We start from the raw sequence: 71,727 nt of genomic DNA, 5'->3' as shown, positions 1-71,727 counted from the left end.
TCCTACTGTTCCTTTCATATTTTATTCCCACTCTCAGCTTCACTTCTTTTTCCATGCTGCCTCTTATAGTTTGAATAACTTCCCATCTGCCACATGCCAAATCTCCTTTAGATCCTTCCTTAAAACCACTTCCTTCTCATAGCCTACTTACGCTGATATTTTCACCAAGACATCTCCATTCATTCCCCATCTGAACTATTGTCCCATAAATCATATTTGTCTTGCTTAGTTTGTCAGCACTAAACATAAAGCATGTCCCGGACATTCTAGCAGTCATTCCAAGTCTGCTGCCACATGAATGATAGCGGGGTCTTCTATCAATTTCTGTACATTTCCCAGCAGGACAGAGGAGAAAAAATAATTCAAAGAACTTCCCAACAGCCCTCAAGGCTTGTCTGTATTACACAGCTGGGAACAAACATTTCTTCCTCCTGTGAACTACAACTCACAGCATTATTAGTTAACCAAAGGTTAAATGTAAGTAACAAATGTTTGTTCCTATTACATCCGACAGTTCCTTACACATATACAAACATCTCAGCAGATACTTAAACATGTCTTTCTTCTTCTGGAAGCCAATGTTTCAAAGAATGGCAAATGAAACTGAAGAGAAACTTAATAGAAAAAAAAAAATATTTATTAGTCTTTAAAAGTCAATAACAAATAAGAAGCATTTAAAATTTGATGAGAATGATCTGTTAACGATTTTCAAAATTAATTTTGTCAGGTCATATTTAGTCAACCAGCTCTCTATTTCAATGGTGAAGATTAATGCTTTTTCCATGAAACTAATGCCAAAACTTTAACTCACTGGAAATAAAACATTAGTTTAAAGAGCTACTCATTATCATTTGTTTTACAGTAAAAAATAAATTTCTTGTATTAAGATATAAACCATTTTGTCACATAACAGTATGCTGGAGAAGACATGGAAGGTGACCTGTGTACAAATAGCTCATCCACTGGTGCCAAGTTCCCAACTACTGTAACACTTGCACAGTTCACATGGAAAGAGAAGTTTCATTTGCTCAGACTGTTAACTTAGGTTAACTTCCCTTCTGTATAAAACAGAAATTACAATGCATAGCTTACAGGAGTGTGGGAATGACTGACTGTAATTTTCCTTATCCACAGGATGAGGGATGCTCCCTTAATATCAGCAAATAAAATCCTGGCATAGGGCAAAGAGTTAGAACAGATTGTAACTACAAAGTAACGAGCACTTCTGGAAAATACCTTTACACCTTCAGTGTGTATTGCTGCAATGTGAAAGACCAGCAATAAATCCCAAAATCACCTTCAGGCCTGCAAAGACATTATCCCACAAGAAAGCAGCAAAACTTGGTGAATGGAAATGGATGGTGTCCAGCATCTTGCAGGATAAATTCACATTTGTTTTAAATCAAAATAAAAATCTTACTTGAGCACTGAAAAATCTGTAGTTAATATCTAAATAAAACAAGAAAAGGGAAATATAGCAATGATTATTTGCTTAATATATAATTATATTAACTGTCAGAGTTGGAGTATGGTAAAATCATACTAGGATTCCCTGCAAATTTTGCAAATACTTACCTCAAATTCTCCCATATTTCCCAGAGAGCACAGTGGACAGCAATTGTTACTCTGACATAAGTTTAAATGGATGTATTTAATTTTATACTGTATCCAAAGTTTTATTCTGTTGTTGTTGTTGTTATTGTTTAGTTGGTTGGTTTTTTTTTCTTTGGGGCACATATTTGTGTCATTTTTGCTTTCAAACCAAATTATTTTTTCAGCTGTTTATCCTCTCCAAAATATTTAGATTCATTCTTAACCTACTGAGAACTGAAACTAGTATTTTTTGCTTTAGGAATGCTCTAAAATTACAAAGTTGAGAAAGCACTGGCAGATAATGCCTTTGCAAGTGGGCACAGATGTATTGCAAAGGTTGAGAAGCTGAGGAATCTGCAGAATTCCTTAATCCAAATGGGTCTAATACTCCTTGCTTTCTCTAAAATATCAGTGCTTTGATGTGTGTCACATTTCTTGGAATTAGCATCACTGTGAACTTTGGGATTTTGCAGGCTGTTTAAGTTTTTGCTTCTGAATATGCATACTAAATACTTGGGAACACTGGATTATCTGAAGAAACTTCTGGTGAAACCATTGTTAAAGTGAAGGTAATTCAGAGCACATAAACAGTATGAAGTGTATTGATGTTGATGCTGCCAAAGTTCCTAATGCTGGTCATGATTTTGGTTCTACAACATGAAATGAGGGTTGGGATTTTTCAGAGATGGGATGAATAGTTTCAGATAACTTTCTTTTAGAAAACAATATATCTTCAATGTGTATCTTGGCTGCTTAAAAATGGCAGCATTTAAAGTTTCTAGCTACCACTGATAAGTTGTGCATGTCCAAAACCACTGTGGATTCTTATGCTAACTGCTTCTTATTCCACATCTAGAAGTGCTCAGCTTGGAAATAAGAACTTGATCTTTCTCTACTGACAGCTTCCCAAGGTCATTTGGATCTTCATGTTTGAAGAGACTTTTCACGCTTTTCACATCATTGCAGGCAGTAATTGTTCAGGTACATTTGTGAGAGCTCACCACTTTCATTTCAACCACTCTGCTTCCAATTCAGCAATGCACTTCAGCAAATCCATCATTCTAAACCGTGGGTAGACTACAGATTTATTCAGCAATTTTGTGAATGGGAATGTTTTCTTACAAACCATACAGCTGGAACCTACTAAATACTTACTGCCACACAGCAAAGTAAGAATTACATCCAGTCTTCCCCAGGGTTAGCTGTTCTAGGAGGAGCATACACACAAAAAACCAAAAAAAAAACCAAAACCCCAGAGGAAAGATATTGTTTAGAAGTAAAGTTGCTAGATACATCTGAAGGAACAGGTTCCTTGAACAAGAGATTTTACATTGCCATTTTGAAAGTCAGACAGGGCTTGAAAAGCTGAGTGAAAAACAGTAGTTACCTGAAAGCAGGCTTTATAAATCTGGGAGCTAATCTTAAAGAGACTGCTTCAAGGAGACAGAAAGATTCTGCTAAATTACTTTTGATGTTCTAATAGAATCACAGAATCACCAGGTTGGTGATTTCAAGATCATCGAGTCCAACCAATGCCCTAATACCTCAACTAAACCCTGGCACCAAGTGCCATATCCAGTCTTCTTTTAAACACATCCAGGAATGTGACTTCACCACCTCCCCAGGCAGACCATTCCAGTATTTTATCACTATTAACAGGCTGAGTAGCAACAGTGACACTGTTGTTAGGAAGCCAGTACTGCTGGACACAGGGCAGAGTTAAATCCCATTTCTGCTGTGTGTGAGGGAGAGATTTAGTGCCTGGCTCAGAGAGAGGATGGTTGCAATTGAGGTTGATATTTACATTTCAGAAGCCTGTATATTTATACAAAAATACCTACCATCACCATCATCTGATGCCAACTCTGTAGTACATGCAGTGATCCACCTCCTGATTGCAGCAAAGCTTTGGAGGATCCATGCTGCCATCCCCTCAAGGAGCACCACTAGTCAGAGTTCAGGAAAGCCTAAGAGGTGTGTGTCCATGGGATATTGTACTGAGCACATTGTTCATTTCTTGATTCAACCAGATCTCTTTGCTTCAGTTACTCAACATTGCCACAGGATTTCCAGTCTGCCAGTGAAGTTCAGAGCTGTAACCCCAGCAGTCTGTTCTGGCTTGCTACATGGTAGAAAATATTTCTTGTAACTGATTAGCAATAGATTGTTTTTATAACAGTGTGTTTCTGTACACATGCCCTCCTCCAATATCCCTTCCCTATTCCCAGGACAGAGATACCAACTCAGTAGTCACAGACTACTATATTACATCAGAGAGGCTCATTAAATCACTGCAGACACGATTATCTTTTGTATCCATCAAACCATGAAAGGTTACCTGAGTTACTAAAAAATTCCAGGCGTGTCTTCCTAATAAACAACAGTATAGTGATTAATTGCTGAAAGAATCTGGTGCTTTAAGAGTAGCTTTTATTTGGAAAGTTTAACATACTCATTCACCAGACAACTGAACTCTCCACTTCTCACTTTCTCAGGTCACCTGCAAGCACTAAAGATTTATGTGAGCAAGAAATATTGTTACTTTTTAACATGGCGATGTTTTTTTAAGCAACATATTTCAGATAGAGATTTAGCCCCATGATGCATACAAAGAAAGAGACTTTGCCTTGAGAGGATTTGGTATGAACTGGGTCACAAAGGCAATTAAAAGTCGTAAACCAGATGTATTATGTCTGTTCTATCCTTTTCCTCTGTGTCAACGGGTGAAATCGTAGCATGGTACGCCCTGGTTCATTTTGTCATGCTAAAGCTAGAAATGATGTAAATAAAAAAGCAGCTCTTTCTTTTTTTTTTTTTAGTATTGTGAAAGACAGTAATTTTATTCCACTTAATGATAAAGCTGAAAATGCACGTCTATTTTTAAAGATTCTGATTTCATAAAGTGCATTCCATAGCCTGCATTCACTTTGTGATTACTTTGTTTTCTTCTACATCCCATAGAATCTATGCATGGGGTGAAACATTTGTAAATAAACCACAGCATTGCCACTGTGTTTTCATTCACGTGTGGAATCCATAGGAATTTAAAGGACACACTTTAACTTTCACGAGACTGAGTTGCACTTCCAGCGTGATTTCTGCTTCCATGGAGGATCAGTTCAACACAGGGAAATAAGTAAATGATGTATGTTGTTGCTCAGCACAGAGTTACTCAACTTAATTACACTTCTGTTGGTTTTGGCTAAAAACTAATGCTACAATGTTTACTTTAATAATTTGAAGTAAGCGCTGAGCCTCTTTAAAATCACACTCTGTAGAGTGCAAAAACTGTAAACACTGCAGAACCAGGATTCCACTTAAAAACAGATTCATTACTTATTTGCCAAGCTTCCTGCAGCTGGGGGAGGACTGCTTTTCTCAGTCAGGTATCTTTATACGTCACTGCTGGGAAAACTGCTTCAAAAACTTGGTGGCACTGTGCAGCTGTGCTGTGGCACCATTCCTAAATAAATGCTATCCTTGAGAGCCCTTGGCCTCTTTGCTGCCTAACAGAGTGGAGATCAGTACCTAGTAAGTTCATAAATCTATTTTTTATGTCCCCTTCTCTGCTCTAGTCCCAAAGAGCTCCTGTTCCTGGCTGCCCAGGAGATCTCCAGAAGCTTCAGATGCTGTGGCACAGAGGTGTTACCTTCATTCCTCCAGTTTTCCTATATTTTCTGCGACATCATCCCCTGAGACAGGACTAATCAAAATGGGTAGAGATTTCCGTGGCTGCACCTCCAAAAGTTCACCTTCACGAGCCATCTGCTTCTTTCTTCAATTTGCTTTGCTTGGGTCATACTTGTGCTCTGATCTTCACCTGAGGGACTTCCAGACTCGAGCTTGAAGCTGTTATCTGCATTTGGTGGTGAATGGGGAGGAAATGCCATATGTTGTCCCTAAATAGCTGACTTTCCACAGCCAGACAGAAATGTGCCTGTAATTTGCTTTATACTGCCAATACTTTTTGTAAGAGGAAATTGTTGGGGCACTGGAAGTTATTTATTTTCCACTATATTTTATTAGGTTATTTCCTGTTTTTCTTCCTGTTCCTTTGCTCTGTCTAATTTGGCAGATTGATTTTCTTCTTGCACTTTCCTTCCTTTCAGCTTCTTCTCTGAATCCTACTAACCATCTAAATTTTCTGGTCATCAGTTCAATCTTAGAAAGCAGAGCTGGCAAAGGATTTAAACATTTAAAATATGGATAAAGCTTTTCAGCTAGTTTAAACCTTCAGGCTTGCAATTAGACTGACGTGAAAATTTACAAAACAGTAACTTCCTCTGAGTTGTTTTTTTTTCATCTATTTTCCCCAAATTTATGTTATTCCCTGTTTTATCTTGTTCCTGTTCCCACTAAAGTCAATTAGACTGAATTCTCCTAATTTCTGTTCAAGACATTAGCATATTCCCAAAAACTCAGGCACCTCAGTAGTTTTTTTGACATTTAAGCTGGGGCTGGTAGAAGGCAAAAGAACTGAACACTAACAAAACATTACCCACCCGATTAATATTGGGTCAAAAAGAACATTTTTGGGCTCAGGTAAGCATGACTTTTATTGCTGAACACCTTCTTTCTCTGTTAATATTCAAGTTTGGCCTCCAGCTCCATCTCTGTTCCATATTGCATATTTTATTGTCATGTTAAGAAGTGAAAATTGCCCATTGCATGATGAAAATTAAACATTTTTCTGTGAAGGTGAGTTTTCCAACCTACCAGCTCACAAATTCTAGTGAAATGCTTCAGGAAACGAGCCCCTCTAAACTTATGTGTCCCTCTAGACTGAGATAAGTTGAACAATATTAGATGCATCTATACCTTGGGAATAGAGATCACTAAGTTCAACTCACAGAGAAATAGCCCCAAGGGACCTTGGGCTTATTCAGGCTAGCCAAAGGCCACAGCCAGCACTGCAAAAATTCCAAAATTTGACATATTTAAGCTATTAATTTGAATTGCCAAATAGTCTTTAGGCATACTGTTACAGAGCCCTGAAGTGGAATTGCTCATCGGTTAATTTTCCTCATCAGCTGCATTGACACATGTTGGAGGAAGGCAGGAATGTTGTGCTATTCCTGCAACACTTTATTACTTCTTCCCTCAGAAAATTTGGATTTGTATTTATTTTTAACAAAAGCATTACTTTTGTAATGGTCTTGAAAATAAACAGAGCTGTTACAGCACTATTGATTCACATGTCAATGGCACATAAAACAATTGAGGGGCTTACCAAAATGTTATCATTACAAAACCCAAATGAGGGAAACTCATTTATTTTAATTACATATTTAGTAGTAACTGTGCACAAGCCATCAAAACCAGAGAGGGAAACTCCTAACGTTGCTTTCCTAATCCGTTTCTGAAATGTTATCTAAGTTTCAGCATTTGTTAACTAAGCACAAATTTGATAGCATTGAGGGGAAGCAATACACTCAAAAGAGATTACAGAGACAAGAATATGCTGATACTAAAGGCAGTGAAAAAATATTTTTTATGCCAAGAAAGAAAAAAACTTGGGGTATGACCTGGAAATTTGAACACTTGAAGAACAAGGGTTCAGCGTTTTTTTTGTTTTTCATTTTTGGCACAATCCATTCACTCCAATTTACTGCTCGTGTGTTTGGACACAGATTCAACTGTCTCCTGCATCCAAGGATAATGACCTAGGACTCCAGTGATTTAACAAACCTCAACTCTGTGCAGCCACTCAATCAGTGATGGGCTAATCCCTTAATGGCCATTTGTGTCTTTCCAGCGCATCCTAAGGAGTTCTGCAACGCTCCGGTTCTGCTGCACAGAATTACGTGCACTTCTTCCACCCTCGTTATCTTATCAGGTAGCTAATTCCCACAAATGATCATGCAGTTTCAAGTTTAAGACGAAATTGCAATTGAATCATAAATTTGTCACTCTCCAGACAGCTGCTAAGTCAGTAAAATCTTGATCAAGTGGGGATTAGTCACTGGACTGAACAATTAAGACCTGTGAGTGCATCTGGCCCTCTGTCAGAGACATGTTTATTGATAAAAAAAATAGTTTATGTAGAGGTTTAAAATGTTATTAATTCTTAAGTGGGGTATAATCCTTTATCTAGTATATTGTGACACATAGCCAACTATCCCACTAACGTCTTGTTCTGTTTAATTGATTATTTAAACAGAATTAATCTTTTGAAATAATAATGACTGTGAGCCTTGAATTACCAGGGCAGGATGCAATGAGAGACATCATTTACAAAAATTGTTTGCTTCCATGACTTTTTTTTTAATTGTAAAAGGAAATAGCCTTTCAGATCATTCCCTAGTTTTTATTAAAATGTTGAGATACACTAAACAATATATTTCCTAAATAAAAAAAAAATCTGTTTGCTGCAGAGAACTGTCATAGATGTACATCTCTGAGCCTTATTATGGAAAAAAATTGAGGCACAATGGGATACTGGAGTGCTATTTTGCACTGCTCATTACATAATGGAAACAAATAAAGGAGATAAGCACTTCCCTCAAGTTAGTGACTCCTGCCCAAAGTTTTCTGTAGTAGATACTTCTCCCATTGTATCACATATCCATGTTTTACCAGGATCTATTTTTGTAAGTTTACTGTAGGAAACATGAAATGTGACTGTTCCATGGCTTTATTTTCACATGGCTTTTATTTTTAACTTCATTTAAACTTTATTTTTTAACTTCCAGGCATTTTCTTAACTGCAGGTATCCGTGGGCTGAGATTCCAGTGACTTCTATAGCTCAGTTATAGAATTTTCATTGTGCTGTCAACCAGAACTCAACTTGCAGAACTAAAAGCCTCATTTCAGGCATCCTACAAAAACCAGCAGTTTTGTTCATCTTTGTGCTGACTGAAACCTCAACTAGTAAATCAGAAGTAAGTGATTTAAGGTATGATTCACTCATGATACCATGAGTGTCTGCAGTCTTGTAACCTGACAGATTCAGTGCCTGCTAGGTCTGTAGTAGGTGCCCATTGACCAAACTCTCCCAGCACCAGCAGTATCAGTTTTTCTGATTTATCTGGTGTAATGATAAAAAAAAAAAAACAAAACAAAAACCCTCAGCGTTCCTGTATCTGTAGATAAAAATGTGATTTGCTTGCCTGGTGGAAATCTCCATGCTGTACTTTTTTTTTTAGGAAAATGATTCACTGGAATTGCACCAGAGAAAGGAAAAAATGGAACTTGCATTTTCTGCAGCCCAAGTGTTCTCATTCCATACAAGAATTCTGAATACAAGACTTCTTTGTTAAGCAGGTCTGTACCCTTCAATCCTTTTGCTTTTTTTTCTCAAGATACTGAAACAAAACATTCAGTTTGGGCTTTGAGAGAAACATTTTATTCAACTTGACATAACCGTTTTCATTTCTAAAAAAATAAAAAAACCCAGAAGATTAAATATAAATTTGGCCCAATTAATTTGAAATTTGGGATAGATACAAAGGATTGAAGGCCCATCTAAAAAATTAATTCATAACCCTAATTAACTTAGAAATTTGCAATGTTTCAGAGTTCACAACCATGTCAATACCACAACAATGCATTTATCCCACACCAGAAGCCAAGAGGAATTAATGTTATGGAGGAAATTAGTACCTCCTTATAGAATAGTGATATTTTTCCTCACACATTTACACTGAACAGCACCAAATGCAGTATCACTTGTAAAAATCAATCATCATAATGTTTAGCTATGTGAAGCATTCACAGAGCTGGAAATAAATGTTAAATAACAAAATTGATGATTTTTCAGTGCACAGTTACATTCTGTGACTTTAAAGCACTCTTTATTCACCACTTGTTATTTCATGACTGGTGCAGACCCTAAGTAAGGTGTAGAAATTAAGCCAAATGTGGTTGAAAAAGTTCTCAATGAACAGCTTAATCTGGCAGGTATTTATACCTGGTATTTATACCTGCAGGTATAAATTAATAAATATTAGGTGGATTTAGCAATGGGATTTGGTGGGAAGCTTCATGTCTAAATCAACTCAAGGGTCCCAGCCATCTCACAGCATTTCTGCAGCCCATCTCACTCTATAGAATCCTACACTTATGGATCACAGTCATTTTATTTTGCCTTTGCCTGTGGCTAATTAATGCAAATTAAATTTTATACCAGTCAGCTCAAGCAATCTGTGCAGTGTACAAAAGAGTCTCCAGTAGAAGGCAAAATTGTTTTCACCAGTTATTAACATTTTCAGAAAAGGTCAGCATTGATTAAAAAAATAAATTGATACAAAAGAGATTTAAAATTCAATCACCATCATCTTTGATTTAAAGATATACTTGAAAAATACAGTTGAGTTACTTAAGTTTTGGGGTTTTTTTTTAGTTTTGTATATGTCTTAATAAAAATATTTAAAATCTAAAACAACAACCCTGCATCTAAAGATGGATCTTCACAAAATGAGCCAGGAATGCACTATTTCCAGCAAATGGCCAAGTTAAACAATACAAATTGACAAAATATCCCCTGACTAAGAACAATCTTATATTTTTCATGATTATTCACTACATTGCTTCTAAAGTGACTTCATGGTTTGGGACAGTTTGGGTCTGAAGATTAGCTCACCCCTATCTTCTAAAATTTAATACTCCTTCCAGGCAGAGAGGGGAGGTTAAAAAAACCCAACAAACCAACAAAAAAATTAACAAAAAACCTGCTCTAGCTTTCTCTGTCACCTGAAATTTTATTCTACTTATATATCATTTACAAATCTTACCAAGTTAAAGGCAGAAACACATACCAGAGGTACTGGAATGCAGCTGAACTATAAAATATACAGAATATAATCCCAGTACACAGACCTTCCTATAGTCTTGCTGTCCATGTGACAGAACATCCACTAGCAGTCTACTCATGTGGAATAACCGGGACACTAAATTTGGAATAACCATTGAGTTTTGAATCTAACCCAGCAATTTTTTTCCTCAGGTAAAAGTCATGTATGTTAACTTCATGAATATGGGGCATTTCTAAGTAGGAGTTTAAGGATGCAATTTCAGCAGAGCTCATACTATTAGAAGTGCATCACATTAAATTACATTTATTAACAAGGGACATTAATGTTTTAACTGGCTGGTCTCAAAATTCATGGCTAATTCAGGGTCTTTAGCATGCTTTTTTTCCATATAGGACCCAGTTTCAATCAATACTCCAGTGCTATTAGTAATTACATTGCACAAGTGTCTATTAAGTAAAACATTTCAAGATGTAAACCCTTAAAAAGAACAGGATATGTTTGACTGAGGCTATCCCTCAAAAACTGGTTTCAGTCACACAATTTTTTATATGATTTTGGGTATCCAGTCCATACAAAACTTTTCATAGTCTAATCAATCAGAACAAAATGGCACACCAAAGGAAGGAAGGTGAAGCCTAGAGGCTCTTCACTAAGAAAACTTGACTTTCTTTATTTCTTTGAGATTATTTCATGTTGAGTTTTAGTTCTCTCTGAAGTGTACAAGAAAATATTTGTTCCCTAGGCAAAATTCACCTGTGAGGTTTTAAATGTTATGGCTCTACAGCAATCATCACTGAATAGCTGAACAGCATTGCCAAAGTATCAGCCACTCAGTGTTTGTCATTGTGGATCTGGAATCTTCTCCTTTTAGCAGACTGCCTTTCATTTAGGCCAAGCTCATGATAAAATATTTGGCTGGAAGACCAGTGGTTGATGTGAAGGGAGCCTGGGATGATGTTTCAGCTCCTAGTGGCTGTATTCTCCACGTGTGAATTCTCCATATTCTCTGCATGCAAGCACAAAGAACAAAAGACAAAGACTGGGAGGGCAGGAAAAGCAATTTCTTACCTCAATTTCTAGGACTCTCCAACATGGATCTGAAGTACCATGCCTGGAGTGAAAAATACCTGCCCATTCTCTGTGCTATGTAGCTGAAGGAATGCTCACTTGGGGCAGGAGTATTTCCCCATCAGTGCACTCATTCATTTTTTGCCTTTAATAGTTCATGATTTGTTAAAGAGACAGTGGAAATTTATTCAGTGTTTGATTCAGCTTTAGGAAAAATGGGTAAGTTCTGAAAGACTTGTGTATCACACCTGTGTGGGGTAGATGAGAACTAAAGGGTTAAAAAGCAGCCATTAAGCAGCAGAGAGTAGCAAACACACTGGACACAAACAGGTGATAAAAGGCGATAAGGGAGATGAAAAAATTAAGAAAATAAAGAACACTGTTATAAAGATTTATAGATCAGCTAAAGCAGAGAAAAATAAATGATAACAAACACAGATAAAAAATAAATGGGGCATCAGCCATATAAACAGGCAGGGAACTTCAATGCTTCTGTATAGTACTATGACACTGCTTTGTTTACACCAGCATTGACCTTTTGCTCCCAAAGAAGTTTATTAACCATCTTGGTCTTTCTTTGTGTTGCTTTACTCATCAAGAGAAAGTTGTACAGGGTTGATTCTGATGAATGACTTTTTCAGAAAGTCAAGTTATCCTTGACTAGATGCAGATGGCCTAGTAAAAAATGAATGCTGCCAGCAGACATTGTCTTTATCAGTGGTAAAAGTTCAGCAGGGACTAGACTTCCTCATCTCTGGCCAGAGAAACCCAGCCTTCTGTTTCAGCACCATATCACATATTGTCCTAATGAATTCTTGTAACACACTGCAGCCCAGATAAATATGCTTATATTAATGTTTTTTGGCAGTCTGGGGCATGGTACAGAATTGACACAAGTGTTTGGATTCTGCCTGCAGCAGACACTAGGAATTTATACAGCTCAGAAATATTGGACTGTTGTTAGGTTGTTTGTCCCGTGCCGTGACCTTCAGTGTTGCAAACCTCAGCTCACCCTTCCCAGGCTGGATTCACAGGAGGGGAGCCTGGAGCAGGGCACGCTGCAGTCCTGCAGCTCAGGGCTGGGGAGGGAGCAGCTCTCTCAGGGCTTCATGCACTCCAAAGCCACACCAGTGCCTTCTCACCTTTCCCTGATTCTCACTAATTTTTCCTTTTAATAACAGAAGCTCTCATCCCCACAGCTTTGAGGTGAGGAGCAGAGAGTGGTTTACAGCACACACCCTTCAGACCGTGAAGCACCACCCTAGGTAGCCTCAAGGCTTGAAGAACACCCTAGGCCACCAGATTTTTGACATTTTTAAGTTGTCAATAGGTACCCAGAGCCACGGGGGTAGGAGCTGTGACTATAACAGCAGCACAACAGCACACGTGGGCTCTGAACTACATTTGGAGTTGCATCACATGAAAGTCGCCAGCTCTGACTGCTGCTTTGTGAGGGCTGGAACTTTCTGTTGCAAGTTTGGAAACTCCTCCAGCAGCAGAGGGGGCTTGGTGGCCCCACATTTCTGGTAAGGCAGCTGTCCCAAGAGCCAGCAATCCCACTGGGATGGGTGTCTTGTGGCTGGGACCAAAGCACCCTCCTGCTCTGGACAGGGCTCTGCTGGGCTGTGGTGATGGCCATAGAGCTGATAAAAACCCCTCTATTTGCCCTTACAGTGCACCTTTGCTGTGCAGCCACACCATAACTAACCTCAAAACCTCTCTGATAGAGTTAAAAATGTCAGAGATTTTCCTGGGAGGAAACATTAGGCAGATGAGATTATTGAACCAACAGAGCACGTGAACAGGGACAGGCCATTTCCCAAGAAATTCTGGGGTAGGGTTTTTCCAGGCAGTGAGGTTACTTCTTTTTGTTGTTTTTTTTTTTTATTTTGTGGTTATGTTTTTCAGTGTTTCATTCAAATGAATGGGAGGTCTGGGCCATGACTCAGATGGGAATGAGCCATAGAAAGAAACAGCCTGAGAAAAAATACAGCTGTATTTCCCCCCTCCACTTCCATACTAAGGTGTCTCAGTGCCCTGTGTTTTCTTACAAATCCTTTGCATTCAAAGAGATTTTTTTGATGTTGGGGAAGAACAGTTAGGTTATATTAGATTTATCTAGCCATTCAAGTCAGGGTGATCAGCCAGGTCTTTCTGTTGTTGCTCAGCCTTGTTTTGCTGATTGGGATCTTGGTTCTGCCAGACCTCATCAGAACATAACAAGTCTATTCATCATTAAAACAAGCAGTGATGCAATTTAATTATATTTATACCTATGGGATAGTTATTTAGCCATCAGGAACAGAAAAGTCCTGCCTGCAACAAGACTTCCTCATTCAAGATTTTCCATGCCTTTAAACATTTGTGGATTAAAGCTTTATCTGTAGCCTGCAGCCTCTTTGGGGCAGAGTCTTCCTGCTACTCCATTCCTAGAGAACATAACCTCTGTATATTTTGTCTTTGCCTCATTTGAATCATATTCTAATCCACCCTTTTCTTTCCTATGTTAAAAGTAGACTTTCATGAAAAACAAAAAGAAAATAAAAGGGAAGTTTTCTTCCTGGGATTTTGTTTTTTTTGGCATCTCTTTCTGTGCTTTGCATTGGCAACTTGCAACAAGACAAGGTGTTTGGGTAGGATTTCTTAAAAAAATCTGCTTTTCAGCAGGTTTCTCAGGGAATCTCACTAGTGAAACCAAGGGCAGTAATTGGGATCAGCACATCCATTGGGAGCACACCCACTGCTGCTTGCCAGGCTCTGGCAGTTTCCCTCCACCCCTCACAGGATGCTGCCAGAGCCCTGGTAAGTCTCCCTCAAAATGCCAAAAGCTGCTCTACATCTCTTCTGAACAACTGGGGCTCTGAGCACTCTCTGAGGCTATTGGCCCACCACTGTCCTCTGGGTTTATCTCAACTCTACCCCCAGTTTTGTCACTGTATCCTTCAATCCCCTCTCTCCCCATAAAAGTGTCTAGCTGTCTCTTAAACTCACTTTACCATTTGCTTCTTTGACCTCGCTTGGCAACTTATCCTTGTGTTTATTATTTGAGGTGGAATAGTTCTGGCTACATTCCTGGTTTTACTCTTAATTGTCTAATTTTTAGAATGGTGTCAGTGGGGTTGGGGTTTGGGTTTGGGCTTTTTTTAACTCATGGCTCTTGTGACCAGGTCTTCTGTTTCACTAGGCTCCCTTGTGTCATCAGCACTTCCAATAACTCAAAGAATCCTAATGAATCTTTTATGGGATCTTCCCAAATATTGCAGCTGGACTTTCTTATCCATTAGTGCCATTCTGAACTGCATGTACTGCCTTTAATTATGTTTTTGTTAATTGGAGGGCAGGGAGGGCAGTGAGGGTCTTCGTCAAGCAAGGAAAACCTCAATGATTTTCCCTACTTGTCCCAGGGGGAAGTTACAAACAGGGCTCAAGCAGGACTGAGCAGCAGAACTTTTCCATGTCCTCTGGTGCCACCTGTGCCTGCTGGTGGCCTTTGGGTGCCCTCCTCATGTTAGGAGGAGGACCCAGGACCTTTCTGGAGCCTCTCAACCTGCTCCAGAGTTTTTTCTTGGGCTTTTAGACAAAGTGCAGCTTACTTACCATGCTGGATTTGCTGTCAGGTCCCATGGATGACAAAAACAGGCTGCACACAACAGGCTTTCCTCAGAGCCTGTCTGGAGAGCAGAAAGGAGGAAGAAACACTGGTTTAAGGCACCTACCTGCATCTTCTGGAGCTGTTCCCAGCTCTGTAAGGTGGGTTGTTGGAGCAGTGAAATGGATCCTACTGACATCCTGGAGCAGATAGGCCTGGTTGGAGTGACTTCTGAAATGAACCACTTGCTTAACCCAACATGGAAAGAGAAGGAGAGAGCTGCTTCTTTAGACATCCCCCCCTTCCCTTGCAGGAATCATCACCTGGCTGAAGGATGGGCTGCCTCCAGGTGGGTTTCCTAAGTGAAGCACCCTCCTGTTTGGTCAGCACAGTCCATACTCATGGAGACATGCATCTGAAGCAGATCATGTGGCTACAACCCAGGCAGGTTAACTCTTATGTTTTCCTAAAGCAGACAGACACTTTGCTGGACTCGCCTACCTCAAAAATAACTGCTCAAGTCAACTCTTGAATTCCATCAGAGAGGGTAGAGATCACATTTCCTTTCCTGTTCAACATATTGGACCTCATGAAGTGGCAAGAAGAAGAAGAAGAAGTGTTATCTATATAACTAACATTCTCTATTTTGGGGGGCTATAGAAGCCATGGGACAGGAGAGTGTGCCAATCCCACTAAGATATTAACCATCAGCCAAAATTGCATCAGCCACTATTTCCAGTTTAAGAACAGGAGGCAGAGGCATAAAAGATTGCCCAATTAATCATGGGATTGAAAATTTTCCAGAGAGCTGAGGATATTTTTGAGATGTAATAGAGTGCAGCCCCCTCATCTCTCATGTGGAGGTCAAGCTCACAGAAACTCGGCCTGCTGATCAATCTCTGCGTGTCCCAAAAAGAGGAATTGCATGCTGCAAGAGCCAGCTTCTGGGGGCTGCTTCTGAGAAATTCATGCACTAAAGCACTTCCATAAAGGTGGGTTACCTTGCTGACAGAATCCTCAAAACAGGGAAATGAAAGGCAGAGTCATGAAATGCCTCTCGTAACAAACACCGTAAAATAACTGGGAATAAAAATTTCAAAAATCCTGTAAACATTTACCGTTGTCCTCTCTGTGCTTGGCAGGTCTTGGGGTGTAATGATCATCAAACAGCAGAGTAGCAGTAAGTCTTCCACTGAAAAAGTGGTGACAGCAAAAGCAAAAGGACATGCTCTGTCACTCATCAACCCACCCTTGTAGCCATCTACTATTATTGTTGTTCAGCACGTGATTCCCCAAGCAGCAAACCATGGCTGTAGCTATTTACAGGTCACTGGAAGTCTGGCCTGTGCTGCAGTGGAGTTTTGGTTGTGTTTCACAAAAGATAGTTTTATTTATGTTTGACTGATGCAGGCAAAACTGGAGGCTGATTTTTCTTTTTTTGGCTTTTAGTATAAACACTCGTGGCAGCTCTCTATTTTGGGTGCAGACTGAAAAACAGATTGTTTTGTAGTTGCTGAGAACTGCTGGGTAAATCAGAGGACATTGTTATTGCAGCTGAACTTTTCTTTCAAGAAAGCAGGAGGAGTTGCTTTATTTTTTAATTCTGTGCAGTTTTATGTACACCATTCGCTCCAAATATTTGATGTTTGCCACACTTGTTATGAGTTTCTCCAGAGAGATGCTGTCTTTTGGCAGCAAAAGATAAAGTTGACTGATACAAATGAGTCACAGTACCCCAACAGTAATTAACAGTGATGCAATACCCAGGCGAAAAAGAGGACTTGAAGAATTAACTGTTGAGTTTTCTTGACGATGCAGCTGCACTTTAAGAGAGAAAGCTCAACCCATCATAGAACTCCATTGTGTACATTAGAGAAAAAAGCTTGGCAAGATACATTAAAGATTTTTGCTAAAGAGATACAAATATTTTGCAAGGGCAAAGGGCACTGAGGCAGGCTGTACTTACTTCCAAAGAAAAGTAGGCAGTATGACAAAGAAACAGTAATATTTCTTTATCTTCGTTTTCACACTTCATCATCTATGAAAGACTGTCTTTTTCAACCTGCTGAACTGATTTAAGCCACCCCAACTCTAAATTAACTTTTACTTAAAAGTCAGTCTATGACATCCTAATCTAAGAAGTTATCTGTGCTTATGGTTTCAGCCCAGTTCTACAGAAGGCCAGTTCTGCTATTTATAAATGGGATTTTACTTGTTCTATAAAGTTCTTACACAAATCTCACGGGTCGAAAGAGAAGGAATGGTTGGGTAAGAAGACGAACGATTGAAGCAACTGCTTTATAGCACAATATGAAACTTGACACTGTTTTCTGCTGCCAGTATGATTCCCAAGTGAGATGGATAAATTGTGGTCAAGACCTGGACAGGTTAACTAGTGGTCATCAGTGCTGGTGGTACCTTTATATACAAAAAAAAAAAAAAAAAAGGGTACTATTGGACAGGGCATTTGAAATTTAATACCAGACATGAAACAAGACATCTGTTGGACTCTCATTTGTTTCTCTTTGAATGGGCTTTAATTGAAAGCTCAGTGAAAAATGAAGGTTACATTCTTAGTGTTATCAATAGTTTGTAACAGCAACAACATCAGAACAGTGATGCTTCTAATATTTATACATTTTCTAATTGGAGATGTCTAAGAGCAATACATTATCAGATATATATATATACACACAATTTCAAGCAATTAAAAGTAAATAATAAACCCCTCCTCCCAAAACCCTGAAATAATATATTTCCTTACACTAATAATGTCTTTTCCACATATACTTGACAAAGAGTCTTTTTTAAGTTACTTATCTTAAGAGTAATCTGTTAATGGAGATCCTGGACCAGCCCCATTAGAAGTTCAGTTTTAAGTTTATACAGCTTGCTAGCCACATAACCAGTGTGGCTTTACATTGTAAACAAGTCCCAAATGTCTACAATGATTGGAATTAGTTTTGTGTAAAGGAGATCTACACATCTCATGATAGAATAAATTTAAACCAATACATTAAAAAGAGAGAGAGAGAAAGAGAGAGAGCTAATTGACAAAACAGTTCTAAGGGTTCAATTATACAATTCTTTAAAAACCAAGTTAACTTAATGGTAAGATTCTTATTTTCTGTACAGAGAGGCTCTGGTTCATCTGGCTTTAGCTGCTCTAGAAAGACAACCTTTAAAAAAAAGGTTTGACTCGTGAAATTCAAAAGCAGAGCTCCCAACTCTAAAAGTCTGCCCTTTGGCAGTATGAGTACAAAGGTTACCAGAAGTATCTCAGGTGACTGTTCCTTCGTTTTGTGAGGAAAGCTGTACTAGCATCCAGGAACCTCAGCATATGCAGGGGTGATGTAGGTGCAGAGCTACCCTTCAACAGGGAGGAATCATCCTGCCCGCTGCAGGAATTAAAAAGGTACAGCCATTTGTATCTAGAAGAGTTCAAGTGAAAATAACCCAAAAAAAAGCTGGAGACAGGCATGAAAGCTAAGCACGGTAATCTCAAAACTGTGGAGATCTTGCCTGCTTTTGTACAAAACCACAAGTAAATATCTCTTGAAGTTATTGAATAGGAACTCGTGTAGCTCCAAATGGAAGGCAAGGCTGAGCAGAATCCTACGGTTTAGTTAACTTGTGTCAAATAGGATGCGAAGACAGCTGCAGCTCTCTGACAGAGGTGATCGAGGATGGCTGAGAAAGTTTGCAGTAGCTTATAATGTCCCATCTGTTTTTTTCACTTGTTTGAACTGTCTAAAGGGCCAACTGCAGCTTAGTCATGTTCCTCTGGTGCATGTTGTGATGACGAACTAATTCATCAGACCTGGCAAATTTTTTTTGACAGCTGGGCCACCGGCAACTGAAAGGCTTTTCACCTGTTAACAAAACACCCTGTTATTAGCTGAGCATACAGCTCATCTGAGACACTGCTGTTTGTTTTCTTTCTGCAGGGCTGTGAGGAGCTGGAAGAGCCCCTGGCAGGAGGAAAGGCACCCTGGGCTGTCCTGAGAGGGCGTGGGAGAGCCCCCAACTCCCGCTGGCATCAGCGCTCGGTGCTTTCCTACCTCTGCCTCAGCTGATGTTTAACAACAGCCTTTTTCAGGTGACACAGAACACTTTGCAGTGCTTCATTCCTGAGGACAGGCCCTTGCTGAACACCTTGTTGCCATCATTATGCTACTCTTAGCTTTCAAATGGCCAAGTTTCAAAGTCACTCTGGCATTCACACAAGCTTCAGTCGCACCTCGGGCGGTGGTGCAGACATACTGTTAGTCACTCTGGAAACTGTCAGTGACTTTTTAGAGCTTGACCTCCAGTCAAGGGGAGGTTTTTCCAGCTAATTCAATGAGTTTTGGCTGAAGTTCTTTGAAACTGGTGAGTGTAAGCGAGTGTGGTAGAAGCAACAGAGTTCAGCACGGAGTCTGCTGAGCCAGACTCAAAGTTTTCCACTACTATCTAAGTAAAGTGGATTCACATCCATGGGAGATGTCAAATGCTCAAAACAGCATTTTTCTAACATTTCCATGAGCATGATATTCACTACAAATAACTCCAAGCAAAGCACATTCAAATTTAACAAGAAATACCACCACTTTTTAACTGTTTAACCTGGCCTCTTGATTTGCTACAATGTTTAAGTGGGATTTCAGGCTGCGTTTCTGATGCCGCAGGAATGCTGATGGAATGCTTTCATTAGCTCAGAGCAGTGCCCGGTGACTCATGCTTCTTCTTTCCATTTTCTTTTTTTTTTTTTCCCCTCAAAATAAATGTAATATTTTAAAGTATGTTCAGCTCTGGGGCTGGGCTCTTCAGTGCTGTCTACACACCTCATCCTCTCTAACACACTCCAGACACGCTGGGGTGGTACAACCTCACCCAGGCATCCTCTCTTCTTATTTACCTCACACTTGGGGCATTTCACAAACCAAATCCAAATTCAGACAAACAGGGGATTTGCATAAATGTGCATTTCTGTTTGCAAACTCCCATGTGAGGTATTTTAAGTGGTAGGGGGATGCTTAAAATCCACTTTATCCACTTAGCATAGATGCTGGCAAAAGCATCAACTATCTCCCATGAGTGCATAGAACAGTGTGGGAAAAAATTGATCTGGTCAAAACCCACAGATTGTATAAACTGGTCTCTTTTCATCAGCATTAGCAAAACCATCCTGAGAACCCAGATGAGGTATCTATGACTGACCAGTTTCTCACAGAACTATCACCAGCAATCCTGGTTGTCCTCTCCCAGCAAGGGGGAAGCAATCTCTATTAGTTCTGTGCTGGGCACCAACTGCTTTGTACAGCTTCATGGTACAGATATCAGTAATCACATTTCCATTGCTAAACGTGTTTGTGGATGGAGAAAACTTCCTTTGATTGTTTTATTTCTATTTTGCTTTCAACAGCAAAGATTGCTGTCACAGTGAAATTGCTTGTGAAGAAAAAAATCCCTGAATCTTAATAAAGGGAGTTGACTGAAAATTAGGATGGAATTGCATGGAAGCAATCTGTGCTTTGCTTCCTCAAGATTTAACATGGAGCAAGTTAACTTGATTTAGGTGCTTTGTCACAAAATTTAGGGGCTACGAGAAAGAAAGAGGAATGAAGCTGCAGGACAAGGTGGAGATGAAAAATCCCCAGCCACCACTTGTGCTCATCCCCCTCAGGAGGTGACACATCCTGAAGTGTTGTCAGGAGTGGCTCCATGGCACCAGACCCTGTGCCAGTGGCAGGCAGCGAACCCACGGCAGGGTCTGGGGGGCTCAGGTCACAGGGAGCCACAGGGAGAGGAGCTTCACCAGAAAACAAGACAGCAAACTCCTCACTGTAGCTAATCTGGGCTAAAAAAATTACTGGAGTCATGCAAGTCCTGAATTAGCAGATCAGTTAGCAATGAAATGTGATGGGGAATGTCATTCATCCCAGCTTGCCAGCATGTTACAACCACTTGCCATTTTGTCTCTCCCAGAACATTACCTCTTGCTGGTTAAGAAAACATCTTTCTTCATGCAAATGCACAGAGACCCAGGCCCTGCAGCTCACCCAGGAGCACAGCCTTTGCCATTTGCAGATTGCAAGTGTAGATGTGGCCATTGGGTGAAGCATTTATTTGGCCAGAGCCACAGAAAATGCCATTGTTCTCAGGTGAATCATTTCCTTTATTAAAATTTCTCTTTTATTTTTGGAAGTCTGAAATGTGTGTTTTTATGGTCCAGAAGAGAAAAAAGAATTCTTAGCAGGGAGAAAAAGATTTTCAGGCTCCTTGTCCATCTGTACAGAGACTGAATTTAAAAGGTTAACACCAGCATGGAAAACACCGTGACATCCAACAACATGCCAAAGTGCTTGGTAAACAATTACTTGGTAAAAACACTGCATACAGAGCAGAAGGAACGGCAAATGTCAGTACACAGTACACATTTTAACACTTAAAACTAAAATACAGAGCTTGCTGCAGTTGCTCCTTAATGGTGTTTACATTTATGTGAGGGCAGAGTAGGCTAAAATGGCCTCCTTTTTTTTTTCCCCCTGTATTTATACGAAATACTACAGTTTCTACCAAAAAAAAAAATAAAGAAAGGTCCTTGAATATTTGAGTAAGCTTTTACTTTAGTGTCTGTCAGTGTGAGTTTGCAAAAGGCACTGCTTTTATCTGCTGGAGAGATTACAGTACAAGCAGCAACAGCAAGAGCTTTGCTGTGCTATCCTGCATTAGGCTCAACTGACACTTGGGAGAAGCATGAGTAGACACGAATACTTTAGATTACAGACCTTTGGCATAAGCTAGAATTAAAATTTCTGTCTTGCAGGGTTTTTTCAGTAAAAGCAGTAGATCAACTTGACATTTGTGGGCTGAGACCATGATGCTCATTTCATAATAGCTGACAAAATTTATTTTGCCAAGCTGAAATTTCTTTAAACACGAAGGAAGAAAGCATAGTTTCTAAAATCACCTAAATCCCTTTTGTGAAAAGTGACTATCACACTTGGGGAAAACAGCCACACTGAAAAATCAGCAGACTCTGAAATTCTTTCTGCTGTTTTGAATATTTGAATCCTGGTTAAGACACTTCCTAATCATGTAATTTACAACAACATTGATTTAAAATTTAAAATAAATTAAAAAAAAAAAAAAAGAAATATAAATGTGAAGAAAAGTTTACGCACTTGTTTTACCTGTATGAGTCCTGGTATGAGTCTTCAGATGATCAGATCGGGAGAACTTTCTCTGACAGGTTTTACACTGAAAGGGCTTCACACCTGAGAGACAAAAAGAAAAAAAAAAAATCTATTCTTATGCCCCAATGTTTTTAGAATGAAATCAGATATTTCTGAAGTTTCAAAAGCCTGGATTTTTTTTTTTTAGGGGGTGAGTTTTTTGTTCTAGTTACTGTAACTGCTCTTCCCAGCCCTGTGCCTACACATTACAGAAAGTTAGTCATTAATGAGGCCACCACCCCTTGTAACTCCTCTTCCAGTGCCTGGGCTTGAAGCATCTGAACAGCTCCATCATAAACAAATCCCCCCTGAAACCATTGCACCAGGGAAGTTCTGCAAACATTTCTCATCCTGACCCTGTGTTTTAGCACAGTGAGTATCCTGAAGGAGCCACATAAGGAAAAATCAAGGTGCAGAAATCTATTTTTGTGTGCTCCCAATAGGTTTAACTTACTTCACACTACTGTTTTAAACATGACACATAGGCCTTGGGCAAATTTTACACATTGACAAATTTTTCTTGCAGAACTGCTTAGTTTTAAACACAATATATTCTCTATATTGAACACAGAATATAGAGAAAACAGTTTCATTATGAAAGTTGTTTCAAAAGATGGTGACAGGATGTAAAAGTCACCTAAACAACCACAGTAGTGCTAAAAGGCCAGTTAAAAAACCCAGCCATGGCCTTCTCCTAAAATTAGCTTCAAGAACTTGGTGTTATGAGCAGACATCAGAAAAATAGAAGTTCAGGAGTATAACTTCAGGATCACAATTCCCATGTACAGATGAGCTCTAATTAAGGCAAGCCTTGTCCACAAACCTGTGTGTCGTCTTTGGTGTCTTTTGAGCTGGTCTGAACGAGAAAATCTTCGTTCACAGTCTTTGAAATCACACTGATAAGGTTTTTCACCTGGAGAGGAAAAAGAGTTTGTCAGAACATGTGGCTAAATGAGAGAACACCTCAGGCTGAGTCAGAAGATAAAACATGTGGCTCTGAAAGGCTTCTCTGCAGTCTGAAGCAGTCCAGTGGCACAGCAGGACTGATTTCTCATAAAGCCATACAACTCTGTTGGAAAGGCTGGCATAATTCTACTGCACTGAAATTGATGCTGAATCTGCTCACTCTAAGAAAACAGTTTCTTAGGTTAAAGCTGCAAACAATTTTCAGCTGAGTGAATTTTTATTTTTTTTCTGTTGGAAAAGAACAGGAATGTCTCGGTTTATGTTTCTCTAAAAACCCCATTAAACCCTTTCCACCTGTTTCAGTAGCAAATAATTCATACAGAGTAACAACTCACAGTTTGAACTAAATTGGGTTTAAAGCAAAAACTAAATAAGTTCCATCCACATAGGTGACAGTTTTAACCACATTAAATTAATTAGAAAAAACTGAGCAGAAAATTCAACCTCAGAAAAAGACATATTCTTCCCCAAATCATAAATTAGGTTTCTTCCACAAAGAACCATTAAATAGAATTTCTCACAAAGCTGCACAGCTCTCACAGGCAAAGCCATGAATTATTGCAAAGTCTCATGTAAATATAAACTCTTCCCATCCTCCCATGCAGTTCAGCACAGACCCTCAGGGTGGGATTTCTCTGGAGTGAAAAGATCCTGAGTGTTTTAGAAAAAGAAATCCCTACAAGCCAGCACCTCAAATGAACATGGATTTCAATGCAAAGGACTTCACCAGCCAACTGCAAAGAGAAATGCAGCAACTGAGGAGTCTGAGGGAAGAGGGGAAACACTGCCAGCAGGTAGCAGAGCACAGAGGTGGTGAAATTTGGCCAAGTTAAGCCAAAACAATCCTTATGATGTTACAGGAGGAGCTCAGTGATCTTCCAGGTCTGGCTTGCTTCTCAACTGAGGTCCCTGGAATCCTGCTGAAGCCTCAGCTATAATTACATTTATGCCCAGATAAAGTCTGGCTCCAGTGCCACAGCCCAGAGCCTCAACAGGAGCAGGAGTGAAACATCTCTCACTGCAAAGCTGGGAGGATCCTGGGCTTTATCTGGGAGGAACACTCTGGAGCAGCTGGGACCTGCTCTGCCTGCTGTGGGAAGCTGAGATGTAAACCAAAGCTCCTGTGGGAAGGACCTACAGGAAAACACCACCTGGAGCTGGCAGTGGGTTTGATTTCTCCCTGTTTCATTTTGAAAACCTATCCCTTTGATAAAACTTCGCTGCAGGTGTCTGCATGTCTGATTCCACCATCATGAGGAAATGTACTCTGGTGGCACTGGTATGCAGAGACACCAGAACGAACCAGTTTAGTTTAAAGCAGATGCCTTTTGATCCAGGTGACAGAGAATAAGCAGCAATATTAAAGAGAGCATTCCAAATTCATCCCACTGAAGCTAAAATTAAAAACTTTACAAAAGCAACTAAATCTGCAAGAACAAGCTAACTTCCTGTGACAGTCACCCCAAAGGAGTTTACTGATTCTCAAACCTAGGTGTGGACAATTTCTATGTCTGCTGTGCTTAATTTATTAGCAGAAGAGATTAAAGTTGCCACAGGTGTTTGAAATAGTTCCATACACTTTGACCACAAGGACTCCCTGGGGGTGCCTGCCTTTCAGAAACCACTTACTTCCAAGGAATTCAGCCCTTTGGCAGATTTAAGAGGGGGAATGTCAGCAGAGCAGAATGCAGTGACAGGATGATTGTCTGCTAATTGCAATATAAACTTAGAAGATGTTTAAGGAGGTATTGGAATAAAACAGCGTAGAGGGTCTGATGGCATGCACATAAAAGTATTTCTTGGAATACTTTGGGAAATAATCTTGATTAAATTGAAGTCAGATTTAACCCATGCAGGTATTAAAGGAATCAATCTGAAATGTTTACATAGGGATGTGATGACACTGGGAAGAAAACAAAGAGCAAATAAACAAAAAGAGGCACAACATTTATACAGAAATCCTAATTTCCTTTTCCTTTGACATCTTCCATGCCAGCTGCCAAAGCTGACTGTCACATGCCTGTGAGCTCCCACAGATTTCCTCAGAACAGGATGACAGAAACATCCCAGATTAATAAAAGTCTGTTTTAGTACCCCATTAAATTCCCACAGTGAGAGCATCTCATTTCCCCAGGCCTGTCAAAGCCTCTCCAGTAAAAAGCTGAAATCTCTTTGTGTATGAAAATACCCAGTAATGGCTAAAAACCTCCTTATGTGAACACACAGAGCCCCAAAACAAAAGAGAAGATGCAGATGGAGCTTTACCAGCCCTTCTACCTGAGACATGATTACTTACACTACTGAAAGAGGGAACACAAAAGAAAGGCTGAACTTAGAGAATAATGGAATAAAAAAGATGAGAGAGGGTAGAGGGAATGGCATGTCTTCAATACTTAGGAAGATACTTTTTTAAAAAAGGTCAAGAATTGTAAAACAAGAGTGAATCTGCCTCTGCACATGTTGCAATAAATGTTTCTAATAAAACAAACTGATTTTGTCAAAAGTAGTTAAACTAAGGGAAGTGTGCCTGATTTCTCTGGAGAGAATTCATTTGTTCAGGGGCATGGGAAAACAGAAAATTCTACTGCTGTAGCAGTTGCACAAAATATTCACAGACATTGCTTTTAATTAAGGAGTTCTGCAGGAGTTAGAGCCTGTTGCTAACAAGAGCACGTGAGAAAAGGAGGTTGATTTTGAAACCAGAGACTGCAAGTGTGAATGAGAATCTGAAGGCTGGTCTACACATCCTTCACCAATTTAAACCCCTTTCCTTAAGTGTGTCCACTTAATCAAACAAGTCCCATGATCACAACTTTGCCTTGCTAATTCTACATTTTTATTTAATATTATTTGCTTTAGCAAACTCACACAAAATACATGATTATTTATTTAGTAGGGAGCCTTTATAGTTAACATTTTCTGTCATCATCACACCATAGCTCAGCTGTGACACATTACTATTCTGAAATTAATCTTGTATTTTTATTTTATGCTGTAGAAATATCAGCATGAAAAGATACAGCTTGGCACCCTATCATAAAGGACAACCTTCCTGATCTACAGATTCTCATACCCCATTGCAGATCAGACCTGCAGCCTGTTTAGGCTAAAGAATATCCCTGGCAAACAGGCAGAGGATTTTCTCTCTGTGTTAGGATAAATCCGGTTTTCCCAATGAGTGACACTGAACCCAAAAGGTCTCTGGCAAGAATGCTGATGCTTCCACCAGAAGTGAAATTTATGGAGGTCTAGACATCAATTTGTTTCTGCAAGGAAGTGCCTGAAGCCTGCCAAAGAATGCCAACTCACATTATTTGCTGCAAAGTTGGAAAGTTAGATGTATTTCTGAATTTCATTTCAGAGGCCTATCTACTTCAGCAAAATACACCAAGATAAGACAAAAGCTCTTTTGGCTGTACATGTTTCAATAAAGGCATTGTTAAGAACAGATAAGCAGCCTCAGAGAGTACAAAGTGTTAACATATTTTCAACGAAGGCTGTTTGAAACATTGGTAAAAACTGATTACAGAATCCAACTTTCTACTTCAGGGCCTTGCTTGGTTTTGCAATACTGCAACAGGGGAGGAAGGATGGAAGATCTGATGAGCCAGTCCTTTGTATGTATCTATTCTAGAAATAAAAAATATAATCTAGAGCCAGCAATGTCCTGCAAAGATACAATCTGTTGGTTTAATATCATATATGTGTAACAGCTTGTTTTCAAATCACGTGTTCATCCTTTTAAAAATGGCCCAGATCATTGACCTAACACTACACTAAGCATAAGGTGGAAGAGCTTCAAACCTGTGGGTGAGTCCAGAATCACCTTACAGGCAGACTAATAAACTTTTTGGTTTGATTAGGAGTGGTGTGACAAACACAACCACGTAACTTTTGGAAAAAACTGTTTCCAAATTTTGCTTTTGACATGCAGGAGAAACAAGTCAGGGTTAGACAAACACACGAAGTTGCAAAGGAAATGGATCTGCATCACAGCAGTGGGTTTGACTGCCCAGGACTCCTGAAGAGCATGGCAGTGGAAAACCTTCATGGCCACTAAGTCCAGATCATCCACACATCAAGCAGGAAAATATGATAATTGGCAAGTTATCCCCTCCAAATGCTCCCATAGTTCACCAAACATTCCCAAAATCCAGGACAGACCACAGGAGGAGACAGGAAATGAAGAGCATCATACTCTAAGCCTCTGCACCAGCTGGGAATTTGGTAAGCAGAAGTCCCAGATCATAATAGGAAATGTCTAGAACCCATTCAACAGGCTGAGGGCAAAACCCTGGCACCTGATAAAGGGGGAAAACTCCCTTCTGATCCTAAATCTGAATGCACAGCCAGGCAAGCTACCCAAGCAATTTTCATTCCAGCAGTGAACCATCCCTTGCTTCCTCTCCTCAGCTGCAGCCAGCCTCAAAATCTTACACAGCAATGCTGGTGTCAGCAAACACGAGCTTTGGGAAGCAAGCTGGCCTCTGATGGAAAGAAACTTGCAAAGATTTGAGAAATAAATAATTTTTGTTGTCAAGACATCAAAATGTGTGCATAAGGATCTGTGCCCACCTGTGCAGAAAAGGTGTTTGAGGGGGAAGAAATGCTTTTCCTCTACCCAGTTCCACTGCAGCATGAGCCAGAGGAGAGGCATTTATGGCCCCAAGGACAATGGGAGAAGCTTTTCTGGGGGGTTAGACAGACATAGGCCTATCCCCTACGGCTTTTGGGGGTTTTCTGACTCTACAAGCCTACAATATATATGATAAAATATTAAAAATCTTCTCCAGCTAAGGAAAAAACATAACATGTGTAAGTTGAAGTCCTTGTGATTGTTTCAGAAATTATATTGGGAAAGCAAATCAACTAAATGAAATAAAATAAAGAACAAACAAATAATGACTGCTAAACACAGTGTAAATCAATTTAGGAATGAAGGAAATAGGGATTATGAGAAAAATTCAGAACTGTTTAGGCATAATGGAGAAAAATACTGAATTTAATGGCCTTCAAAAGGTTTCCAAATGTTCTTGGCTCCAATTTATTTATAGGAAGTAGAACAGCCTTTCTGTAGACTTTCCTTTCTAAATATGAACTTGTACTTACTGAAGTCTAAAATATCTTATTTTTTTTAATTTCAGCAGCTCTGAAGACAGCTGTCTCTATTTTTGACTTGCCCATCCATTAATTAAAAGTTTTTTGTGTGCATTCCTCATATTTTACACAATTAACTGACTGAATGGTCTCCAGAAGGAGAAGATTACAACTATCTTTTATGAAATGCTAGACAATCTGCTAGGTCACCCAGCATGGGCTGCCTTCCTCCTCTCTTTCATCCCTTTGATCTTCCATCATATCAATGGTTAACTGAACATCCATATTTACAGATTACATCCACAAACTTCTAGGTAAGCACAGAAAGAACTTTCTAAATAAAAATATGACAGGCAATAAAAAAAAAAAAAATCAAGAACCCATAAGGAACATATCTAAAGATGTATCATAATTTTACTTGTCCAACACCATAAATCTCCCAGTAGGGGAAATAACTCTGTTTACTCTTTGGCAAGGTGCAGCAGAGCATTTGATTTCCACATTCTGAAGTCTTATTTCCTGAACTCAGAGAGAATCCAGATATCAGCCTACAAATGACTAGCTTCAGGCTCAATTCCTCATGGATAGATCCCATAGCAGGGAACCTATTCGCCAATCCCTGCCTATACCCCCAACCAGAAAAGGTTTACACAGGAGAACCAGAGGATGCTGAATGGCTAGATCCATCTTCTAAGAGGAAGCTTCTTAATAATTAACATTAGATGAGATTTGGAGTGAGATTCAATGATCCCAAATGAGGAGGGGAAAGAAGAAAAAAGAAATTAAAAGAGGAAACAACTCACAGCCCTGTAATAGTAAGAGAGGGAGGGAGGTGATCTGCTTGCTGTGTGTTTTTCTCAGCTAGATCCAGAGAACCCTCAGCTCCAAAAGAGAGGTTGTCCAGCTGGAAAAGATGGGTTGTCCAGTTGACAAAGAAGGGTTGTCTAGCTGACAAAGAAGGGTTGTCCAGCTGACAGAGTCACTCACTCATCCGATGGATTCTCGCACTTTCTAACCTGGCAGAGCATTTCTTGCCCCTTGTGCTGCCTCAAAACCCCCCCTGCCCACTCTGCCATGATTTGTACCCACCAGTGTGCTTTCTGCTGTGCATCTGCAAGTGGGACAGCTTGAAGTATCTCTTGTTGCAGCCAGGGTAGGCACACATGAAGGGACGCTTCTCGTTCGTCTCGCTCGCCGACCGCACGATGGTGGGAGCCACCCCGGGCACACGCCGCACGTCCTGCAACGACAGAGACCTGCTAAGGCCACCTGTGTGCCCTCAGCTTTGACTTCACACACTCAGCTCACTCAACACCTCCCCAAGACAAAGAGATACTTAGGTAGATCATACTGGAAATAGGAAATTTTGTTTTATTCTACATCAACAACTTTAGCGTGCCTTCATCGGTTCTTTGCAGAGCGTTAAAATTGTCAGAAGGTGAAGGACAGTGAACTCTGCTTAGTGAATTCTCTCACCAGTGCTTGTATGTGAGACTGAATGGGCCACACTCTGACCTCATGTATAACCACACAATCCTGGCACAACTCTCCTTGCCACATAAAATAGTTTTAAGCTTACACCAGGGTGAAAGGTAAGAGCATGAGTCGGAGGAGTATTGTCCTTTTTATTTTAAATACTCATATGAAGTTAAAGGACAAGGAAATGGATGTCTTGGGTTAACACAAACTGATTAACAACAAAACAAAAACAACTGTCTAGGTGGAGCTGGTGAATAGTTCAGCCTTAATGCATTTTGGCCACTGTCACAATGTTCCACCAAAGATGATCTCCTCCTTCTGGGATAATCAACTTCCTTAAACAATGTCAACCATTTACTTTTATTCACTCAACAAAAAAAGCTGGCTCAGGAGCCTGTTTCTGAGAGCTTGCCACTGAATAATGACTTGCTAAACTACACAGAAAAGGAAAAGGAGAAAAGATGCTATCTGAGATATGTAGGTTGACAACACAGAGCAACACAGAAGAGACAGATACTCTGTAATGACTTTTTTTTACAGGGGTGTTTAATAATGATACGACCATCTCAGAAAAGGAGGAAATGAGCTCCCATGGATGGTAAGTTCCTCCCAAACATCCACTAATTACTTAGTTATTAGGAAACAATCACATATTTCATCTTAAGGAAATACATTTGAATCAGTGAAGTTTCAGAAACACACCAAAGCAAAATGTCATCTAACACTTTCATATATGTAGTTATTAGATATAGTCCATCATAACCACAGAGGATTCACATGGCCAGAATGATTGGAGCTAGAATCTGGAAACTGGATCACCTATTTTGGACCACCCTGAGAAGGTGGTAGGGAATATTGCCTTGCAGATCTGTTTCAGAAGAACAGATGAGCAATTTTAAATGGCTGTATGTGAATGAAATCCTATGTTAGGGTTCAATGGCTTCAGTGGAGTCAGGACACTTACAAACATTTCTCAACAACATGAGGAAGCCACAAATCAAGGATGGGTGTACAAATATCAGTGAACTAATGAATGAACACTGTAAACAGGCAGCAGTTTTACTTCCCTATGAAGAATGCCCCAAAATACTCACTTGTATGCCTCTAAAGACTCCGTGGGTGTGTATTCTGTACTGGGCCCCACAGCTGTACAACATGGGAGCGCTGTGGTTCTCGTTTTCATATCCTGCTGTGTGTCTGTAAGAGGGGAATAACGAAAAAATTAAATATTTTTCAGCTCCATGTGAGAGGTTTCTTTTCTTAAGTCTGTGGTAACATATGCAGAGTTCACTTTTACAGCCGTGATATCCAAGTTCAAGCAAAATTCACCAAAGGAAACCTGTTCTGCCTTTATTCACAAGGATCTGCTCCCACTGGCACAATGCACTGACTCCATGCACACAAATATTAGTGTCCATTAAGGCATCCAGGGGAAAAAGGGAAAAAGAAAGAAATTGTCATGATTTGGACTCTGATGTATTTCCACAAAGATTTTAGGTAAGAGGAAAAAATTCACATAGCAGCACAACGGTGTCATGTGCACATGTTCACATTATTTATCAGTCAAACGTGGGGCTGCCTATTGCTAATATCTTTTGGAATGAGCAAAATGCCTCAAGTTTCACATTAAGTGCAGTGGATTTTTGTCAGCACCTCATGACTCAGATATTACCTGATACTACCAAGCAAGTGATGACATTTATAAGAATAGCAGTCATGTACTCATAAACAGAGATTACAAATCAGTGTCTAAACTATTTATCCCACGTATCAGCTTGCAGGATGCACTACAAATTAACCCTTTATAAAAATAAAATTTAAAAAAATAGCCTACCCCTACTAGGTATAAGTTTTTGCAATAATTTTAAGAATTTGTAAATTTGGTGTGGTTTGGGGTTGCCACAGACATATGTTTTGTCTAATTAAAATCAAAATTTTATGTTCTCCTGTCTTGAATGTTGGAACATGGCTGCACAAAATCCCGTAAATAGATCTTAAGTTTAATTTTTGAAGGAGTATGTTATATTATCACTTGCAGAAGTGTACATTGGCAGTGGTAAGTGTACATGTTTTACACAACACCAGAAATTAGAAAGCCCAGAACAAAACCCCAGGGCACACAGCTAGGGACAAAGATGGATATGTAGGATGTTATCCCAGCCTTTGCCAAATGCTTGCAATAGCAATTTGAAGGGGTCCCTGAGGTCCAGACTCTCATTTCACTGGTCCTTCCTTTCCCTTCCCTCAAAGTTCATGTGCAGAGTAGAATTACAAGGAAGTTTTAAACCTCTTAAGTGATTTGCAGAAGAGGCAGTGGAGCTGGAATGTGGGACATGGCTAAAGGGGAGCGGTGTCAGAGCAGCTCTCCCTGCAGAGGTGGCTGCACTCCCCACTGTTCACCCCTGCAGGCTGCTGCCTGCCAGAGGTGTTCTCTGAGGTCAGCTCTGCAGTGCTGATGTCAAATCCTGGCTCTACCTGCCTGTTCAAATCAAAGGCTACATCTTTTGGGAAGGTATGCTCTGCTTATTTCAATTTTAATTCAGTTTTAAGGTGATCATGATGAAATCAGTTATGGAGGGGTGGCAAGCAAGGATCTCTGTTCTGTAGTAATAGCTGTAATACTAGATAAAGAAGATACCATTAGCTGATTTAAATGGATTAAACTGTGCTATAGATATGCACCATGACAAAATAAATAGGGTCTCCTCTCTGCCCAGAGCCCACAGGTGGCCTTTTGCAGCCTAATTCAAGTAACAAATTACCATTTGCTATCATTATTTGATCTGCATGGATTCCCCACCAGCATCAAATTTTCCTCTCTGTTTAAAGGCAGCAAATCTGTACATGTAAAAAAAAATAAATAAATAAAAATAAAACAAAATAACAAAAAACCAGAAAAAGCTGGGGAGAGCGATATTGAAATCCCCCAACCCATGGTGATACCCACGTTGATCACAAATTACACAGTGCATTTTGAAACAGCAATGGAATGAGAAGCACCATTGATAAGGAGGAGGTTCTGCAGCAGAAGCTGTTGCTGACCTGTAGCACAGCAGTAAATCAAGGGTAAATGTGAGCTTCAGCACTGGTCACCCTGAGTGTAACCTCCCCTTCACGCCTGTCCTAACAACCTTAAACACTACAATAAACAACAGACACAAAGGCAGATAAGAATTCCCAGGACAGAAACTTTAGAAGGAGAAGCAGGAATATGTAGTAAAATCTTATACCATAAAACACAGTCCCCACTTTCCCTCCAAATTCTCATGGTTTTCATCTTTCAGTGATAACCTTTTTTGTAAAGACCAGTCAGTCCTGAAATAATTCCTCCCAGGAATAAGAGACAGAACAAAGACCCTGTCTGTGCCCTAAGGAATGGCTCTATGAGTGAGAGGTGTCCTCCAGATGATCTCCATCTCAGTTTTTATTGCACAGTTGGGAAGCCTTCCCCAACAGCCAGCCTTTTACATATTTCCTCCACTTATTTCTAGTTATACTTGACTAAAATTGCACATACAACTGCAAAGCCATGAAGATTAAAACCTGTTTTCTGAGCCCCTTGACCCATAATATACCAAGTCCTTACCCAGCTCCCTAGGAGAGATGCTTTAATGACCAGGAGCCCTATTTGCCATTTTGCATTGGGCACATTTCCATCAGCATTGGCTGGTACTCAGCAGGGCCATATGGCTGATGACAGCAAAATGCATCGTGAGAGATTTCTTGGTTAAAACACTATTTATTCATTATGGAGTGCTGTGGAATAATCTGACCTTTGGGGGGATAGAAATTAACAGGTGGATACTCTTTCCAGTCAGTGGGAAACTGGAACACTGAAGGAGGAGTTTTCACAAGCTGTCCTTACACTGATGCTCTCTTCAAGCTGAGCCTTCCCTCTGCATCCATAGCAACCTCCTGGGGAAACACAGCTCCTGCTCTCCCAGCCTCTTTACTCCATGCTTTACTCAAGATTTATGCCACAAAGTGCACATCACAGTTGGCACAGTTGGCTTGTTTCATATGGCTGGAGTTTATATACTACAATAAAAAGCAGGGATAGAAGAACAGATACAAATCTAAATCCATTATTAAACTCAAACACCTGCTTTATTGCATGCAAGAGATGATGAGGGGATGCAATGTCATGTACACAAGGAATACAAGTAACTGGTGAATTTACACCTGCAGTACATTAACTAAATGGAAATCTCCAGAGGGTAGGACAGTCCTTAATTCTAATTTTTTCTAGTCAGGCACTCTGTGTTTAAGTAGGCAAAGAGACAATGCCTTACAAGCTCAGCTGAATTGACCAAAGAATAAAAAAAAGCCAGAAAAAATCCCCACTAAGACCCAGAGCCACACTTAGGAGACACGCTAGACTGATCCCTCCACAGGTCCTAAAAGAGTACAAAAGCAAGGCCAGATGCAGCCAAAGTGCCCTGCCAGGATCCAACACTAATTTTTGTTTGTGCAAGGACCGAAGGATTTGGCCTCACAGTCCAGCTCTGCAATTATTTGTAAATATACAACTCCCTTTACCTTCAATCAGAACTGCTCAAAGGCAGAAACGGACTATAAATATTTAGAGTTTGGGTTAGCTGGTGAAAAAAGGACTCAGTGTATTTTGTTCTCTGGATCTAGACAGCCAGACCTGGAAACACAGCCATAAAATGTAATTCTAGATAACTGGGAAACAAAGGCTGATACTTACAAAGGAAGAGCTCTGTGCTGTAGAGTATTTAGAAGCACTTGCATTTACCATTAGCCCAGCAAATCCTTAACACTCGCAGAGTAGCTCTTTTAAAATGATTAATCTCGGAGTTGTACAGATTGTACAGAGATTAATAAAAATGAAGGGTTTACAGATGAGAATGTGTGATGAAAAACAGAACAGCTTTAGAGAGTTGTATCAATCTAAGTGGTTATAAAAAAAAAAAACTCATAAAAGATGACATTCTAATCTGAATATTTTAAAAAAATAATCAAGCTGCAATTTCTCTCTCACACCATTTTTACTTTGGAAAACTGAAATTGCCTGTCTAATGTATAAAGCAGCTACAACTTAATCTGAGGAGTTAAGCTTTTTATTATTATTTCATAAACCAAAAAAGGGAAGCTTTAGGGCACTCTGAGGAGAGCTAGAAATTTTCAGATGAAACGCGAATACACATTGATTCATGAGATTCAGACTTGGAAGAATAAAAAAAGCCAGAAAGCAAGATTACATAAAACAGGCACCACATTAAGCTTCAATTTAATTGTGTTTCACTGCAGGAACAGGAATTTTAGGGTTTAGAAACAGAGCCAAAAATGAGGCAAAGTGAGGGTGTGGGCTAGTCCCGTAGATAACAGAACATAAAGGAAGAGAAGTAGAGTTAATTCCCTCTGCTAAAATATTTACCATCCTAGCACCCTGGGAAAAATATGTATGGAGACAGAAAAAGATCCTGATTAGTTATATAGAAGATCCTGTTTCTGCCTGGTTTTTGTCTAATACTCTTACAGAGGGTAGAGTATGAAGCTGCATTTTTATCTGCTCTTTCCAAGGCAAAGGAATATTAAAAAATGTAATTTCACAGATTTGAGCCCTTCTGCCATCCTCAATGGGAGAATCAGCTGGCTAATGAAAGGAAGGCCCTAAATTTTCAGGAGACTTTTGTGTTTCTGGCTTAAATAGTCTTTCTTTGGTTTGGGATTTTTTACCATAGACCTGAGTGGAATCAGGATTTCACCAAACCCTTCCCTTCAGAACAAGACTGTCAGCTATTGGTGGGAAAGGATAAATTCCATAATAGAGGCTGGAGGTGATTGCCCATTTCCAGCTCATCTTGATTGCAGAACTGAACCCAAGTTTTGCACCTCCAAATTTTACTAATAATACCTCCAAAGCTAAACAGAAAAACCTTTTCAAACCACTCCTAAACAAGAAAGGTTTTCACTGCCTTGTTTCAGATGTGGTTTTAATAGTGTTCTACAGAGATCATACATAATATTCCTTACAGTGAGCCTGAGAAAACAGCAATAAATACCAATTTCCATGGAACATGCTGGGTGTTTAACATCCAAGCAAAACCAAAAGGGGAAAACCTCAATGTTGCCTGGTTCTATGCCTGATTTCAGATGACTATTAGAAAAATGGATCAAAGTGTTTTACTCGAGCAGCTGAAGAGACAATTACATTGAGTCTTGCTGTTGGGAATGCAGCTACACTTTTTGTCTGCCATGCTGTACCATTTCCTGCTTGGTATCAGTTATTTCCACGTCACTTTTACACTTAACTCATCAAAATATAAAGGAGGGTTTTATAGCCCTGAGATCTTTCTCTAGAACCGCTGTGGAAGGAAGTGGTGTTTTTCATATTGGAAAAGTGAAAAAGCAACACAAAAATAAAAAGGACAGAATCTGATGGCAAAGGTGTCCACCAATGTAGAACGTGAATTTTGAGATGTCTGGGACCCACAGACTTTCCTGCAACAGAATAAATGTGATCCCAGCAGCTCCAAACCAAATACCACAACGAGGAACAAATCATCAGCAAACAGTCTGAGATGATAAAATCCAGTCCCACAGTGAGGTTCACTTAACAATGAAGTTTTCCTTTCAGATTCTAGAAGCTGCCAGTTTGTGAGAGAGCTCACAGACAAGCCAGCCCTCCCTCCTGTCCACCCAAAGTTCAGAAGGTGACAGGGGGATGCCTGGACAAACAAGCAACACAATTAACACCCACGAGCTCACACAGCACTCCTCCTTCCTCACGTGAGTTGTAAGAACAACTTGATCTCAATCAATCAGTCAATTTGGAATTCAGAACCCAAGGGAAGGTCTAAAATGCAGATTCAAGTCACTTGGACTGTCTGGTAGTAGTAGTGGGTTGTCTTCTTCTCGAGGGACAGCTCTTGGCAGAGGGAAAGTCATCTTGGGCCATCAGACATCCTTTGGGTTTTCCAGCGAGTAGAAACCTCTAGAACTCATGGCTGCAGCCTTTTCTCTCTGCTTCCTGCTAACAGCACTCTCCCCTTGCCCTGCCAGTCCATCACAGCGCTGTACTGCAGCAGAAGACAACAGCAGTTCACTTCAGATGTCTCTCCTCACCATTTAGCAATGGCTAAGGATCTCTGTTCCATACCTTTTACTGCCCACCTCTGCCTTTCTCCCAGGCCATGCCTTCCACAGATTCCCAATGCTTACACCTACTGAAAGACCAAACTCCACTGACACATAGAAACTTCTTGCTCTCAGTTCCAATATCCAACATTAAAATATCCATGAAGGAAAAAGCTTTCAGGAAAAACAGTCTTCCATGGCCTTAAAGCCACAGGCTGAAGGAGATGAAATCATTCAAGAGTTTAGATGCCAGGCTCTTGCTGCTGCTGCCACACAAGCTCACACAAGCTTGCAACTCAACGGGAATGATTTTCACAATGACTGGAAAGGACACAGCTTTGGTCACCTGGCAGTGTTCTTTGCTCAACTTCAAACTTTTAATCTGGGTTGAGGAGATTCTGGAGCTGATCACTCAAATATTGGCAAGACTGTAAAGAGCTAGAACCAGAATGTTCTCAGATAAACTGCTAGACAGCTTCAGCGCAGAAACTGCCAGCTAATTCTACCTAAATTGCACTGCAAAAGCTTAATTTCAGTGTGTTAAACTCATGCTGAACATGAACCCAGGAAAGCAAGCTACTGACCTGGTCTGCTGTCAAGTATGAAGTGTGTGACCCATAAGTTTTATATAACTGTAGAGTTCTCTAACTATTTGCAGAACTTACTGGCAACGTTTTCCTCCTTCTTAAAATGTGCAAAAGTCTCCCTGAAGCCAGGAAGAAATGCTGGGGAGAGCTGAAGGCAAGGAGCTAAACAGGGACTGTCATCATTGGACAGAATCTAGAAGCTCCATATTTCAACAGGAAGATTGACTCCAAAATTCTTAAATTACAACTATGAGATTGAGAAAAGCATCTGAAACACTAAACGCCTGGGAATCACTTATGAACAGTTCATATATTTTAAAGATGTAAATCTTGGGAAGAATACCTTATGTTCATGGCAACTGAGATTGGAGGTACTGTGTATTGTAACTCTCAGCCAGAAAAGACAGATAACTATTTTGGCTCATATTACCAGTGATGAGGCTATGTCTAGCACTGATTTTCCACAGATTCTACAATCTTGGCCTATACCAAAACTTTCAGCTTTGTTTTACCATAGATCATTCATCTTGATTCTTTCCCCCTTTTCATGCATCCTAGGTCACATACTTTACACTGCTAACAGTCTGACTCCTGGACAAGTAAGAAGCCATTTATTTTGTTCAGTACTCCTTTAATATTTCTATTGTGACTTTTTTTTTTCACTGAGCTCCCCAAAGAATAACCTCTTCCTTGCTTTAATAACTTGGACCTCAGTCAAGGCTGATGTGTTTCTCCATTTCGCAGGATATTTTCTTCAGAAGAGACAAAACAGTGTCTAATATTGCAATGACTGATCTTTAAAGGGTCCAGTTTCAAGAGGAAATCAAAAAGACTTGAGAAAGAAAAGTAGGAAATAGCCTTTAAAAAGAGGGGATCGGCAGCAAAGACAGTGAACTGTACACAACTCTAGGATTTTGGGATCTTCTCTAACCAGAAGAAACCTCCTTGATGGATTTCTTCAGGTCAGTTCCCTTGTTCACTTCAATACCAATAGTTTCCTACACCACTCCCTCTAACCTTCAAACACTATTGGTTTACGAGCTACAAGGAGACCCATAATATTTTTCTCCTTTATCGCAGTACAGCAGCGTACAAAAAATCCATCTTGAGCAAGATTTTCACATCTATGGACAGCTACAGTGAAAGCTCAGATGTGTGCAGGCTTTTATCAGCCTCCCCTGCTGTTCCCTTGAGACTGCACACGCTTGGACAATGAGAACATCTCAAAGCTGGCAATACCTGCCTTCGGTGGGGGAGTTTTCAGAGCCAATTATCTCCTCAGAGAATGAATTATCTATTCGAAGCGGATCAGGCGATCTGTGTCTTTCCCTTGGCTAAGATGTAAAGGCGGCTCTGCCTCTCATGGCAGCGCCGGTGGACGGACCGAGGTGAGGATGCGGTCCCGCTCCTCTCCCGGCTGCTCTGGGGGATGCCCGGCCCCGGCAGGAGCGATGGAGACACCGGGCACGGTGCGTGTGGAGATGGAGACAGCGGCAGGGGAGCGCTGCCCGCCCTGCAGCGGCCGCCACCCCGGCGGGGCCCCGCGGCGCCTCGGAGCCTTCCTGGCCGGGCAGGCGCAGGAAACCCGCGGGGGAGGCGGGCCGGAGCCTCTTCCCGGCAGGTGGGAGGGCGACAATGGCCGGGAGGAAGGAAACCGGGAGGCGGCCGGGACGGGACACAGGACGCAGAGCCTGGCGAAAGGCAGGGAAAGGGAAAAGGGATGGTAGGAAAGGGCGACAGCTCAAGGAGGAGAGAGCGAAGCTGCCACGGCTGCCCCGTCCGGGAGGGGCTCGGGCACCGGGAGTGGGCACACAGCCCTGCCCTGCCCTGAGCCCTCGACACAGCCGGCGCTGGGCTCCTGGGCACGGCCGGCCAGCAGCCCCAGCCTCCGCTCAGCAGCGAGGATCATCAAAAACATTGCAAACTACAGCCAGGTGATGAGCCGCTCTCAGCACCGGACAGGATTTTTTTTTTTGCACGAAATCCGTGACCGGATTCAAACGATAAAATCCAAGATAAAGTTAGCTCAGTAATGCAGCTTCGCTAGGGCGACAGGTTAGAAGAGAACAAAGCTCCTTACCCTTTCAGTGTGGATCCCAAGTTCATTTGATTCCATGTCATGCATTCAAGCTGTGAGGTCATCTGGTATAAATTGTCACTGTCGTGAAAAGATGTAGAATTAGAGCTAAAATTGCAGCTATCAAATAACAATCAAAACATCAGAGTATCAACAATTTCTTTGTTATTTCTTTTCAATATATAACAGCAGGAAGTGAATTTATTTTATATAATCCCTTTTATCGATACATTAGGAATTTTCAAAAATAAAATGAAATAAAAGAAAAGGAAATCTGTAGCTCGAAAATACACTTTGAATCTGCAAGCCTGACGATTGGTAAAGAGCTGAAAATAGAAACATACAACTTTTTCCTTCCCGAAAAATAATATCCGATATTGACACATTGAAATGAACGAAACGAATATAAGCAGCCCGGAGGGGTAACGCAAAGGATTATTTGTTTTAAAAAGTCAAATCTGTTGACTGTTTTAACCAGGAGTGTGAGAGACCACGTGGGTAATGGAGTGAAACAGCTATCGTGACTCGTGATGGATGTTGCTACATAGAGGGGCTTGACAAGCAGTAGAAAAATGGAGTGGCTGAGCGATAAACGGAGCTCACCGCTGGAGCAGGCTCTTTCCCCCCCGCTACACACCGCAGGCAGCTCGGCCAGGCTTCCCCGGCTCCGCTCGGAGCGGCAAACGCGGGCAGGGGCAGCGGGAGCCCCGGGAGAGCTCTCCCGGCAGGACAGGTCCCCACGGGGCCGGGGAGGTGCCGCAGGTTCCCCGGGCCGGGCTCTCCCGAAGAGCGCGGGGGGAGCGCGGTGCGAGCCCCCGGCCCCGCAGCCGAGCGCTGTGATTGATGCCGGGGAACCACCGCTCACAATAAACGCGAGTCTCCCCGCTGATCAATTGCACCTGAATTCGTTGGATTTGCGAGGTGAATTTATATAATTTTGTTATTAGGAGATGGTATTTTTTTTTTTTTTTTTATTACTTCGTGGCAGGTAGAAGCGACCTAAAAAAATCCAGAATCCAGTGGGAAGCTTTCGCATATAAAAACAAATTAAGTGACTTCAATCTCGAAGTATGCGTAATATCATTTGTCAGTATCACTGGACACTATTATTCATTAGTGTGTCTGAAGTGCTATTATGCTACTACAATGTCCTGCATATCAGCTCAGGAATTGTTAAACTCTCCTGCAGTTTCCCCATTTGCAATAGCAGTCCGTGCTGGTCTGTGCCAACTACGTTTTGCAATTCCACGAATTCTTCCTGTAATGCTGCTGTAATTAATTCCTCCAGGACCCTGATTTTTATTAGAAGTGCCCGCCCGATGCATTTACAGCAGGAGATTTCCCTTTAACTTTCTTTCGCTTGACAGTTCATTTATAAGAACCTCCCCCACAATATCCACTTTTTCCCCTCCTTTGCTTTTTCATAAAGCAATACACTTATTCATCTTGTCACAGCTCTCAGCCACCGTATTCCGTGCCGCCCTTGGGTGACAGTGTCCAAGACAAGGCTCCCGAGAGCAGAGCGGTGCCCGCTCCCCGGAGCCTCCGCAGCTCCCGGGGCTCCCTCCCGGCCAAATGCGCTCCCCGCGCTCCGGCCGCGCCCGCTCCCGGCTCTGCAGCTCCGGCCGCGGCTCCCCGGAGGAACCCGAGCTGGCTTCACCCTCCGAAAGGAGCCCCGAGCGGCTTTGGGGCAGGCTGGGCGTCGTGGAAAGCACCGGGAGAGGGATGGGAGCAGAATTCCGCTATTGGAGCTAAACCCCGCTCTGCCCCGTTTGGTGTCTCCCGAGCGCGGCGCCCTAGGAGAGACCCGAGCCCCGCCTTGTCCTCCTACTGCGGGGGGCTGGAGCCGGGGAATGAGCGCGGGGGGAGCAGGTGCCCGGTCCGGACCCCACATCAGCCCAGGCCGGATCCCACATCAGCCCAGGCTGGACCCCACATCAGGCTGGACCCCACATCAGCCCGGTCCGGACCCCACATCAGCCCGGTCCGGACCCCACATCAGCCCAGTCCGGACCCCACACCAGCCCAGGCCGGACCCCACATCAGCCCAGTCCGGATCCCACACCAGCCCAGGCCGGACCCCACATCAGCCCAGCCCGGATCCCACACCAGCCCAGGCCGGGCCCCACACCAGCCCAGGCCGGATCCCACACCAGCCCAGTCCGGATCCCACACCAGCCCAGGCCGGGCCCCACACCAGCCCAGTCCGGACCCCACACCAGCCCAGGCCCCCGCCCGGCACCGGAGCCGAGCCGGGCCGCGTTCGGACTCTGGGCACGCCCTCGTCCCACGGGCTGCAGGTGGGTCTGTGCCATCTCTGCGGCCGGCAGCGGCCAAGCGGAGAAATTTCTGTGCTGAGCCACTGAGGAGCGAGGTTCTCATCTCGAAAAAAACCGGGATTGCCTGAGCTTTGGCTAAATCCGCCCTGGGCGGGAGGCAGGTGGGCACCGCCGGGCTTTGCGCCCCTTAAACCCGGAGATAAGAACGAGCCCTCCGGTCGCCAATTGCCCGGGGGCCACCGGGCGGTGGCTGGGATTAAACATCTCACATCTGACAGGTGACAGAGAACAGGACGTCCCTAACGCCATTTACGCCTCGCCATGGTTTATTATTGACGGTACGGTGAGATGATCTCATGGAACCAACAGCTCCTCTCAAAATCTCGGCTTTGGATGGGGCTTGAATGAGGAGGAGGAAAGCGAGGTCTCCAGGGATATGCCTGCTCTGATTCCAATCTGAATCCTTGGCCCTTCGAGCGGCCACAAAGAAGACACTAAAAATAACTTATTTTCATTACAAAGATGCTTTTAAAGAGAAACGAGAGGAAGGGGGGGGAAACATTTCTACAACGGGGATTAATGTAAGTTGGAGTGGAATAAAAGGAAGTCAACGCTGAGCAAAAAGGGAACTTAAAAGGAAACCAGTAGTAGATCATATAGAGTTTGTTTTGGCCTGCACTGCAGTATTACCGAGTTCTTGACCTCTGCACAGAAAGAGCTATAATCTGAACCGAGACTCCTCCACTTTTAAAGTCTTTGCAAGTGTGACTCACAGTAAATTTTCAACATCGAGCATGTTTACTACACTAAACAGCGCTAGGTAGAAAAGTTCACATCACCATTTTTAATGGACCTACAAAATCTCGCTGGCGATCTGAGCGGGTTTGCCATCCGTGCCCAGCTACCGAGCACAGCCGCGAGGCTCCTTGGCAGGGCCATAAACAGCGAGCGAATAGTGGCCGGGGCGAGAAATTACAGAGATGGCTTTGTGTCCAGCCTAAGAATCTTTCAACCATTTCTTTCTTTTCGATTTTGCCGAGGTACGGGCGAGAAGGCGAGGCTCTTGAGCCCCGAGTGCCTCCGCACTGCAGACGGGCTGGACCCTCCTGCCCGCTCCCACTCGCGACCCGGCCCGGATTTTCCCAAGGGAGCCGCAAGGGTCTCTCGCACTCAGCTGGAGAGATGGCGATGAGGGGGAAGCGAGAGCATCAGGTGGAGGTGACTCCCTCTGCATCCTCTCCCTCTGCCCTCTCGCTCCAAATCCGAATCATCAACCTCTCGGGTGCAGTGACACGACGGGGGTGACGGAGCCTCGGCTGGGGTGAGTGGGAGAGGGACCAAAAACCAGCGCTCCTCGGGCGTCCCGGGACACGCAGAGAGGAGGAGAAACACCAACACCGGCCGCCGCATCCCACCGGGGACACAGAAACACCACCTCCCGTTCCCGACCTCGCCCGCCACATCCTCCCTCTCACTGCTAAAGGCGAACGGGAGCTCCTGCTGTCCCCAGCCAGTGCGAGGAACGACAAACCCCATATTCCGGGGCTGAGCATCATTCCCTGAGCGCTCCCTGAGCGCCGTGTGCGCAGCGGGCTTGGGCATGGTCGGCAGCCCCGGCACTGGGGTGCGGTGACCGAGCAATCACTTGACAAAGAGGAGCTGTCGAACTTGACCTGAACTGCGAAACGCAGAAGAAATCTTCGAGAAGGAGGTGCGGAATAAATATGGTCTTGGGGAAAAAAAAACAAAAAACAAAAACAAACAAACAAAAAAAACACCCCACGATTTTGCCAAATCAAGATAAACATGGATAAGCACAGTGCGGTCGTTTTCAGGGCTTTGGCGATGTGGCAAATGAGTCCCTCCCGTTTCTGTGCCGCAACGACTCATCCGCTATCCTGACCACACTTTCCAGGACGTTTGGAACGTGCTCGGGAGGGGACAAGGAGAGGTCGCACCGAGCTCAGCCACCTGTGCGGGCCCCGCTGCGGGAGCAAGGCTTTGTACAGCTGGGGCTGCCCTCGCCATGGAACAAGCTCTGCCTCGCTTACACCCCCACACATCAGTATTGGCTCCTGTGAGCCTTAAAGGATTAAATCCTTATCTTAGAGGAGTAAGCCGTAAACCTCCCAGGGAGCAGGGCAGGATCAAGGCTGAGGTCGGGAGGAAATCGGCCCCCGTGGCGCAGCGCTGCCCACTCGCCCCGGGTGCGGGTCCCCAAGCGCTGGGCGGGAGGTGACCGCGTTAGGGAGGCGACGTCTGTGCTCACCCCTGCCCCAGGCTGCCTCGGTGAGGCCCAGCAAGAGCTCTCGGCACTATCAGCGCTCTCCTATCGGCGTCACACCTCCAGGTGCTGCCGCTTCCAGGAGCGGGGCGAGGGCGAGCCCCGGGGCCCGGGAGGGGACTGGAGAAGGCGGCGGCTGCCGGCGGCCGCTCGGAGCTGCCCTCCCCAAACCTCCTCCAAACCATATTTATAGATTTCCCTGCGCGAAGAGCGATCTCTGCCACTTTAGCAGGAGTTCGCCCCGCCAATTATTCTGCGAGCTAATCTCGCTGGATAGGCTTCTTTCCTTCCTTCATTACCTCATTCCCTCCTTCCCTTGACGTCAACTCACGTTCATTAGCGAAGTGACTTCTGGAAGTGACAGAATATTGTTGTCTCACGTCCAGTGTCGATTAATCTGAGATGATATAACCTGCCTACAAGAGGAGCCGCTCGCGGCTTCCTTCGCAGAGGCACATTGTTTTGTGTGCGAGAGTTACTTAGCAACTCCAAGATACGGGACTGGCTCCAAGTTCACAAAAAGTTGAGGAATAAATTTTGGGGAACTTCTTTAACTCACTAAACACGTTGTAAAACTCCAACGCCCAGCCCCCATGTCAGACTGGAAAAAAAAACCCCAAAACGGGAAGCCGCTCTTGCCACGGGCCCGTCTGTTGGCAAAGAGATTTCGCTGCTTGCAGCAAAGCTCCAGACGCACCTTTCTCCCAGCAAGGAAATCCGATAGGTTTATTGCCCCGATTTCAATAAATAACCTCCCTGCAGGCCCGTTCCCATCACTCCTGGGAGCCATCGGAGCGGCTCTTGGCCTGCAAGACGAAGCTCTGGGACGGAGCTGAGTTTTAATTGCCTGTGCCACGTTCTGCCCATGGCTGCTGCTCACCAGCCAACACTCCCACACCTTCCCGGCCTCGGAAAGAGCTCCGGGGCTGCGGGGACTCCTAGAGCCGGGACCGGAGAGGAGGAGCGGGGTCCTGCAGCCTGAGGCTCAGCCGGGCTGCCCCAAGAGCTTCCCCTCTCTGGGGTTAAGGGCGAACCCCAAATTCATTGCAGCGGCGGGACAGGCTCAAAGAGTGCGGGCAGCCCGGCTCCCATTTCTCAGAGACGGCCGCACCTGCTGCCGGAGCTCGGCTCTCCCCGGCCCCTCCGGGATGCTCTGCCAGGGCCCAGAGGCTCCGCCACCCCCTCCAACCCCGGATCGGGAGGGCGAGCCGGCCCCAGAAACCTTCAAAGCACAGCGGGGCCCGCGACGGAAGGCGCGGCATCTTTTTTTCGTTTTGCGATGTCGTTTTGTTTGTTTTTGGGTTTCTTTTGATTTGTTTCTTTGGTTTTGTTGGCTTTTTGCTTGTTTGTTTGGGGGCGAGGTGGTTTTGCCTCGGTACGGTTTGGGTTTTAGGTGTGAATCTCCTTTTTGGGGATTCGTTTTTTTGGGTGGGTTGTTTTTTTGTTGGTTTTTTTTTGAGAAGGGGGAAAAAAAATAAATCACTTTCCTCGCATAAAGGAGAAGCCGGTTGAACGGCATGCGGGGGAGAGAGGCACAACCCGAGCACAAGGAGGGCAGGCAAAGCTCCCAGCCGGCCGAGGTACCTGTTGTAGGGAGTCCGGAGGAGCAGCGCCTGGCTGCCCGTGCAGCTGTCGGTCGGTGTGTGACAGCCGTACACCGGGGGAGGCACCGAGTACTGCTGGTCCCCTGCGGAGAGAGCAGCACGGAGTTATCTCACCCCTGCTCTGAGCAGGGGGCTCCAGGGCCCCGTCCTCCGGCACCGGGCAGCTCCGGCTCTGTGCCGGTCCTGCGGGGTGCCCGACAGAGCCCCCACGGAGGCAGAAATTACCTAGGGAGGGCTGCTGGCTGATGGGATCCTCGTGTTTGAAGGAGTGGTTGGTGAACTGAGCGGCGGGGTGGGACGGCGTGTGGCCGTAGCTGGGGGTCCCGTCAAAGGCCACGGTGCTGTAACCTGGCGGAGAGAGCACAGAGGGGTTAGCGGGGATGAGCGAGAGGAGCCCAAAAGCTTCGCGGCCGATTCCCCCTCGGGGCTGCTGCCCACGCTGAGGACAAGGACAGGGCCGGGCTCCCCGAGCCCCTCCGTGCCCTCTGCACCGGCCCTCGGCGCTCGCACATCCTCTCTGAGCCTCGCCCAGCCCGCGGAGCTGGGCTTTCCGAGGAGCGGAAAGTCGGAAGTCTCGTTCGTGTTTAAAGAGAACACATCGGCTTCGGTAATAAAAAGGATGTTTTCATTAATTGTTGCTCGTATTAAAAGGGGAAGATTTCCATCTGCTCGGTGTATTCATCTGGCGCTTCCAATTTAGAAGTTACCCTTTAATCTTGCGCTTTTTTTATTTTGTTAAGAGCGTCTTTCTGAAGAGTCTGCAATAAAGAGGCGGAATGTTACGTGCAAAAATAAAACTCCTCCTTTCAGCGAAAATTACTCTCCAAAATAATAAACAGCCTATTTTGTTTCCTACACCGAGCAGATTCAGATGGAAAGAGACCACCTCTGCTGACCCCGGGCCGGCACGGAATCGTAAATCAGGTGCTTGGACACCAACTTTCATTAATGACTTGGAGCTGGCTAAACAACTTCAGCTAAAAAAGTAATTACAAAGTAATATTATCTCAGAGGCTTCTCGGCTCATCAGCATTTACCCCGAGAACCAAGCTCCTCCGAGAGTCACTCTCAAAAAAAACCAACAAAATCAAAACAAAAAAACCCCAACCAAAACAAAAACCCCAAGAAAACAAAACAAAAAGTCCGACGCGGGCGGGGGAAAGAAACCAAAGGGACTATGAGCGCTTTCTCCCTCACACTCGTCTCCCTAAACCCGCTTATTCCAGCACGGGCATCCCTCACGGACCCGACTGGATGGGGTGTGTGGCTGGAGAGGGATTTTGTCAGTCGAGAGGGAGCACTCGGGGCTGTTTTCAACCCCTGTCTCAGTTCCCTTTCGGTGCCGGCTGCTCGGGCAGGTCTCTGCTTCACCAACCATCCGCAATCACAGCGGGTTTCAGAGAGAATAAAACGCTTCTCCTTTTTATTCTCTCTGCTGACAGGCTGGGTCCAGAGACATTACAGAACTTCATTAACCTGCGCTGCTGAGCGGGAGAAACGGAGTGAGCCACAGGAGGAATGAAAATATTCTTGAACACTTTAAAACCTTCACCTTCGCGGTGTTTTTAAGTCGGCCCTGAAACTGCGGGACTGGGATAGGAGTGGGGACTGACTTGATCCTGGCCAAATGTCCCTCGCATCCCCCTGACCCTACGAGCAGAGCTCCTTTAGCGGCGATGCGGGCAGCGCTGACAGGCCGGTACCTCAGCGCTCCCATCCCACAGCTGTTTCTCGCTCCTTATCTCCTCCCTCAGCCCTCGGGGTAGAGGCTCAACCTTCAACTCCCTTTTCCCCGTTTCCCTCTGTCTCTTTTTTAACTTTCAGAAAACACTGACACTTTCTACGTTACTTTTGGCCCGACACAGAGTTTCGGTGACCTTCAAAACTCAGCTCGGAGCAGGACGAGGTTTTGGCCGCATTTTCCGGTGTTGCCTGACCCAAAGCTTCAGGAATGTGATAAGAAAGTTGAGTTCTGAACCGAGTTGCCGATAGTGAGGTCCCTTTAATTAGGGCGTTATCAGAACTAGGCCTGATTAAAATGTGCTGAAAATAATTGAAAGTTGTACATCTGCTGGAGAACGGGGCCCGCTGGAGGCATCCAGTTGTTGGAGGAGCCCAGCTGGATGAAAGAGGCAAACGAAGAGAGGAAAATTGGGCAGAGGTTTCAAAGCCTTAGTTTCCTACCCCCCCACCCCATCCCAGACTTGGCAGAAATGTCATCGCAGAGCCAAGGTAGCGTCTTTCCCACGGTCGGAGGAACCGTCTAAAAAAAAAAAAGCAAAAAAGGACTTCAACCTTGAGGAGAGCCAAAGCAAGAACATTTTATCCATCCTCCAAAAAAAAATTTAAAAATTAAAAAAAAAAAATTAAAAAAAGCGAACACCCTTTGCCGAATTTCTCTTTCCAAAGAAGCTCTCTCTCTGCCTGTCACCGAAAACAGCTGTGGCTAAACCCAAGGGCTGTATGTGCGGAAAGCAGCCCCGAGCCGAAGGGACCCCTCGGCCCCGCTCTGCAGCCCGGCCTGGCGGAGCAAGGGAGGGAACCGGGACACGGCCCCTGCTCCTCGCCACGGCTCCGTCCCCAGGCTCCTGCCGGGCTTGGACGCTCGGGGCTGTGCGGAGGGCTCAGAGCGCCGGTCCCGGCTCTCGGCCCGCACAGGTGCGGGTGTGTGCGGGGTCTGTGCGGTGCTGGGGGCGCCGCAGGCCGAGCCAGCGTGGGCTCCATGTGTTAAAGGCTCCGTTTCTCCTCGGGGTGGGTAAAGCCGAACGTGAGGATGGCGCTGGGTCGCAGCTCTTTTGTCCCTCGCTAGCTCGAATTTATCTCCATCGCCCTTGTCTCCACTTTCTCGCCGCTATTTCTGCCCAGCGATCATAAATCCCCTCCGATGTCTAAAATCCTTTCAGATGTCTTTCAAAAGTCCCCGTCAGAGTCCCTGTCCCGGCGGGCTCTGGGCCGCTCCCCTCCCGTCCCGCAGCTGGAGCTGGGACCCCGCGGGGCACGCAGCGGCTCCGGGGCCTCGGCGCGGCCGAGCTCTCCCCAGCTCCAGGGATGCTGCCCGTTTTCCCCGCCGGGATCGGCAGCACGGCCCAGAAGCCCCGCTCTGCGGATTCCTCCTTCGGAGCCCGCTGCCTGGAGAACCCCTGGGGCAGGGGCCGGGGGTCGAAGGCAGCAGCGCGGTGGCACCGGGAGGGCGACCCGGCACTGCCCGGGGAAGGCCCGTGCTGAGCAGCCCCTGCCCCTCGCTGCAAACATCGTCCGGGCCTCGGGCGACCTCTCAGCGGCCAGCACCGAGCGCATCCGCCGAACTCGGCCTCTACTCTTCCCCTCGCCCTGCGGCCCGAATCGCCCTCCCTGGAGGGTCGGTGCCAGCCCCTCTGTGGGTACGCCATTCCCCCGCGGGGCACAGCAATCCCGAGCTGCGGGGAGCCCCATGCTGAAAGCAGGGAGACCCCGGCCCGACTCATCCCTCTCCGGCAGGACCACGCACACCCTGCCGATCCCGGTCCCCCGAGCCGCGGTGCCTTGGCTGCCCGACTCCGCTCGGTCAAATTCCCGTGCGGGGCAAACCGCGGCACATCGCCGCTCCCGGGCCAGCTGAAGGAAGGGGGACGAGACCCGAAAGGTCTCATACGAGTTCTCCGCACTCTGGCCCCTTCTCCTTTCTTCCTCGGGTTTGCACCAGCAGATGTTTATACTGCAGGCACTGGAAGAAAAAAGATTAGATGCTGCCCCCGGTGCCACACGCTGGTGACCCGTTGCCCGGCCGTTCAACCCTCGGCAGCTTCTCAGGGCGGTGCGAACACCGAGGACCGCAGGGAGCCGGTCCTGGCCTCGGAGATACGGACAAGAAACGACGAGTCGCCCCTGCTTGTGCATCCCAGCCCAGGGATTTCAGCCCTCCCGAGGTTAATTCGACAAGGGGCTTGAAAACACTAGTGTGCGGACAGCGCTTTTCGGATTCAGGAAGTTTGGAGGTTCACCCCCGCCACCACCCCCGAGATACGAAGGGGGAATTGTCTCGGGCCACGGGCCCCAGCTCCATTCCAGGACTTGTGCCGTCTCCGGCCCGAACAAACCTTTGCGAAGGCGAGAGGCTGCTCCAAGCCGGGGAGGGGGCCGGGGGCTCCAGCCCGCCTGGCAGAGCCTCCCGCTGCATCCGCTGCCCCACGGGAGGGGTGGGGGCCGAGCAACTCGTGGCTCCTAAAGCTCCCGGGAGCGACGTGGCTGCCGCACAGGGAGGGAAGGGAGGCACGGGAGGGCTGTCTCGCCTAACCCGGCTCGGCTGCCGCGTAGAAAACACTGGACTTGGTGTTTACATCAGGCGCGGCCCTGCGGGGCTGAGCGGGCTCCTCCGGGGGCCGCCCCCCGAGCCCGGGGAGCCCGGCAGCGCGGCCCTTACCCTGGTTGCGGATGGCTTGCTGGCTCTCCAAGCAGTTGGGCAGGTAGGGCCCGTTGGGGAACATCCGAGCCTGGCCCGAGGGCGGCTGGCTGGGCGGCGGGGCGCCGAAGGGCCCGTAGCGGCAAGCCCCGGCCGTGCCCGTGAACTGGCCGGAGAAGTGGACGGTGAAGGCGCTCAGGTATTGCTCCTCGTGCGGGTCCGATCCGTTCCAGCTCGGCTCCTGCTTGATGAAGGAGTGCGGCCCCAGCGAGCCGTAGGAGGCCCCCGGGGGAAAGTCCAGGACGGGCGCCCACTGCGCCGCGCTGCTCACCGGCATGGTGCAGTTGCTGTTGCCCGGCAGGGAGGGCACGGAGGGCAGCAGCGCGTTGAGGTCTCGGACGTCGGAGCCCATCTGCTCGCAGACCTTCTGCCTGCCGCCGGGCAGCCAGTCTCCCCCCGGGCCGCACTTGTTCCAAGACACCTGGCCCCTGCCCGGCAAGCCAGAGGCCGGCTCCGGCTGCAGGCACCAGGCCGGCGAGCTCAGCCCTTTGGGGGAGGTTTGCTCCGCGACGCAGCTCCCCGGGTCCAGCCCTGCGGGAGCCGGCAGCAGCGACAGGGAAAGGTTGTTCTCCAGGATCGCCTCCGGGCTTGCACCCGCTCGCAGCGCAGGGCAGGGTGCCGTGTGCGTGTGTCTGTGTGTCCGCACGTGTGCGTGTGTCTGTCTGTACGAACGTCCGCCTGTCCGAGCTAGGGGGGCACGGCCGCCGCGCACGCCTCACCTCGGATGCCTGCTCACCCTCAACTTTGCAAAGCTCAAATAGAGGCGCTTGCAGGGGAGGAGGAGTCAGCCACGCCGATCCTCCATTCACACAACCTCCGCCGAGGGGCTGCCCACAGCCCGCTCTGCTGAACCCAGCCGGACCAGACGCGCGGGGGGGAGGGGAGACACAGGAGACCAGGGGATGGAGGGGGAGAGGTGACTGTGGGAGAATATATCTCCCCTACACATCACTCCCACCCTTCTGGTGCAAGCGCCACTAAATCTCGCCGTAACGTTCCTCCTCTTTAGGAGAGACTTGCAGGACTCTTAGAGGGATACAGGTGGCCAGTAAGTACGTGCTGGCCGACTTCCCCCGCCACTCCGTGCTTGTCCGTGGGGATTCCCGAGGGCGGCGAGGTCGCAGGCCCTGGGGATCGCGCCGAGAAGCCTCCGCCCTTGCGGGAACCAGGGGAAGTGACACGACCCGGGGCGGGCGGACCCCTTTCCTGAGAGGGGAAAGTGTCTTTCCAGGTGCCTCTCCCTCTGCGGGAGGAACCTAAATCTCCCCGAGCTCCTGCGGGGAGCGAGCTGCCTGCCCGGGGCACCCCGGGCGCTCTCTGTCCCCGAAGGCGCAGCCAGGGCTGGCCGGGCCGGGCTACCCAGGGCTCCGGGGGCAAGAGGAGGGGTGGGTGCCCCTTGCAAGGGGCCCGGGGCCGGTGTGAGCCCTGTCCTTCCAGCCTGCCTGTGCGTGAGGGGAAGGAAGCAGCTGGGCGGGCGGGGGAGGACAGCAGCGCTGTGAGTAACCTGCTTTGGAGAGATTCACCTGGCACTGCTCCCGGGGAGGCCGGGAGTCCCTCTTTCCTCTCCAGCCTCCTGGACAGCGGGTCCTTAGCGTCCATCCCGGGGCCGGCGGCCGGAGGGCCCCCGAGGGCACCTCACAGATTATCCCCTGACGGTCCTTCCTCCCAGGAGACACGGCAGGGTCCGGGTGGGCCCAGGCAGCGAGGGGTGCCGTGATCCTGGCGGTGCCGGAGCCCACCTGGACCGAGTGCCCAGCCAGGAAGCTCCGGGCCGGGCATAGCCCGGCGGGACTTGGCGGTACCTGCAGCGGGCAGGACACGCTCTCTCCAAAGGAGATCCTGCCGCTTTCCTACATAACTACGAGCGAATGATCACCCGGGGGTGGGGGGTGATGCTTCTACGAGCGGGCGGGGGGCAGCTGCCGGCTTAGGGTACTCGCGGATACGCGGGGTCGGGCCGGCCCCGCCGCCCTGTCCCTTGCGCGTTGTCGCCGGCCGCTGTTGGAACCGTGGCATCGCAAACACAGCCAGGGCCACCGCCCGCACCCTCACCCTCCCTGGCAGCGACAGCAGCGACAGAGGCGCCGTGAAGGTTCACCTGCCGCAGGACACGGCGAGCCCGTGTCTTCCCGGTGACAAGGTACACTCGGGATTTCCTTTCCCTCGCGGCATCAAAGGTTATCGCAAGCATCGCCAACCTTGAAGCGATGTTTTAAGATTCAAAGGGTAAATACGACAACAAAATAAATTAAAATAGGTCGTTATTGGAGCAGCCAAGTATAATTTCATTTTCTCTTAAAACTATTAGTCATAACGGTAGGGTTTTGTTATTAGTGAAATTATTTTTTCCACGAGCTATTTCAGATAATTCCCTTTTAAAATCTCTTTTGGCGCATACATCTATTTATTACAAAAATCCACGTGTAACGTAAGTGCGAAAGATTTGTTCATTATTTTTGCCGATATTAAATATCCCCTCAGTTTACAGGACATACCACTTCAAAATCCACGGCAAACTGAAGCACCCTCGGAGGGCACTTGTGCAGACAGCCCTTGCCCGTGCGGGGGAATCGCGCTGACCTCTCTGCTCTGCCTCCAGCTCTGCCTCCTGCTCTGGCCGCACCGCGGCTCCCGCACACCGCGGGCACCCCCTGCCCGGGAGCTGCGGGGAGCTGCGGGATCGGGACAGGGGCTGATGCTGGCTTTGCTCGTTTCTGTGACGGACCGACACACGAGGTTGGTTGAACTCGGTACCTTAAAGGGACTTCACAACCTAAAGGATTTCATGATTGGTTCTATGATCTCCGGCTCTGCGATGGACACCGTACATACAGGAAAGGAAGTCTTTGGCCAGCCTGAGCGGGGTGTTTAATTTCCCATGAAAACTAGAGCTCTCTAGGAGCAAACAGAAAGTGCTTTTCCCGTAGTGGGCTGTTTCTCGAGCTAGCATGGGGGTTTTCTCTTTCCCTGAAATAAGCTAGCTTGATAAATCATCTTGAAAGGGAACAAATGTTTTCTTGATCGCTTAGCTCTGCATTACTCCACCTGGAAGGAAGAACTGCCGAAATCCTTCCAAACCTTCTCCTCTCTCACTTTCCAGCAGTGAAACGAGACCTTGGCCATTAGCGCATCCTTCCTCCCCGCGGCTCCTGGCGAGGCTGGCGGGGGGGCTCCGGAGTTGCCAGCTCAGCTCAGCTCAGCTCAGCTCAGCTCAGCTCAGCTCAGCTCAGCTCAGCTCAGCTCAGCTCAGCCCTGTGCTGGGCCGAGCCCCGGCACCTGCTCCCTCCGGGCCGCCTCAGCCGTGCGGGGCACGGAGCGCGCCCGCCGCCAGCACGCGGAGGCATCCCGGGAAATGTTCAGCGGCCGAGCCCCAGCACGGGGAGGAAAGCCCGGACCCTTCTGTCTCGGGATGGGCTGAGAACTTTTGGGAAACGGCCAGCGGCACTTTCCTCAGCTGTTCCCGTCTAGCCAGCGCTAGGGAGAGAGAGAGATCTCCCGTCCCGCTGCCCCAGCACAGGCCGGGAGCGCTGGCAGCAGCTCCCCTCGGGGGAGCACGGCATGCCGAGAGGAGCTGCTCCCTCTTTGCAAGAGGCATTTGCCCGCCTCTTCCCGAGATCCCGACCCCAATTCCGATCACACTCAGGCTTAAATCACCCTGTCTCGCCCAAGAGTGCTTGGGTGCCCAGTTGAAAGCAATGGCCGAGGAGATGGCAGTTCAGGGCCGGCATCTCCTTTGTCGGCTTCCAGAACCAGGCGGCCCGGAACATTTTGCCCTGTCCCCTCCAAACACAGCCCGATCCAGAACTCTGCCAGGCTTCATTGCCCGCTTCCATTGGTAATTCCTGATAACGCTCAGTCTTCGATTGTGCTGAAGGCATATTCTGCAAGGTTAAACAATAGCTGGAGGAGGATAATTCTTGTGAGAGTCCCACTCGATCCCGAGAAAAACAGGGTGGGGAACCTGCTTCAACCTGAGCAGCGCCGCCGCACCTCCCCAGCCGACGATTTCTCTCTGCCATGCTGCTGACAAATTCAGGGATCGGTCATTCTTACTAAACTCCTAAACGATCCCCCCGCGGTTCGGAGGTGGGCGAGACTGACTGAAACGGAGATAAATCCCCAGCCCTTCCCCTCCTGCTCACGCCGCTCACAGCACGCAGGGGGATCGGTCTCCTTTCACTCAGGGAGCTGATCAGAGTTTGATTATTTAAGTGCTAAGAGCAGCAGAAACAAAGGCATCTCCAGGAGCTCAGGGGGCAGAAACTCATCACGGCGGGCCCAATCCCTCATTGCCGCCGGCAAGACAGGACTATCCTTCCCCGTGCGGGCTGCCGTGGGCACTGGGACGCTTTCGAGCTGCCTAGAGGACATTTTGTGTATCCCCTGAGGGGAAAAGAGGTTTGTCTGATGCACAGAGGAGCAAAGATGCGTGGCTCTCCCCGCAGCTGACGGGGACCCCCTCCGGGCGGGTGCGGGGGTGATGAAGAAGCCCCCGCGGGGTCCTGAACATCTCCCTTGGCCCCGGCTCTTCCCCCGCCCCGCCGGGGCAGCCTCCCCAGAGCCGAGCCCGCCGTGCAGCGGGCCGGGCCAGGCCGGCGGGGCTTGGGCCATTATTGTACCGTAAATCTTGGAAACGCTGGAACTAATTACGAGAGGATATGTCTCAATTTGTTCCGCATTAGTGCCGCGCCGGGACGCAGGCACCGAGCACGGGAAATTGACGGGCCCGGCCCGGCCCAGCCCCGAAGGGACGGCGGCCCTGACCCCGCGTTCAACCCGGGGGCGGCCCCGCTCCGCCTCCCGCACCTGCGGGGCCCCGAGGCCGCCCCGCACCCGCACCCGGCCCGGCCGGGGCGGTGCCCGCTGCAGCGCCGAGGTACCACTCGGGCTCCGGGAAATTTATTGGCGTGCTGCTAGGACGAGGCTCGGTATAAATCACAAAGCTGTATAGGGCCATAAAGCATCCCCGTGTATCCCGCCCTCGCCGGGGTTCTGGTGAATAGGAGTTCATGGAAGGCTGGGTATCAGTAACATCTTTCAGATCTGGAGTATGTGACGTTTTTAGAGTCTTAGATATACAATGGGGTATACTTATGGAGTGGCTAAAAGTATTACATAGAATTTTTATAGGTATTTTGTACTTACATGCAAAAGAAATTTTGGGGGGAAAAGCTTTTAGGTAATATGCTCAGTTCTTGGCATTGCCGGTAATGGCCTTGAAAGTAATAAAATTATTATTTCGGCAGGAGAAAAATAAAAATATGCTAAAATTTAGTGCATTATAAATGGATGTCTGGTAACTGAGACTTAAGGAATTAATTACTCCCAGGTCACAGCATGCAGATCCCACTGTAAAGGCACACTGAACTCTAAATGTAATAATGTGTAAACACATCAGTAACAATACCTGGCATGGACAGCAATTCAAAGAATTCTTTGAGCCACCTGGGACATCATCTTTGGATATGGGTACATACTGGAAATATAAACCAAACATTTACACATTCAAAAGAATTAGAAAGACTCCAGCTGCAGTGGACAAATGCTGCAGTATCCTCAGTACCTCAGGGGAAGGAAAGGCACCCGCAGCCTCAGGTCTCACTAACTGTGGGGTATTACAGGACAGGGACAGAAGATGAATTGTCCTTTACCAGTTTCTCCACAGACTGGCTATGAACCAACCATCCATAGCTTTTATCTATCAACTCTTTAACAAACACACTTTAACAATGCAAAGCAAGGTCCATATCTCCCTTTGCTTCTGCAAAACCCTTTGGCAGCCGTGTGCAAAGGTATCTTCTTCACCAGTTGTCCTCAGTGGAAAACAAGAGGGCTCCAGCAGCTGGTCTGTCTTAGCTGAGGGTCTAAACCCTTTTTCACTGGGTTTTGTTCCTTGTACACACCTCAGAGGAATTTGCCCATGCAAGCCCCTGACTAAAAGCGCTGTAAGGCAAGTGTTCTCACTGAAATCAGTGCCTGAGGATGTCAGTCCACCAGGATTTGTACCACACAATGGGGAAGGCCAAGCATTTCCTCTGCCTGAGGATGTCTGGTGAGCGTAGAAGACAAGCAGTGGGAACAATGTGCCTGATGTCTAAAGCAGAAGAGAACCAAAAGCTCCCGGGTTCTGTTCAATACCTTCTGCACACCCGAGAGAAATGGAAGAGGTGACAGCAGTTTTGCCAGAACCATGAGGGACTCCAGCAGTATTTCTGGGTGCTTGGAGGCCTAGGGTAAGCAAAGAAAAGCAGATGGTTGCATTTTGCAGCGCAGCTTTGTGTGATGTGTCAGTGATGTGACCCGTGAGGGGGTGGCAGGGCTGGAGTTGTTGCAACTCGCCGAGTCCCTCCTCCCAGCCCCAGCAGCACAGCACAGCCAACACCCACGGCTCCTTCACAGCCTGGGCAGACATTCCACTGCCCCCAGCCTCCCAGCACAGCCCTTTGGCTTCCTTAGAAACCGAGCAAACCCAGTCCTTCGTAACCACAGCTACACGAAGGCGTGTGCGTCTCTTCTCTCTCTGGACTGCACGTAGCAATACGTGTGGATTGCAGCAATACACGTGAGGTAGAGAAGCTCATTTTACCCATCTGGATGGCTGGAAGCAACAGGCAGCAAAAATGTAGCCCCAGCTGAAACCAGAAGTTTCCCAGTTCTTAGGTCTGAGGTTTCCCACTCAGTGTGGCTTTTGGTCAAACCCGAAGCTTTACAGGCAAAGTCTCCCTTGTGTGGGTGTGGGACATCTGGTGTGGACGTGAGTGTGAAAGGCCATCTGAAAAGTCCATGGTTTCAGGGCATCAACCCAAGAAAGATCTGCTGCAAGCAGGGACAGAAGCCACAGTATCAGATTCAGATGGGCTGCAGCTGTCACTGCTTTCAGATTTGTGACCATCACTGTCCAGCTGCAGCTTCTGCTGCCCCCACTGCCACTGTCCCACAAAGTTCATGCTGAGCAGGGAAAGCTGGAGAGGAAGCTGCGGGGTGAGGTGGGGGAAGAAAGGAGACGAGGGAGGGAACCCACATGTTGAACTTGCCTTAGAAGTCACATTTCTTCTTCATGAGATGCAGGACATTCCTTTCCCTTCAGATTTTATGTCTGTTTGATTGCACTAAATTCATCTGAGTGCTGCTATGACACAGGAATTAAAAGCACCGAAGGTTTGCCGTAGCTGTTGAGTCATGGGTGCAGACTGATCAAATCTACCGCTTGTTTTTCTTCCTATTACATGAAAGCAGAGTTCAATAAAGTTCAGATCGGAACTAAGACCTACTTTGTGATGTCTTGACAAACCTTTCCTGATGTATTTATCACATATTAGTCAGAAAGAAAGAAGCACAAAGGAACCCTGTCAACTTGTTATTTATGTTTTTTAAATGAAATAGTGAAAGGAATGAGCAAGTAAGTGTGATTCCTTTCTCTAGATTGCAGTATCATAGATTAATAGCTCTATGAACAGATTTGCAAGTAGCACCATCATGCTAGTCAAGATATTAAAAAAGTTTATGAGCAGTTGCTTAGGAAAAACAAGATAAAGCCTATGGAAATCTGATACTGGTCAATGGTGCATTTATTCAAAACATAATACTCACTTCAAGTCCCCATAAATCCTTTGCAAATGAAACTTCCATTGTGATCACTGTTCCAGATCTAAATGATTTACTTTTTTTCCTTTGGTAGACATTAGATAGATCTCAGAATGTACAAGTTATGTACCTACTGATACAGAGTTAATCATACACTCATGAGATAATAAATAATAAATTCAAATAAGAAGATATTTCAAAAAAAGGACTATCTTCACAAGAGTGGTTTTTTTTAAAAAATTTGTTTGTGGATGAACTTGCATGAAAAACCTCACATTTCTGTGTGATTTGTTTCAAAACTCAGGGCTTCCACAGTTCAAAACTGTGAAAGTTCTCAGGAGCGAAGCAGACATTGGATTGGGTGCCGTTTCAAAACTGAGTTCTTAGCAATATTTAGAATCATAGAGTGCTTTGAGTTAGAAATGGCCACAAAGATCATCTCATTTCAAACCTCCAGGCATGGACAACAACACCTTCCAGTCCATGAGGTTGCTCCAAGCCCCTGACCTTGAACTCTTCCTGGAATGGGGCAGCCACAGCTTCTCTGGGCAACTCTGCCAGGGCCTCACCACCCTCACAGTAAAGAATTTCTTTCTAATTACCAATCTAACCCTGCCCTCTGTCAGTGTGAAGCCATTCCCTCATGTCCTGCTTCTCCATCCTCTTGTGAAAAGCCCCTCTCCATCTCTCTTGCAGCTCCTTTAGACACTGGAAAGCTGCTGGAAGGTTCCCTCAGAGCCTTCTCTTCTCCAAGCTGAATGACCTCAATTATCAGTTGTTTTTTTTTTTCCTGTCTTTACAGGAGAGGTGCTCCATCCCTCTGAGCATCTTTGTGGCCTCCTCTGCACTCAATCCAGCAGGTCTGTGCCCTTTTTTGTTGGGGTCCCCAGAGCTGGATGCAGAGCTCCAGGTGGGATCTGAGCAGAGCAGAGGGGCAGGATCCCCTCCCTTGCCCTGTTGCCCACGGAGCTCTGGATGCAGCCCAGGGCACATTTGGCTTTCTGGGCTGTGAGTGCACCTTGCTGGGTCCTGTGGAGCTTCCTGACAACCAACGACCCCAAGCCCTTCTCCTCAGGGCTGTTCCCAATCCATTCTCAGCCCAGGCTGTGTTTGTGCTGGGCATTGCCCCAGCCCAGGTCAGGACCTGGCTCTTGGCCCTGCTGACCTCCATGAGGTTCTCCTGATCCTATTCAGGCTGTCAGTGCCCCTGTGGATGGCATCCCTGCCCTCCAGAGACTGCACACAGAGCCTGGTGTTTTCAGCCAGCTCGCTGAGGGTGCTCTCCATCCCACTGTCCATGTCACTGACAGAGATGTTGGACACTGCTGATCCCAGTTTATCTCAGTTTCACCCTGAGCAGCAGCAGCCTTTGCAGTTTCCATGTGCTTTTGAGGAAATGGATCCAATTGAAAACAAGGAATGTACTGAAAGGCCAAGGAGAGGAGACCCACCAGGAAAGCAGCCTGTCAACCCATTTTTCTGACTTCATGATCTGAGCTCCACATATTATAGAAGCCATGTGGTCTTCACTGCCTCTGGGTTTTTGAATGCTTCTTTCCTAAATGCTCAAACCCAAATGGAGTCTCAGTTATAAACCTACTCTCAGAACCTCTGGGCAGAAGTCAAAATGAGTTCAGCAAATTGGTTGGATATCAGCTAAAAACACACTTAATTTTTCATCCGATAAACTTCTCTCAGAGGAACTACTGGAATCAGCTTTAGCCAGACACCACATCTATAACGAAATAATTCTGTGATTGGGTAATATGAACACCCCATAATACCTACATCTGCTTTATCATGGAATGAAAGTTCTTGAATCAGTTGGCCAAATATAGATTTCAGAGTATTTAACACTTGCAACATGCTCCACTCCAACACAGTGTATCAGTAATATCAATCCAGATATTGTAAAGGGTTGGGCTCAGGGTTCTGAGGATACACAAAGGCATTTGCAATTGCCACCTAATGCATCTTCAGAGATCCTGCCACTTTGGACAGCTCAATCCAACCTTGCAGTCTCCTGCATCGAAGAATCAGGATCAACCCCACAGCCTCAGAGGAGGTAGATTCACATGCACAAGTTCAGAGGAGGCAGATTTTCTTCAAGATCTGTAATATTGTTTAGCAAGCCTAACCAAAAGAGAATCCAGGGGCCAGCCAGCACTCCAGAGATGCTCTGGGCTCCCCAGAAAATCCAAGGAATCCAAGTTACTTCAAACACACTTAAAAGAGGGAATGACTATCCACTCCTTGATGCCACATTATTAGGTGACTAAGAGCTGTGCATTGAGAGGCTCTGAACAGTCTTGTACAACTTTTCCCAAATCACAGAAGTCTCCTGGGAAACCTCAGTAATCAAACAAGATCTCGCGGTCAGGAAGCTTTTCTTCATCCAGCTGATTTTATTTCCCTTTCATCATTCCATCTATTACTCATTACATCCTCCTGCCAAACTCCACATAATTCTTCTGTCTCTCTCTCATGCTTCCATGTTTCAGTTTCATATAGACCACCATATTCTTCCATCCAAGCTTTTCTTACCCCTTATTCAGGCTGCGCGTATTTAGTCCTTGCCATTTTTCCTGCTGTGCTTCTAACAGCACCTCTGCTGAGTAGAAACACTCCAAATTGAACAGATATTCTACAAACAATTATATTTGGCAGTCTCTAAATGTAGAGACATGCAAACCGATGATTAAATCACCTTGAACAACTGAGAGTTCAAAGCCATAAAATTGTCAAATCAGGACAGAGAACTTTGGATGACACTGAAAGATCAACTTCACAAGAAGCCCTCAAGTAATGATATATTAAAAAATAAGCCCAAGTTTGCTTTACAGTCCTTGTCTCAAGGAATATGTTGTTAGGTACATATCTGCAGTGATTTTTATGCACAAAATATTTTAGAAGTGTTCTGTCACTGTGACATCAGGCAGATACCGGTAAGTGCATATTACCCTTACAGTTTTACAATATATTTTGAGCTACAACATAATTATTGTTCCAAGATGTATACTGCAGTTCATGTAAAGGCAACTTTTTGCTCAATTAAATCACCTACTCTTGAGCAACTCTTGCTTCAGACTGTTAGAACATCTCTGTGTTACAGAGTTACAATAATTTGCTCCATCATCATATCCTGCTCAAAGATCAGCTTCCACAGTCTCCTCCTGCTAGAAACGGCTAGAATGTGGATTTTATCCATAAACAAGGCAAGGTCCTTCCACAAACCAGAGCATTTTTCAAATCATACTTCATCTACATAACTTACAATTTTATAAGCTTAGTTTGAAAGACTTCAAGTTTAGTCATCTGAAGACAAATACCGTAATTTACCTCTTTGAAAGCTGGGAGCACCATATATTTGGAATTGGGTTTACATCCAGTTAGCAAGTACAATTATCTAGAAACCCATTTATGATCTTTATGATGAGACATGGATAGTGGGGTGTGTTTGTGTAAGGTCCACTTGGGATCACTGAAAGTTTCACCATAAATAATACAATAACAAATTAGGCAGCTACAATGTGATCTGTGGGAGCTCCCAACACCTGAGTAAGAAATGTCTGGGCATCTTTCAAAAATGAAAAGGGCAACTGGCAGATTTAAAGGATCATGAATACCCAACAGGAGGAGACAACTGCCTGCTAAGCTTGGACCTCTGTGGAGCACAAATGGCACAGAATGTGCACTTCCCAAGCCAAGCCCATATATTTTTACCAGAATTGCATTTTTACAGGATGGTTTCTGTCTTTCCGTAAAGCTACTCCTTCCCTCTTTCCTCAGCTTCTGTGCTCGTTCTCTTCCCCGTGAACGCATTCCTGTCATAAAAAAGAAGGATGCACATCATTCCCATTTTTACCAGGTAGCTGAAAGGAGCTAAACAGCACAGGACATTTACCAGTCATTTTTTATCCAAAGACACAAGGTGGCGATTCCCTGGCATATATTTACCAGGAAAAAAGGGGGTGAAGAGTCTCAGCCCTCCTGCCCTCACCGTGGGCTGCTGCAGCACATGGCTTTGCCTCACCTCCTGCAGGACTTTTGGCTGTTCTCTGACTTCTCCCCCTGGGAACTGGGGTCATGTTCTCTCCTGACTGTGGCCAGAAACAAACTAGATGGCACAAGGTATGCAAGGTATCAGGCCCATGACCACTGACAAATCTCTGAGTACTTTTGTGGATTATGTTGGAAGCATATTCCTGGAGATACCGTTCGTGTTTATAAAGTCTTCTGGGGTGAACATTGCTCAATGGAAAAGCAGCGCAGAAATTTAACAAAAGCTAAGCTGCAAAAGGCAAAAAAGTAATTCTCCCACAGGAACTGAAAGGCATTTCATACATGTCCAATGAGACATTAAAATAATTATGTGGAAGAGTAATAGCTCCCTTGGTTGTTTTAATATATTTTTGTCTACAAACAAGAAATGTTCTCTAAACTGCTGCCTTGGCTTGGCTTGAAAGGTCTCTCAAACAAAAGCCCTTCAAGTGACCCTTAGAATATTAAAGCTCAGTAACAATGAATGTGGATCTCAGTTCAAACAAAGACTGTAAAAATAATAAGACAGCAGTTTTGGTCTTGGAAACGAGTGTGCCTCACTAAACTGGAAACATGCAGAATGTATTTTTGATCAAGTCATCCCTCCTCAGAGCAAACCTGAAACCTTTTGTCTTAAGATTTCAACACTGGGTTTCTCTTAAACACTAACTGCAAATAATCTCACTTTTAGTACAAATGGAAAGGTTGGATCCCATATCTGAATTTAAACTTCCCAGAACTCGTTCAAAGAGCACTTCAGATCAACAAGGGATTTTTTTTTTATTCTGTTCTTGATTTTTTCCCTACAAAACTTGCTGAAATGTCATTAGGATCATCAGAAACATTTGCGGTGAACAAAAATGTCAGCAACGCCAAACTGCAAAGCTTGAACACTCTGATCTGTGTCTCCCATGAGAAAGATACAAAGGTTGAGATGTTCAATGACAGACATTAATGTCAAATGCTAAAGCAGGAAAAGCAAACACAGGAGTGGGGAGAGATATAAGGACCCCATAGAATATCTTGTTTTGAAAGTCATATGTCATTTAAATGGCCTTTATAACTGAAGAAGCTAATTAAAAATATATTTTTGTGTAGTTTGCTGGCAGAACATGCACGGCTGCCAGTTGATAGAGTCAGTTTTGCCCTCACCAGCTCGAGGCACAAAGTTTATGTATCCCCTTCATTGCTGTGAGCACCAGTGGCTGTGCACAGAACTCCCTCCAAGCATAGGCCAAAAAGGATCTTGTCAAAGCAAGTGGGACAAAATGTCAAAATCATCTCAGTTTCATCTCTTTTGCATCTACCAGACCTGCTCTTGCAGCCAGCAGAACTGGAGAAGTAGGGATTGTAGCTGTAGCTGGGAGAAGGGGACAATGTCCCTAAAGGACAGTGGCCCTCTGTCCAGCCCACCAGGAGCTTCCCAGCCCCTCACCAACCTCTCTGGCCTTCCATGTGTGCCCTGGTCTTTACTGCCTCAATACAGGTCTTCATTCTGCTCTTACTCTTTCCTTCAGAAGCAGCAGCCAAGCTCTCTCCTGTCTCTGTGGCTCTCCCACTTTCATTGGGAGCTCCATTTGCTATTGTCAGCACAGTGACATCCAGCAGGCACGAGTGTTTAGCCATGACCTAGCTGGGGACACCAGGACACGCTAAAACTCTCTGATGTGTTCATTGTGGAAGTTCAGCACCACTGGGAGAAGCTGTAGAGCTGATCAGGTGGATAAAAATGCAACACATTTTCCCTAAACCAACACCATCTATACATTAACAATGGATGTGTTGAAATGATTCCATGGCCAAACTTCGTCTCTATCAAATTTTGGAATAGAAAATGCAAATGAGCTTGATAATTGTAATAGAGAAAATGCAAACAAAACTGTGTGTCTGCTTTAACAGCTCGTGTAAGATCACTTCTCTGCACAGGGATGTTTAATGACTGGAACTGGATTAGAAACCCTTGCTGACCAAAGCTTTCTGTTCAGCCTATTTCTATTCAGAGCAGTAAATTAGCTACCTTTGTGCTATGCCTGATTCCTGCCCAGGGGGTTAGGGAGATGTTTGTTCTGCATAACCATGGCAACAAAGTTGGCAATTAACATCAAGTTTGGCTATTCCCCTGAGTAGGATTTACCCCATGAACTTCATTTACCAGGCACCAAGAAGCCAGCAGTGTCACAATGATGCATTTAATCCAGTCAAGGCTGGATTTGAATACAGTAATAATAAAAGACACTATAACCTACTAATCTACGTTTGTATTTCCTTTTTAGCTGCCTCAATAATCATCTCTTTGCTCTTGCATGGCAAAACTAATGCACCAAAACTCACCTGCAGAATGGAGAGCAATCACATCATTCTCTCAAAGCATAACTTCTTCTAGTACATTTACAAAATGCATTAAATTCAATAGAGGAAAAAAATTAAATATATATGCAGGAGAAAAATGCTTCTGAATGAGATCTGGGAATGAATACAGATAAAAACACAAAATACAGTTTACTGATTAGATTAATAGTTGACAGTGTCATGAGTGATGGTTTTCAAAGCAGTGACTTATTTTATGAGAATTCACAATTCTCAAATGCAAGAATCTTCACTGTGTTCTGTGTTTGTATAGTGTTTAGAACAGTATGGCACTGGTCTGCCACCAGGGTTCTGAGGTGCTTCAGTGCTAAAAACAGCAGCAGTTAAAAAGTGATTATTAGAAAATAATAACAGCTTAGCTTAACTTCTGGTACTATGAAATTAGGGCCTGGATTTCAACACAATTCTGAGCTGTTGATCAATTTTGCCAGTTGCATCCTTTTTGTAGTTTGCACAACTCTTTTTACTCTAAAGTTAGATAGATTATGATAGCATCAATGGCCCGCTGAAGTTATGTTTTTATTATTGCTCTTTCTATATTACAGTACAGAGCTCCTTGATCAGAAAAGAAACCCTAATTGTGCTGTGTCTCTGTATTTAATGCCCTGCAGTGCAGTACAAAGTGCTGGTCATAACTGTAGAGTGAATTAAGAAAAAGGAGATGTACATTGTGAATGAGATATGGATTTAAGAGCCTTTTAATTTTTTTAATGAGGATGAGCCATCTATTAATATTGATGGCTGCTATGCTCATAAGGAGGAAAACTAAATATCTTTATCATTAAATACAATTTGGTAATATGTGCAAAAAGGATCTATCCCAGTACTCATTTGTGTTTGTCCAAACAGAATGACTGGACACGATGCCTGTTCAAGGAAATGGCAAACTAGGGCTTGTCATTTCTAAAGTTTATTAATACTTAAGTTGTACTTAGCCATTTCCTTGTAATTTTTGATCTTCTGTATTAGGTAAAGATGAAACACTTGAAATCATGCTAAGGTGAGGAGAAAAATACCTTTGGACTAATACCATAACCTTTAAAGACATGGTGTATTTCTCCTGTAAAGACAGAAGTTTGGGTAATGCATCAAATACAGAGGAAGAAAAGAGGGATATAAAATAAATAGCATAATGACACCAAAAGTTACGTGCAGCCAACACAAACTAGGCAGGGCTAGCTGTGCCATGCTTTGCTTGAAAAATATGTAAAGAAATAAATCCACTGCTATTTAAAAAAAAACACTAAAGGCTTAAACCATCAGCAGAGTATTCACATGCTTACAGTATCATTTAATACACATACTTAATTTAATCCCAGCAGTTAACAAGTCTTGGAAAACAAAGCAAAAACACTTTATCTTGGTTCAAGCACAGCATTTGAAGGCAGGTTCCCCTAGGAAATGAGGCTTGTGTGATTGCACTGCCAGTCCATCTGTCTCTCAAATAACTTCTCAACCTCAGACCTGTTTCAGCCAAATTCTGTACAGCCGTGACATTCCCAGCAAAGCTGAGTGAGCACAAAGCTCAGGGAGCTGGCAGCTCAACAGAAAAAGAGGGACCTACACCAGTGCCCCCACTAAAGCAGCTCTGCCGAGTGAGCTCAGCAGTTCTTTGCTCCCCATGGCCAGTTCCTCGTCAGAGCAAACTGCAATCCCTGCTACCATTGCCCAGCTGTTATCTGGGGAGGAGGAAGGGAAGTGAAGGTAGCTGGAGGGGAGGGAATCACAGGGGATGTGGAGGGAGCAGGGGTTGAGGGGTGGGCAAAGAGCTGGGAGGCAAGGATTCAAATCCAGGCAGCCAGGATTCATTAGTCCCACTGCCACAGAACAACTTGTTTCTCAGTATTACAGTTCAGCCAAGAAACCACTAAAAGGAGTTATCTGGACAGCTCTGTTGATAGTGCATTTTCAAAACCTTTATTTGCTGGCATTTTGGATCCTGTCTCCACCCATGGAGGCTTGTGCAGGGAGAAGATTTGATCAATCCTCAGCAAGCTGAATCAAACTTTTACATGAATGGGGGAAGGAAGAGATGCATAATAACATCAAACTGGAGGTGAAAACATCAGGCTACTTTAAATATGCCAGAGGACAACTTGTCTCCTTCCAAAGGGAGATATTTTCTGTTTCTTTTCATCTGCACCATTGTCTCCTGTCCTTTACTCTGCTTGGGAATAGTAGAATGTGTGAGTAAGGATGGAGTTTACTAAATGCTGAATTAGTTGAGATTGATTTAACCATTTAGGCTTTTACTTGTGCTTAGGGAAATGTGCTGGACTTTGAAGAAGTTGTTTGATGCCATTTTTTCTAAGTGGGATGTAAACCGATTCTCCTCATTTTCCTATAAAGGACCCCATAAAAAGTTGTTCTGTGACATACACAAAAGGACATCACAAAAGAAATAGCCCAGCTGACAGAAAACCACCCCAGACAGATATATTTGTGAGCTATATATCAATTCCTTGCTCTGTCAAAAACTGACTAGATAATAAAAAGTACCCAGGTCACTAGAATACAAAGTCTTACAAGGACACTTTCCCAGTTTTTCCCATGTGACAAGACCTGTCACACCAGCTCCATTATTATGGTACCCTGAATTAAGCATGAGTGATATCCAAAATCAGCTTGGGTTTAACTCCAGCTAGGGCAGACACCCAGCCATTGACAAGGTGCTCAATAAGGATAAAAACAGAATTATGAAAATTATGAGTTCTAGTGTCTATCAGATCAGTAGCTGTCACTTAAAACTCCAGCTGTTACTTACTAAAAAAAATAAAAATCTGTGAAGGAGTGGTACAAACCCTTGGAAAGCCTTTTCTGGTTACAATTTTTTTTTAAGTGCAGAAATTTAACTCCCCCACTGGAGTATTTGCTCCCAATACCAGTACTGGCTGACATTCCCAAAGAGCAGGTTCAATACCCACGAGAGAGAGAAGTTCAGACCATTATTCAATGCCTTGCCAGCTACAGGGTGGGACCAGAAACACCTGGGGCTAAATCTTCCTGATCAAAGCTCCCATCCCACTGCTCTGTCTGCCTGGACTATCTGAAGGTACCTCCTACAGCTTGTCCTGAAAACCTGGCCCTGAGTTACCATGTGGCTTCCAGAGGACCTCTGGGGGTTCCTTCTTAATTGCAATTGAGATGTGGGAATAGAAGAGAATGAAAAGTACTGATGTACTTTACTCATTACACTGAGTGTGCCCAGTTCTTTCTCAGAATAAGTGGCCAAAGCACATTGCACTGCAGAGAGGAAAAGGGTCTTGATCATTGAGTTCAGATGCAACATGCAGCACCTTCCTAGAGAGAAAAGCAGCAGAATTTGCCCATGAGCAGTTTTATCACTTGGGTTTCTGTGTTCTGCAGGGCTTAGGGGAAAATTAAGATGCAGAAGCCAGAAAAGACCACACAAACACTCTCATGGAGCTGACCTGGGCCTCTAACAGTGAAGAAGCAGAGTTGTTTCAGGAGTGTGGAGGAGTGGAAAGAGGTCTGGGGGGAAGTTAAAGACTGTTGTGGGAGATTTCTGTGTTCACTGTCCTGCCATCATCTCCTGTCCAGACTATGCCAGACGTATCTCTGTTCTCTAGGTGCCACCTAATGGGTGGTGTAAGGAAAAAAGATAAAACCATAAAGTGGTCATGGTGGGGAGGAATGACCCTTCACACCAGAGAATCCACAGCTGCTTTGTTGGTGGTCAAAGCTGGATGCAATTCTTTCCCATTGCTGGCCTTCCGTCTGGACTGACACATTTACAGAGCTGAACAAGTGAGAGCTGTAGGCCCAAGAAGGCTCAGATAATTTTCTGTTGCCTCCATTCATCTGGCACTTGTGTTCTTAGATTTCCTTTAGTCCAGACAAGGACTCTGACAGGGTTAAACAACTCCACAGCCAGCAAATAAATTCAGAGTATATCAGTGCCTCATATGTACTGACTTCCCATAGGTTCAAAATAGATACAGGGAGACACCAGCTATGAAAATGCCCCATATGAGCTAAAGAATCCCTTGTCTAGGAAGCAATCAGGATTCCACAGGGGTGTGCTTTGGCAGCAGACCTACCTCTATACAGCAGCACCTAGGGCTGTCTGAAATTAAAAAGGGGATGACAGGGCATTTGAAACATTACTTTTATAATGCTGGACAAGATTTGCATGAATCCTAGCTCAGAATAGCTCACAACTGAAATGCATTTAATATTTAGCTTCTCTTCATCAGATGACCAGGAGAGGTGGAATTTTGCTGTGCTTCATGAAGGGAGTGCTTGCCATGGCTCTCTGCACAGCAGCCGTAACCAAAAGTTCCCAAGATCTAAATTGGTTCTGACACAAATCCTTCTATGAATGTCACTGGCCTTCAGCACCTTGGTTTTCCTATGGATTCAAACCAGGATGTGAATGACAACGATCTCAGCAAAGCAGAGATCATCCTGTAGCTCCCTGAATCTTCTGTGGTAGCATCAGGTAACTTCCTTAGAAGCAAAGCTTTAATTGAACTTGAGTGACTAATATGTTCAAACCAGAAACTTTCCTGTGGGTTTTAAAAATTTAATTATATTCCATCCCCAATTTTTTCCTAGTGCTACTCATTGAAAATACACAGCTGCACTGGTGAAGCTGTCAGTGAAAGGAAGCAAGAGGTTTTGGCAGCTGCAAGAGGGGAAGAGGTGAGGCCCTGGACTCATGAGAAGGCGTTGGAGATCTCTGGAGTCTGATGACGTTTTTGGCCATCTGAAGAAAACTCATTTCATCCCCACCCTTTTGTGAATAAGGCAGAGGTGAGTAGGTTACCAGGCAGCAGGTCTTGGTCCCAGCTCCTGCTGCAACAGATCGTACAGCCACAGTCAAAGTGTGCTTGGTTCCCTTCTTCATCTGCAGGAAGGAGGACGTGCACTTTCCAACATGAACATCCAGATCTCAGGCAGGCTGGGAGGAGCACTCTCAGCTCTATGAAACAGATGCACTGGAGCCCAAAAGTGCTTAAGGTACATGGTGGTGTTTCCAGCATGGATTTCAGCTCAGGAGCATTGCTGAGCTAGAGGATCTTCTCAGGAAAGATGTTCATCCCTGCAAGTCACTCTGAAGGAGCTGCACTGAGAAAAAGAGCAGCCTTCCTGGTATTTGTCTTCCTCTGCATGCCACATAAATATATTTTTGCTCTGTCTGAAGCACCTTCTCCTACATTTATAGGAGAGAGAGCCAGCAGCATGGCTCTAAGGCATTGGCACAGAATAAAACAGAAATAATAATTATTTAAGCAACTTATTTTCAACTTATATTTCAGTAATTTAAAATGTAACAGTGAAAACCCCAAAGACATACCAATATTCTACACTTGGGATTGTGAAATACCATAGAGGAAAAATAAATCACCACCTTCAGAACAAGTCTGCCTGAATAAAACAGCACTTTCCTGTTCAAGAGATGCTATTTCAGTGGGTAAAAGGTGCTATATTATTATTATTATTATTATTATTATTATTATTATTATTATTATTATTTTGATATTAGTACTCTTACTACTGTTGTTTAAGCTGCCTACAGTAACTAAGGTAGAAATATCTCTTTCCCAGCCATGCAGTACAGCAAGACACTTTTAACATAGCAAAGACTGCTTTCAAAACCCAATTTTTAAGGGGTTCAATACCAAAGTCACAGAGCATTACACCTTCATGGACAACAGTATCAGCCTGGCAGAGAATTGCAGTTGATCTCACTGTTTTATTCCTGAACCAGGCTTACTTATAAATATGTGAATAATGTATATTCATCATTTCCCTTATTCAGAGCTTCTTCCCCACCCTTTCAGTGCAGTAAAGCCTTTCCAATGCTGTTTCTGAAGCACTCTGCCTTGCACACCTCACAGATGCTGATGAACTGGTGATATCTGAGGTGCTGTTAATCAGGACCTGCTTCTTCAGATGACACAAAAGTAGCCCACGTGCCTCCTCTGACACTGGAAAACCCTCCTGCCCATTCTGCAGCACTGGCCCCTGCAGCTCTCCTTGATGTGGTAATTCAAGAGCAGACCAAAAAGAAACGTGCAACTCTCAGCAGCATACATCAATGAGGGGACCAAAATAGGTTTATCAAAATAAAATGTGACTCTGACCCATCCTTGGAACCAAATCAAAGAGTATCTAATGGCAGCAGTAACTCTCCAAGAAGAAAACAAAGCTAAACTAGTTTAAAATAGATCCAAAGAGGAATACGTCGGGCTTTTTGTTGTGGTCATTGCCAGCCAGATTATGATTGGTTACAAATGTTAAGGGCCCTTAAATTGCTTGAGTTCTTAATCCATCAAATTGGTCATCACTATGTGCCAAGCAATGACCTCAGTGAAAAGCCATCAATCACTGCTCAGTTAAAGAACCAAACCTGCAAGCTCCCTCAAGTATCACTTCTCTCAGCACTTGTGTGTGGGGAAGGCAGGCTGCCCAGGGCTTGGTTAGCTGATTTACGTGGAGGGTGACAGAAGAGCACCAAATTTTGCATTAACAGAAGCTGGCATAGAGCAGATTAAATTAAAAAAGGCAATAAAAGCCAGAGTTTGCTTTGCATGTGGGTTAAGAGCTGAAAGATCTGCTTCCTTACAGCGTGGTCCCACTAAGAGATTTAAAGCAGCATGTAAGAAGTTGTATCAGATTTTGTATCTACAATCCCTCTAAGTTCCTACTTCCTAATCCTCTTCAGGGCATCAGCAGCTACCTTGCAGTTACTACACTATGCACAGAGTGCCAAAGACATGTGCTGTTCATCAATGAAAATGTAAATTCTAAGTTCACTCTCCATTCTGAAGCAGAGGAATCTCTAGCTGTGCTCTGTTTGGCATCAGTACCAAAGATGATGAAGTCTTTTTCTAAGTATGAAAGTTAGTTCATCTTTATGTATATAAAGCAGGTGTTCAACTACAAAGCTTTCTACAGTAGGAACTGTATGATCAAAGTGACCTTAACAAAACCTGTTGTTATAAGGATTTTGAGGATCCAGAAGAATGTAGGAGGAGGAGGGAGAAAGGAATATTTCAAACAGTAGAGAATAAGTGTGGTTACATTTTTCACTGAGCACTTTACAGCAAACTGTGTTTCCTGTGGTAGGACAGCTTTCATGAAGCCTTTCCCCATCTCTCTCTACTCCAGTGATTTCCAGCCCTTTTTCAGATATTTATCTGCTTGTGTTTCCATACCTACATCGATGAGATATATATATTGAAGAGACAATAAGTAACATTACAGGTTACAGTAAAAATACACATTGAGGTGCTATACCACCAAATGCAAATATTTCCAAGGCAGTTTGGAGCTGAAGACTGTGTCCACATTAATAATACCCTCCAAAAAGTTTTAATCTCACAAGCTTTCTGCACATCCCAAAATAGGCTGTGGCAATTACAGCAGAGGCCACTCATTCAAATTTAAATACAAGAGTCAGTCTTTGCAGGAACAGACTGTATTTTGGCAACAAAATCTTACCTCTCACAGTCCAAAGTAGTATCTTAAATGACAACTCATCAGAATTAAAAGCATTGGCAAAGTAAGTGTTTTGGGCTTTCATACAATCTTATTTTTAAATGTTTTTGGCAGCTAACTCCATCTTTAAAA

The 71,727-nt window shown here is 44.9% G+C and overlaps 1 protein-coding gene across 3 annotated transcripts; it reads right to left on the bottom strand.

Moving 5' to 3' along the window:
• Nucleotides 1-17,353: 17,353 nt before the first annotated feature.
• WT1 (WT1 transcription factor) lies at nt 17,354-50,849 on the bottom strand. Of its 3 annotated transcripts, none has more exons than XM_088058253.1 (9): nt 50,098-50,627; nt 45,924-46,046; nt 45,679-45,781; nt 39,535-39,612; nt 30,858-30,960; nt 29,374-29,524; nt 23,045-23,134; nt 22,171-22,263; nt 17,354-17,422 (listed from the first exon to the last, which is right to left on the bottom strand). In XM_088058253.1, exons 1-9 carry the CDS (start codon nt 50,486-50,488, stop codon nt 17,397-17,399), a joined length of 1,158 nt encoding a protein of 385 aa, XP_087914379.1. In that variant the 5' UTR covers nt 50,489-50,627; the 3' UTR covers nt 17,354-17,396. The 3 variants fall into 3 exon arrangements, with proteins under 3 accessions (XP_087914379.1, XP_005530317.1, XP_005530318.1); XM_005530260.2 differs by lacking the exon at nt 17,354-17,422 and adding an exon at nt 17,519-18,876 and having other exon boundaries at nt 50,098-50,849; XM_005530261.2 differs by lacking the exon at nt 17,354-17,422 and adding an exon at nt 17,519-18,876 and having other exon boundaries at nt 22,180-22,263; nt 50,098-50,849.
• Between the last annotated feature and the right edge of the window lie 20,878 nt (nt 50,850-71,727).

Source organism: Pseudopodoces humilis, chromosome 7 (genome assembly GCF_049639895.1).
Source record: "Pseudopodoces humilis isolate 2021_Gansu_Grassland_sample_001 chromosome 7, ASM4963989v1, whole genome shotgun sequence".
In the NCBI taxonomy this organism is placed as follows: Eukaryota; Metazoa; Chordata; class Aves; order Passeriformes; family Paridae; genus Pseudopodoces; species Pseudopodoces humilis.
This window is presented reverse-complemented; position numbering and strand designations above follow the sequence as displayed.

Excerpts from the sequence above, each read along its gene's own strand:
- WT1 (XM_005530260.2), bottom strand. The coding sequence starts at position 50,488 with ATGGGCTCCGACGTCCGAGACCTCAACGCGCTGCTGCCCTCCGTGCCC. Across the intron at positions 29,525-30,857 it reads GAGTCTTTAGAGGCATACAA|GACGTGCGGCGTGTGCCCGG; the intron begins GTGAGTATTTTG and ends CTGTCGTTGCAG. Across the intron at positions 22,264-23,044 it reads ACACCAAAGACGACACACAG|GTGTGAAGCCCTTTCAGTGT; the intron begins GTTTGTGGACAA and ends TTTGTCTCTCAG.